Consider the following 72,089-nt stretch of genomic DNA (forward strand, 5'->3'; position numbering starts at 1 on the left):
AGCCCAGCTTCATGGAGACGGTTGCGAATGGTCCTCGCCGATACCCCAGGAGCAACAGTGTCCCTAATTTGCTGGGAAGTGGCGGTGCGGTCCCCTACGGCACTGCGTAGGATCCTATGGTCTTGGCGTGCATCCGTGCGTCGCTGCGGTCCGGTCCCTGGTCGACGGGCACGTGCACCTTCCGCCGACCACTGGCGACAACATCGATGTATTGTGGAGACCTCACGCCCCACGTGTTGAGCAATTCGGCGGTACGTCCACCCGGCCTCCCGCATGCCCACTATACGCCCTCGCTCAAAGTCCGTCAACTGCACATACGGTTCACGTCCACGTTGTCGCGGCATGCTACCAGTGTTAAAGACTGCGATGGAGCTCCGTATGCCACGGCAAACTGGCTGACACTGACGGCGGCGGTGCACAAATGCTGCGCAGCTAGCGCCATTCGACGGCCAACACCGCGGTTCCTGGTGTGTCCAGTGTGCCGTGCGTGTGATCATTGCTTGTACAGCCCTCTCGCAGTGTCCGGAGCAAGTATGGTGGGTCTGACACACCTGTGTCAATGTGTTCTTTTTTCCATTTCCGGGAGTGTATAAAAGGCAAAAGGCTTCTGAAGATTAATCACTGATATTACAGCCAACATATCCATTTATTTTATAAACGAATATTTGCATACCAGCTGTGGAAGCTGACCAAACTGAAAAGACTCACTGTTGTAATTCATTAGGATAATCACCACAATTAACGTTATGTTTACATTGCGTAAATTGTCAGTGTCTAAATCTGTACACCGCATGCCACCTAACGGTTTGTGGCGGTGGGTACCTGGTACACCACTATCGCTTCTCCTGTTTCCTATGCCAGTATTGTCTGGTGCGCGGGAATAATGATTGTTGGGAAACCTCCGTGTGAGCTCGAGCCTTGTAGTTCTTCTGCATGGTATATCTGTAGATATACAAAAGATGAAGAAATATATTTTTGACTCTTCTAGGCAACAAAACTCGCGGAAGCCTTAAATTAAATAACATTTGGCTGCAGAGTTGCGTAAGCAACAGCATTTAGTTTTGTCTTTCATCTCACGAGCATCTGTGGCTGGCTCTGAGCACTATGGGACTCAACTGCTGAGGTCATTAGTCCCCTAGAACTTAGAACTATTTGAACCTAACTAACCTAAGGACATCACACACATCTATGCCCGAGGCAGGATTCGAACCTACGACCGTAGCGGTCTTGCGGTTCCAGACTGCAGCGCCTTTAACCGCACGGCCACTTCGGCCTGCTACGAGCATCTGTGAATAAGTGAATATTATATGTGCATTCAACTGTGCTGGCACGTTCGATTAACTTATTCTAAGTGTTTGCCTATTTTAGAGCATTAATGCCATGAATGATCACCTTATAGTGTAGTGATAACCAGGACTGAAGAAGATGGTCTGGGACTGCACCTTTTGTGTACAGTTGCAGGGAGGAACGGGCACCGTCCAGAAATGAAAGCTGTTTTGACCACAGCCGACGGTTTTCGGGATGCTGTCCTAGACTGCGGTGACTCTGGTACAACTTAGACGAATGCTTTGGCATCTAAGGTGCCTGTATCGTCGCCTGGGATTCCTGCTGTCGCAGCACCTTCCGATTAACTCATCATGGTTAGTCGACATTCATCTGACGGTGATTTACGAAAAGTGACGTGGTCACAACTCTCTGAGGGGATGGCGAATGTTAGCAGTGGCCTCACGGCTGTCGCCTTACGGCTTAAAATAGGCAAGATGTATTGCTCGTGCCAGTTGTATGTCTGGGTCAACACGGGACACCTCGTGTATTGGGACTGGGCCTGATCTTGATGGAAGATCCCAAAAAGGGCAGAAAATAGGCTGCTAGTCATTGCGACCCCAAACTGTCGATGGGTGATGACACCCCTTACAGACAGTTGTCTGGGTCAGGTCCGAGATGCGGGAAGGCTCTACCAGCAGCAACTGACCACAATGGACATGCTCATATGGCTCATGTCGCAAAGAATGACTCTTGCCGGTTGGTTTCAGACGATCTCCTCATTTCCTGCATTGGTGAAGAATGCCAGCGTAGAAGGTGGAGTGAAAGCAAAGCCAGGGTGGTTCAAATGGCTCTGAGCACTATGCGACTTAACTTCTGAGGTCATCAGTCACCTAGAACATAGAACTAATTAAACCTAACTAGCCGGCCGGTGTGGCCGTGCGGTTAAGGGCGCTTCAGTCTGGAACCGCGTGACCGCTACGGTCGCAGGTTCGAATCCTGCCTCGGGCATGGATGTGCGTGATGTCGTTAGGTTTAAGTAGTTCTAAGTTCTAGGGGACTTATGACCACAGATGTTGAGTCTCATAGTGCTCAGAGCCATTTGAACCATTTTTGAAACCTAACTAACCTAAGGATATCACACACATCCCTGCCCGAGGCAGGATTCGAACCTGCGACCGTAGCGGTCACGCGGTTCCAGAGTGAAGCGCCAAGAACCGCACGGCCACACCGACCGGCCAAAGCCAGGGTTTTGCGCCATTATTCCTCGATACTATGGTCTGGAGCTGACTATTCTGTGATGTTCTTGATCGGGAAATTCTCGATATCCGCTGTCCGGAGTATAATTCTAGCTTCCCCTTTAAATGGGTATCGCCGCACACAGAAAGTTGTTACTGGAGTGCAAGAGTACCAGTGGCTTGAAACATATGGTTATTTTAGTAAATATAAAAACATCCACAAAATACTTTTTAATTTCAGACGTGGAGATTATCAGCCCTATTTATTAAATGGGGTACCATCCGTCACGCCACATCCAAGAAACAACATATTAACCGGGTATTAGTTAACCACTGAAGCGCCCATGGAAAGATAGAAAAACTGGCCACTTATAAACTGCAATAATTCCCATGTAGTACTAAGGATAAAATGGTGGCTGAAATTAGGTGTTAACAGCATGAAATTTTAAATTCCCTTCGGGACATGTATCTGGAAAATATGTTGAACGCTGGGGGTACTCTAAAGCAGTGTTATACCACACTGTCCAATCACAGTATTCTGACCACCACCTATATTCGAAATCAACGTCCAATGACCACTCAAAGACGGCAGGTGGTAGCACCAGCAGTGAAGGGTATATAAAGCGTGTCGGGGGAACTTGGAAAAATGGTGCAGTCGTTGTCGTAATGCAGTAACGGTGCGTTTTATATGACGTCCTAACGAGCATTGTCGTTACCTTTTTGGACAAGAGTGGAAGCATTTCCGAAACAGCTAAGTTTTTAAACTGTTCACGTGGTGCTGTGATTGAACTATACTGTGGACGTCAAAATAGCACAATCCAAACGCTGCGCCAAGCCCACTGTCGTGTACCACGGGCCATAGATCACAGGGGTGAGCGAGCCCGGTCAACATGCTTACAGGCGGAAAGACTTGAAACGGTTGAGCAACTGTCCGCCACGATGAGCCCGAAGTCTATCAATGGTGTCTCCTCAACGACCGTTCAGCGGATGTTGGAGCGTATAGGCTTTCTCAGTAGGCGTCTGGTTCCTGCACCATTGCAGCAGACGGCGTTTTCAAATGAATCGATCAGGCGGCGGTTTCAGATGAATCCAGTAGACTGATGGCTGCCAACGTTTATGGTGTGAAAAGTCCGAGAGTACAAATCCCGCAACACTCGTCATAAGGATCCAGGCTGTAGGCAATTCCCTGGGTGGTCTCAAGATTCTGGAGGCTCAAGAGATCAACACGAGTATGAACGTATCCTTGGGAACCAGGTATCCCCTACATGCAGATGTTTTTCCTCGGCACAGGTGGATCTACCACCAGATCAATGAAACGTGTTACACAGCTCACAGTGCTCATGCGTGGTTCAAAGAGCAACACGATGACTTTATTGTAATCCCCTAGACAGAAAACTCCCTGGATATAAGCTGAACTGAGAATCTGTGGGACGACCTCGATCGTACTGCTCACGACGTGGCTACCAGACGACAAACCTAGTGCAGCTGATCAAGGCTCTGGAGTTGGCAGGGCTCCAAATTCCTGTCGATGCCTTGCAGAACCTCATTTACACTCTTCCTGTGCATATCGCAACGCTCCACGCTCCAAAGGGTGGCTATTAAGCCTTTTGGCACGTGGTCACATTAATGTTGCTGAACAGTGTATAACACGATTGACTGGTGTTGTGTCTTAAGGACAAATGTCACCTTTCTCTTCTTCACATGAAAGAGCTAATAACATATTTTCCTTTACTGGTAATTTTTGTAAGTGGACGATGAAAGGCGCGACCGACAACAGTTAGCAGTGGTTACCTCACTGTACAATCCATTACTGAACTTAACATTCATTTCAAACCGATATCACTACGCTCAATTTCAGCAATGTCTCATGTGCCATAGTGCAACGATAATCACTTGGCACTGGAAAGTGAAGACCATCAAAACGCTTCATTAATAACTAGCCTGAAAATATGTTAGCGACCGCAGCCTACCAACGCAAAATCACTAGAAGTAGAGTCCACCACTAGGGACACGGCACGCCACGAGCAATAAGCTTACAAAAACTATCACAAAATATAAGAAATATAGCAACGTGGCAAGATGTGGGACCCTCACTCATCGCAGGACCTGAAAAAAATAAATGTCACCTCGAAATTTATGGCAACACAAAGCTACAATGTGAAATTAATCAAGAAAGAAAGGCCCCAGAAGACAGGAAATAAACCGTGTAGCGTCGCAAGTTGTTCCAAGCGAACGTTTGTTTTTAGGACAGCTTACTGTATGTAACTTCAGGTGCTTACATCTAGCGACCTACCCGGGAGACACCCGTGCATCTGTCACTGTCTGCCGTGGAAAAGCTATTCAGTGTCTCTTACTGAACGCGTACATTCACCATCACCTATAAGAATGTAAGAAAAAAGAATAGTAGTTTTTGTGCAATCGGTTTCAAAATTTGCGTACTGCGCATTGTTATTAATAGGAAGGTGGTGTGAAAAACTCAGCTTTCAATGGGGCATATTTTCGGAGATAGAAAAATTTACTTTAAAGTTAGGAAAACTATACTTAAGAAAGGAAATTTATCTAGGAACATTTATGACGTGTTTTTGGTTGACAGATGAAGTATCCACTTGAAAAATTAGGATATAGAATTATTTAGTTGAAAATTAATTTAAAAATTTCAAATACCTTACAATTTTCGTAGTATGAAATCTAGAATAACTTCAGAAAGAACTTTTAAAATCAATATTTATTTTATTATGTGGTATGTGAGTCTGTGAGTAAATGAGAGTGTGTATGTGGGACATTCATCAAATTTCAATATTGCGTTATATACCGTCTTAAGTAACGTGCAAGAGTTAGACAAGCCTGTAGTAGGAAAATAATCCTAGGGGATTTACCCACTTTGCTGATGCCTTATATCTAGGTGTGATTGCTGTTGTAATAGAGCAGCCAGAAAGTCAGCTGGAGTAAAATGTGTAAGTAAAGAATACTTCTATAATGATTGTTTTTTCGTTTTCGTTTATTAAACATGACTATAATATTTGTATGGCAGATTGACGCAAATGAGTCTGTGTATAACTGGTGTGGACCAGTTTTGGCGCGAGTATTAGCACGAGCGAGTATTCTGATGGTCAGTCAGTATGCTTAGCCAATCAGAATTTAGACGGTCCCCACTTGTTACCAGATAGATATACTGGGAGTGAGGCTGGAAGAAGGAGGTCGCTCGCTAGCTTTCAATGCGGACTGTCATATCACTGGTGTCAAATAATGTGTAGGATGAAGAATTACTTAGTGTTTGAGTTATTGGTGAGCTAAGTCGATAGCAGTTGTTGTTGAGGACTGCTTGGCGAAATTTCAGAGGTTTGACTAAATCTGTTTGGCAGATAGTCACGTGTGAAATATTGGCTTTCATAGAATCTGTGTGGCATGTTGCAGCATTCAATTACTGAGCATTTTTGGTGAGCAGTTTCTTTTTTAGAAATCCACAAGAAGGACCGAACTAAATCACGTCAGTGGTGAAATTAATGACTGTGAAAACGTTGTTTCATTTGGTTCGGATTTGGACAGATTTCTGGTTGCCATGCTTGTGAAATGTGTGTATGAATCGTTAACTAGAAGGAAACAGCCAATAGTTTAAATGTGGACTGAATATTACCTTTTCTTTGGTTTTCAAGGACAAAATAAACATTATTGTATAGAAATTTCGGAAATTATTTTTCAGAAGCCAATCCATTTTCTTACTGCCCGATAAAATTGGATGACAATATTTCTACAGAACTTTCTTTCATAACTAGAGTTGTGCGTGCTCAGAAATTGTAGAATTTAGGTGGTGTTTTTATCAGTGCTGCTTCTTTATTATCTTGTAAGTATCTACATTGCCGAGTGGAGGGACATTGAACAGACGCCGTTCTGAGGTGGGTGAATTATAATTTGCAGCCTACAGAGTTACGACGACGAATAGATATGAGAAAGTAAACCTCTACCCACCGCAATTGGTGCTTTATCGACCGATAAAGACATTAATCGATACCGAATGTGTACGGACTCTGAAAAAGCAGCAGTATTTGAATGGACTCCTAAAGTGTTCACACATCAGCGAAAAATAAAATTGTATGACAATATTCATGTGTACTAATGATTTGTAATTGGAGTGTAGCATCAAAGAACTCGAGGGCACAGTCACGAGTGAAGTGCACCACGCAGCGAGAACAACAGACGGTGCGCTGTAGCAGACGACGTTCCGACAACTGACGATCGACAGGCGCCGTGCTGCTGCAGTAAACAAACCGGACGAGTGGGAGCAGTCGGTAGCTGTTGCGGAAGCGGTGACCCGTATTCTGGACCAACGTGGGCAGAGCCTGGTGTAGATTTGGGGAATGTAAAAGATGGAAATGATTCCATGTTTGGTAATTTCAGTTTTGATGTGTCACAAGCATGCGTTAGTAATAGTTTTCCAGATTCACTGTATGTTAATTGTGGTACCGACAGTGAACAAATCATGATGGGTGACAAAGTTGAAAATATACCTGTAACTGTAAAATAAATACAGCAGGAACAAATGTCAGTGTCTTGTGAACCAAAAGATAGTGTTTCAGATATGTTTGCGTTCTCAATCATATGAAGGAGATGGGTTCACATATGAAATCTTCATTAAGTTGTGATATAGACACAAACATTAATAAAATGGGGTCTAATATCGACATTAAAATGAATAAAATTGGTAGCGACATAAAAACTTCCTTAAGTTCTGTAATAAATGAGTTATGTACTGAAGTTGATCAGGGGTTTAATATCTTGTCAATAGTAATCGAAGCTAGGATGGAAGATAAAATATCGAATTTCAGAGGTACTTGGAAAAATGATATGACCTTGTTATAACATGAAATGTGAACTTAATCAGATAAAGCGAGTGTGTAACCAGGCTGTTGTAACAGTAAAAGATGATTTGACGGTTCAGATTAAGCAAGTTGCTGAGGATAGACAACAATTGGAAGCGCAAGTAAATTAAGAACTAAATAAAGTTCATGTACAGGTTCAGAATATAGAAAAACACTGTAAGAATAGCCATGTTGCATTAGAAAGTCAAGTTAAACAGTGAAAGGATGTGTGTGCAAAGTTGGGTATGAGGGTGGCAAGTAAAATTACTAACATAGAAACTAATATCCAGTAATTCAATACCAATGTGAATGGGCAATTGTGTGAGCATGAGGGTAGGCTAACCCAAGTAGAGCAAAATGTTAACAACCATAGTGGCTGTGTAGAAACTAACAGTGTAGTAGAGTCATATGAAATTGCCTATGTAACACATCGCGTATTTTTTAGATTTGATCCTAGTAAAGATGTTCATCCAAAGAATTCTGGAGTGATTTTTAGGATGTTTTGCCTAAATCTTGAAATAATAAACAAAAGATAGGAGTCATTACATCAGATTTTATGAGAGTGGCAAGAATTTGGGGAAACTTAGCCTCAGATAAATATGACCGATTAGTGGAGTTCAAACAGGCTTTTTTCGATGAGTATTAGGGGAAAAGAAAACAAATGGAGGTTTTAAATAAATTTTGGTCAGGGGAAAAGTATGATCCAGAGAGAGGGGGCTGGAAACGATTTGTACAGAAATGCGTAACTACTTCGTCATATTTAAATGCAAAAGTAGAATCTGAGCAAATAAATATGGGGATAGAAAATAAGCTGCTATTGTGCTGGAGGAACAAAATAATTTCAGCTTCTAGAGATTATCTTGATAGATTTATTCACTATCTGGAAAGGGTGGAAAGTATTTTAAAGGAAGAACAAAATTCCAGGAGAGAATATAGGCCTCCAGTCAGACAGAATGATAATAGAGCTGAAGTTAATGTAATCAGAATCAGTGTCCAAAGAGATAATGGACACAGAGGTAGATTTAGAGGATGAGGAGGTACTAGTGGGAATAGGTTCAACGAACGGGTTCAGTACTACAACTGCCGTCAGCTGTCGGCTGATGACGTAACAGAGACGCGGTGCCCGCCTGATGACAGGAATCGTAGACATAATAATAACACCCGGCAGGAAAACTTTTAGCGGTTTGTGGTGAAGCTGGCGCTCGCAGACGAAAACATTAAAGGTTAAACCCGCTAGTGACAACCTTTTTAAGGAAGGCGCCTACAAAACAACATATTGCTAATAATAATTTAGCCACTAAGAGAGCAGAAGAGACTGACACGGAGAAACTAAAGCTATTTCCAGTAAATAACGTAGCATTATATGACAGAGGCAGTGCAAATAAAGATCATAAGGACCATAATGTTAATGAACAAGTAAATTTAAGTACAGATTCAGATCAGGAAATAGGGTGAATCAGCACTGCGAAACAGGTGAGAGGCTACCAATGAAATGTGGAATTAATGCGGGAATAAGGGTCGAGGAAGTTTTGATTAAATTAACTGAAGTAATTTCAGAAAGTGAGAATGGAGAATCGGAAGAAGGGGGAGAAGCAAGTGGTGAGGAAATTTCTGACAATACCTCGGAAGGGGTTGCAGAATCAGAGGAAAATTATGGTGAGAAGTTGGAGGAGTATTTTAAGTTGTCAATAGTGGACAGATGTGTGTAAGCTGCCACTACTAATAATAAGCAAAAGGAGGACCCAGTAAATGTAAGTATGATTTCCACAAGGGAGGTAGGATTCGACATAAGAGAGGTGGTGCACGATTTGTTAGAGGAGCCTAAGACTGTAATCAGGAAAGAGCGTGTAGGACAACCGATTATTGAAGTAATGATGTTTGAAGTAAAAGTTCCTTGACTACTTCATACCGGTTCGGAAGAGTGTGCAGTATCATAGAATATTGTAAATGGTCTCTCAAAGAATAAATAAATAGTTGTAATGCCAGTGAGTAGTCTAAACATTATTGTAGGTACTATAAAAACTAATAAAGTGGGTAAACAAGAAGTACTATTACCCATAACTCTATGTGGGGTAGCAGTAAAACAGAAGTTTCTAGTGATAAATGGACTCAGTGTGGAAATGTTGGTAGGTGTTCACTTCTTGCATAAATATGGAGGATGGGTATATTTTGGATCCAATGATGTAATTATAAGAATAAGCGGAAAACCTGTAGTTATTCCATTCACTGGAAAAATACAGAGTGTAAACGAAGAACAAAGTGGCATTCCAATACGACACTGCAGGGCGGCTACATTGACAGAAGGCTACAGTGAATGTGGAGAAAGAAAAGAAGTGGATCCTTCTGAGCTAGAGAGTGTTAGAATTAAGATCGAGGAGAAATTAGAGGAACTTACAGAATTAACTGAAATACAAAAGGACGATTTAAGACCAATTTTGATTTAACATTGTGACGTATTTCCAGATCAGCCTGGATTAGTTCGAAATTACGAATGCTATTTAACCTTGAAAGAAGATGCACATTTTTTTTCAAAAAACCATTTACCGTTCCAGAAGTGCATAAAGAAGCCGTTCCGAGACTTAACAGAAAATGCTCGATCGGGGATAATCGAAAAAGCTGTTAGTGTATACGATAACCCATTGGTTGTAGTACCTAAGAACGACAGCTCAATTAGGCTGGTTTTAGACGCTAGGGCGTTGAATAACATTGTTTTAGCAGAGAGTGACAGGCCATAAAGCATTGAAGAACTATTACAGAAGTTTAAAGGGGCTACATTTTTTACTTCTATGGATGTAACGTGTGGATACTGGAATCTACCTGTGGCTAAGGAATCCAGAAGGTATACAGCGTTCCTGTTTGAAGGACGACGTTTAGCAGTATAAGGTTGTGCCATTTGGGTTGAATATCAGTGTTCGTGCATTTGTCAGTACAATGTCTCAGGTTTTAGATGTCAGTTATTGAGGCGAATTACTGTTTACATTAACAGCGTATTGATTCCGACTCCCACTTGTGAAGAGCACTGTTGGTTGTTGGACAATGTGTTAAATGCTATGAAAACGGGAGGGATGAAATTGAAGTTAGATAAGACAGAATTAGTCAAAAAAGACATTAAAATCCTGGAGCATAAACTGTAGAAAGCTGGGAAGTAATTATGCCCGATCCAAGTTAAATAAATGCTATTAGGGACTATGCAGCACCGACCACACGTAAGAAATTATAAGGAAAGTTCGATTTGTTTGATTTTATCGCAAATAGATGGCAGGACAATTATTTAATGATCCTTGTTCAAGGGAATTTTTGAAGAAAACCGTTCCCTATAAGTGGACCCCGGAATGTGAAACCGCTTTTCAAAAACTTACGGAAGCATTAATGAACATCCAGACTTTGAATCATCCTGACTTTTCAAAAACTTTTTCTTTAGGATCAGAGGCCTGCGGTTACAGACTGGGGGTAGAACTGTTCCAGATTGAGATGGTTGGAAAATAACAGGTCCACAAAACGATCGCATTTGCTAGTCTGTCGTTACAACAAGAGGACAAAATCTACAGCATCTCTCAACTGGAAGCTTCAGCGGTTATTTTCGGTTTGCAAATGTTCGAGCAAAACCTGTTACGACATAAAGTGATCTTTTTACGGATCATAGTGCTGTAACTTATTTAAATACTTGTCAGCTCAAACGTGGTAGATTCAGGAGGTGGTCTATGTATTTGCAACAATTTAACTATGAGACGTAGTGTACAAAGGGAGCAGAAAACGTAGTGGCAGATGCGCTATCCAGAAGTGTAAAGCATAAAGAGCAGGGTGTGGATCCTGTAACTAACCGGTATTGTGATGAATTATTGATAGCAGTATTTCAACTACAGGAAGAGGGACTGATTAAACGCATCTGCAAGGAACTTAGACGAGAACAAAATCAGGATCATAATCACAAATTGCTGAAAAGTAGATCACCCCGATTTTTCAAAGCTAGCAGAATATTTCCAAGTTTACAGAGATATTCCTTTTAGGCGGAGAAAGAACACCAACGAGGATTGGCGTATTTGTTTTCCTGAAGAACGTGTGGATGTGTTAACTGATTTTGTACATAATAAATATGGGCATTATGGAGCCCGTAAATGCAGTGCCAAGCTAAGTGAAGTTGTAATATTGGACAACGTGTGGCGCAGAGTGCACAAGAGGCTGGAATACTGTGACAGGTGTCAAAAGATGCGAGCTAGTAACAGAACTACACAGGGACAGATGTACTCTGTGGACCCAAAAAAAAAAAAAAATAGATTTAGCAGCAATAGATCTTTTCGGCCCACTACCAGTTTCAAGTAGAGGTTGTGAGTGTGTGTTCGAACTTGTGGATGGATTTACTAAATATGTGAAATTTTATCCGCTTAAGAGGGCTAACTCTAAGGTAATTGTAAGAAAATTAGAGAAAAACTATTTTGTCAACGCTGGTGTGCCAAAAGTTATTTTGTCAGATAGTTGTCCACAGTTTGCATCTAAGCGTTATGAAGAAAGTCTAAGAGAGAAAAACATGGAGGACAACAAAATTTCGGATTATTTTCCACAGGGAAACACGCGTGAAAGAATCATGAAAGAACTTAACCGCCTGTGTAGGACATACTATCAAAAGAAGCACACAGCATGGGCTAATTACTTGGGGTAATTAATGATTTAAAACACGAAGCCACAGGTTTTTCTCCAGTAGAATTAATGGAAGGGATTAGACCTAACAGCTTAGCAGAATTCCCTAAAATTACGGAATTCGCTATGGAAGAAATAAAGAAGGTAGCTCGTGCCTATATTAGAAAAAAGGCGTTGGAAAGAAAAAGGAGACATGATGCGAGAGCTATTCCAACGAGCTTTCAGACTGGTGATCTACTGTTAGAAAAGACTAAGGGAAAGTCTAAGAAACTTACGGCTGAAACTATGAAATTTACAGACGAGTATGTAGTGCCCTTTAGAGTTATAGAGAAACCACATGCAAACGCCTGTAGACCGGAATATGTGGAGTCACCTAAACCATTTGGATTAAGAAACATTATTGATTTAAAGAGATACATTCAGAAAGAGGTATAAAACTGTAGTAAGTACACGGGGTTACTAGCCTATTCTCCGTCCTGTCTTATTCCTCCAGGGTCGTCTGTCTTGCACGTTGCGGTTAGCGTCCGCAGAGTGTCCAGCTGATCTGTTTATTCCCTCAATTTTCGTTTACGTAAATCGGTCGCCTACCTGTCTCTTTAATTTATGCGTCTGTGCTTCACCCCCTTTGGGAGTGGGGATGGAATACTTTTCTATCTAGCCATTGCAATTCCTTGTATTGCCACTCAGCACTACCAACGGGTTACGGACCTGTTGGGTGATGTGAACAATGCAGCAACGGTGCTTCCTTCTTTTTCCTGGCGTGAGGATGAAGCAGAACCGATATCCAGCACTGTTTTTGGTTAAACCATTGACAGCGACTTGGATGGTCTTCTCATTCTTGTGCAGGCCCTTGAATGGACTCATAATGATACCGTCTGGTTACAGGCTTGTTGAGTATTGAGGCGACTGAGACGATGAAGAACCACAGTAACTGACTGGTGTTAGAGGTGTTTTGAGAGCCACAGTAATTGGCTAGTGATTTCAGTACTTTACTATAAGGACTTATTGTATTTTTCTCGAATATTGTATATGACAGGTACAGAGCCACAGAGGCTGTATGAGTTATGTTCAAATTTTCTATATAGATTTCTAGTATTCCTTGCCAATAATAATATCTTCCTTACGTAATATGTGTCCAATGTGAGGATTTTGCTAAAGCCACAGAAGCTAGCGAGATTACTTTTCAGTAATTTTATAAGGACTATTCATTAGTTTGGTATTCGTGTGTATAATATGTGGGTGAGATGTTCTTTCGGAACTACCAAAGCTGGCATGAGTAATTTTCAGTAATTTTATAAAAATGCTTTCCGTTTTTATGTCACGTTTGTGGGAGGTGTTGTACAACTGTTGAAGGTGGCCTGAATGATGTTCCGTATATTCAATAATCTTGTATTCCTTACGTCATGTATAATGGGGTTTTACATAGCCGCAGATGGTGGCAGAAGTAATTCTCAGTAAATTTAATGATGTTCTGTTTTTCTTGAGGTATGATAGTTCAAAACTTATGGATTTTAATTAATAACCAAACAAATTTGCTAAAGGAAAAATACCTAGAGAAAAATATTTGTGGAGTTTTGAATCAACAATATCTGTAACAGCAACTTACTTAATGATTAAAACAGATTTTGGAAAAAGAGTTCAGTGGTGGTACCAAATTTGGGTACTGCTGATTTTTTTGAGGGAAACAGTTACTTCACATTTTACTGAGACGATTAGTATTAAATTTAATTACTGTATATAAGATCACGAATTTTATCGGAAAATAAAGAGATGAGGGAAGTAAATTTAAAAAGAAGAACTGTAAATTTTTGAAAAAAAATTTTCTTGGAGTTCTTTGCTTTTCAATTGAGAGCACCGATTTCTGACTAAAGTATATATGTGTGTTAGGTTAGGATGTAGATATTAAACATGGAATCTTAGACGTACTGCATTTTGCAGGTAAGAAAACACTTTCCAGAACCCGATACGAGGCTGAGAAATAACACCAATCTGTGACTCAGAGATGGATTATGTACCCCAGTGACGAGAACATAATGCTACCCGTATGTAAGTGTTGAACTAAAATTATCTGAACCCCAAAGTTTGGTGAAAAAAGTGTTAGGATCTATAAACGCCATTCTTACCGAGTATTATATATTTGAACTCCCTCCACAGTGTCGAAGCCATAGTGTGTTGAAATTTAATGGACACACCCCACACCATAATTTCTTAAAACAAAGAAAATATTTAAATAATTTCTAGTCATTAATTTGTTGATTCCGGTTTTGTGGGAAATGTTCAGTTAATTTTTTTTTTGTTATTTTGGAAAAAGATGGAATTTTTCTGTTTGGAAAGGCTTTGTGCTATTCAGTCCCAGCCTTTGATATACGTGTAACTGTATATAATACTGTCATTTAGTTTAGATATTTGGTTAATTGGGGAAAAACAAAGTTTGATTAATTGTTTCGTGGTAATTCAAGATTCAACTTTTGGACACAGTAAGACCCATAAAATGTAATCAAAAGGAATTTTACTTTCTTAGAGGGCGTCTAGCGTCGCAAGTTGTTCCAAGCAAACGTTTGTTTTAGGATAGCATCCTGTATGGAACTTCGGGGGCTGACGTCTAGCGGCCTGCCTTGAAGACACACGTGCATCTGTCACTGTCTGCCGTGGGAAAGCTATTCAGCGTCTCTTACTGAACGAGCACATTCACCACCCATAAGAATCTAAATAAAGGATAGTAGTTTTTGTGCAGTCGCTTTCAAAATTTGTACACTGTACTTTGTTATTAATAGGAGGGTAGTGGGAAGATCTCAGCTTTCTAGCGAGCATGTTTTCGGAGATAGAAGAATTTACTTTAAAGTAAGAAAAAAAAACACTCAAGGAAGAAAATTCACTTAGGAACTTTTATGACGTGTTTTTGGTTGTCAATTGAAATACTCACCTGATTTATTAGGGTATAGAATTATTTAATAGAAATTTAATTTGAAAATATGAAATACCTTACAATTTTCGTAGTATGAAATCTAGAATAACTTCAGAAAGAACAGCTAAGACCAACATCTATTGTATAACGTATTATGTGAGCCTGTGAGTACTTGAGAGTGTGTATGTGTGACATTCGTCAGATTTCAATATTTCATTATATACCTTCTTAAGTAACGTGCTAGAGTTAGACAAGCCTGTAATGGGAAATTAATCCTAGAGGATTTACCCACTTTGCTGATGCCTTATATCTAGGTGTGATTGCTGTTGTAATAGAGCAGCCAGAAAGTCCGCTGGAGTAATATGTGTAAGTAAAGAATACTTCCATAATGATTGTTCTTTCGTTATCGTTTATTAAACATTACTATAATATTTGTATGGCAGAATGACGCAAATGAGTCTGTGTATAACTGGTGCAGATCAGTTTTGGCGCGAGTATAGTCACGAGCGAGTATTCTGATGGTCAGTCAGTATGATCAGCCAATCAGAACCCACTTGTTACCTGATATATATATACTGTGATTGAGGCTGGAAGAAGGAAGTCGCTCACTAGCTTTCAATGCGGACGGTCATGTCACTGGTGCCAGTAAAAATAATGTGTAGGATGAAGAATTACTTAGTGTTCCAGTTATTGGTGAGCTAAGTCGATAGCGGTTTTTGTTGAGGACTGCTTGGCGAAATTTCAGAGGTTTCACTGAATCTGTTGGGCAGATAGTCGCATGTGAAATATTGGCTTTCATAGAATCTGCGTGGCATGTTTCAGTATTCAAGTACAGAGCATTTTTGGCAAGCAGTTTCTTTTTTAGAAATCCACAAGAAGGACCGAATGTAATAACTCAGGTTAGTGCTGCTTCTATATTATCTTGTATCTACATTGCCGAGTGGAGGGACATTGAACAGACGCGGTTCTGAGGTAGGTGAATTTGAATTTGCAGCCTGCAGAGTAGCAACGACGAAATGACACTAGTAATTAAACCTCGACCCGCCGCAGCCGTATTTGCGAGTGGTGTTTAATAAGGAATGCAACACATGTCATCTTGAAAGCGGGTCAGTTTTATTCAGGATTTTAATGCACTATATTATTCTCCACTCTTTTGTTTGCAAATCCCGCTACTGTCATGCTGCGTCGGAGTATAGGGCTTGCTGAATAAATACCCCCTCCATCATCGTCATATTGCTCCCTGCAGAGAGCATCCTTTGTTAGCCGAAACACATGGAAGTTAGAAGGTGCGAGGTCCAGGCTGTAGGGTGGATGAGGAAGAAGAGCCCAATAAAGTTTTGTGAGCTGCCCTCATGTGCGCAGACCCTTCTGAGGTCGTGCATTGTCATGGAAAAGGAGAAGTTAGTTCGCAGTTTTGTGGCGACCAACACGCTCAAGTTGTTTCTTCAGTTTCCTGAAGGCAGCGCAGTACACTTCAGAATTGATCAATGCGTCATGGTGGAGGACCTCAAACACAACAACCCCTTCAGAGGCCCAGAAGACCGTCTCCATGACTTTACCGGCTTAGTGTGTGGCTTGTAACAATTTCTTTGGAGAACAGGTAGTCCAGCGCTATCAAATGGATTGCCGTTTTGTTTCCAGTTCGAAGTGATGAACACATAATTCATCGCCTGTGACTATGCTTGTCAAAAAATGACCAGGATGAGCCTCAAAAGACGCAAGAAATTCCCTACAGATTGTCCCTCGTTGCTCTGTATGGTCTTCAGTTGAGCAGCGAAGCACCTAGGTGGCATACACCATTAAATATCTCAACGGATAGACAAGTGTCAGCACTACCGACACAGACGTCCAGTTGAGCAGCGACGTGTTTAATTGTGATCTGTTGATCACCTTGATTGAGAGTGTCCGCATTTTCCACCACTGAAAGTCACAGCTGTATGCAGGCCGCCGGCATATGGAAGATGGGACGGGTTTGTGCACCCTTGCTGCGACAATAACACACGCCTATCCCAAGGACCGCTCTTTTTCACAGGCAGGTCTCCGTAGACATTCTGCAAGGGCCTACGAATATCTGTGATGCTCTGATTTTCTGCTGAGAGAGTTTAAGGGACAGCCCTCTGCTTAGAACGCATCTGCTCGTAAAACTACAGAATGTCAATCAAACATGCAAATGGGTCATATACACTACATGAAAACGTATGTTCAAAAAGTGAGAAGACTTGATATAAGAATAAAAAATCTTGAAAATGTGGTGTTCAAGATAGGTGTGAACAGAAAAAAGGCAAAAAAGGCCTTTAAAGAATACATTCATCACACAGAACTATAGCAATTAGTATGACGGTAACCATTGCATAATAGGCATGTTCGAGTGTAAAAATATTTAACCGTTTCTTCATAAACCAGCTGCATTATTCGACTTTTAAGAAATGTTGTTATTCATTTAATGTTAGTATCAAAATACTTGAAGATATATATGAAATTAATATGTTGTTGTTGTTGCTGTTGTTGTTGTTGTTGTGGTCTTCAGTCCTGAGACTGGTTTGATGCAGCTCTCCATGCTACCCTGTCCTGCGCAAGCTTCTTAATCTCCCAGTACTTACTGCAACCTACAGCCTTCTGAATCTGCTGAGTGTATTCAACTCTTGGTCTCCCTCTACGATTTTTACTCGCCACGCTGCCCTCCAACGCTAAATTTGAGATCCCATGATGCCTCAGAACATGTCATACTAACCGGTACCTTCTTTTTGTCAAGTGGCGCCAGGAACTCCACTTCTCCCCCGTTATGTTCAATACTTCATCATTAGTTATGTGATCTATCCATCTAATCTTCAGCATTCTTCTGTAGCACCACATTTCGAAAGCTTCTATTCTCTTCTTGCCCAAACTATTTATCGTCCATGTTTCACTTCCATACATGGCTACACTCCATACAAATACTTTCAGAAACGACTTCCTGACGCTTAAATCTATGCTCGATGTTAACAAATTTCTCTTTTTCAAAAACGCTTTCCTTGCCATTGCCAGTATACATTTTATATCTTATCTACTTTGACCATCATCAATTATTTTGGTCCCCAAATAGTAGAACTCCTTTACTGCTTGAAGTGTCTCATCTCCTAATCTAATTCCCTCAGCATTACCCGACCTAATTCGACTACATTCCATTATCCTCGTTTTGCTTTTGTTGATGTTCATCTTATGTCCTACTTTGAAGACACTGTACATTCCGTTCAACTGCTCTTCCAAGTCCTTTGCTGTCTCTGATAAAATTACAATGTCATCGGCAAACTTCAATGTTTTTACTTCTTCTCCATTGATTCTAATACCTACTCCAAATTTTTCTTTTGTTTCCTTTACTGCTTGCTCAATATACAGATTGAAAATCATTGGGGAGCGGCTACAACCCTGTCTCACTCCCTTCCCAACCACTGCTTCCCTATCATGCCCTCGACTAATAACTGCCATCTGGTTTCTGTACAAATTGTAAATACCCTTTCGCTCCCTGTAGTTTACCCCAGCCACCTTTAGAATTTGAAAGAGAGTACTCCCATCAACATTGTCAAAAGCTTTTTCTAAGTCTACAAATGCTAGAAACGAAGATTTGCCTTCCCTTAACTAAATTAATATACTCTTTAGTAATGGCATTTAAATGATTTATCACAGTAAAAACCGATAACCTCCAGGTCAGCACATTCTAGTCTATCTCGTCAACTCTAGTCTTCTTTTACAAAAATTTACTATGAACAAAAGAATGTATGTCTCTCATGATGACAAACATCAACTTAATGCATAGCCACGTAGCTAGTGTTGTAAAAATACATTGCACTTCATTCACATAAATGATGACAGTAAGTGTAGAAATGAAGAAAAATCTAAAAGGGCACACAGTTTACGTAAGTAGACACATGCTTGTAGATATCAGTAATACGCTGATACAATAGTGCGGTAAGCCAAAATTTCACGAGTTTCAAAAGATTCCAAGCCGGGTCTACCTGCACTATTACAAGCAACGATAGCTACAGTAAGCCATCCGTTACCCAAACTGGAAGAAGAAGAAACTTTCATAATAGAAAAGTTTAACCTCGCGCCACAAAACAAAGTAGGTCCATTAAGAAGTACAAATTGAGCAGTTTTACCTACTGCCCTTACTTCGTTCTTTTTGCCCTTCGCGGAAGATGTCGAAGCACCAAGAGTGCCGTCCACATTTACAAGTGTTTTGTAAACAAGCAATCGTCGGCGCCAGGACTGATGCTATATAAGTAGCACACTGTCCTGCCAGCGCATTCACTCTTGTGTGAGTGAATAGCCACTGAGGCACTGCTTCTTACAATGGTTCGTAAACGCTGTTATCGTCGTCGCCGACGATTGCTTGTTTACAAAACACTTGTAAATGTGGACGGCACTCTTGGTGTTTCGACATCTTCCGCGAAGGGCAAAAAGAACGAAGTAAGGGGAGTAGGTAAAACTGCTCAATTTGTACTTCTTAATGGACCTACTTTGTTTTGTGGCGCGAGGTTAAACTTTTCTATTATGAAAGTTTCTTCTTCTTCCAGTTTGGGTAACGGATGGCTTACTGTAGCTATCGTTGCTTGTAATAGTGCACTATATGATCTTAATCACTTCCAGCACTCCCTGGTACTTTGCTTTGTAAACAACCTCACCGGCTCTTGGTTCATCACGCTCAAGTGAAGTCACGTGTCATGGAAAAGAAACCGATTCATACCGGCTGCAGTGAAGAAATTGAAGTACAGTCTGGCCTGCGCGGTGTAGATTGGCAGTTCCACTCACCCGAAGGGACAGCAACTGTTGAGGCCAACGGGAAGTGACGTCAGACTTGTCCCATAAGCCACTATTTCGCATGATCTCTGACAGTGCATCACTTGCAAGTAGAAACAAAAGGTATCGCTCTATCAAATAAACACAAAATTCATACTGTCCAAGTCGTCGAGCATGCAAATAATCACGCTCAATTAATGTAAAACGGTATCAAACCATGATTTTGTACAGTCAACAAAACTAGTACGTATTGTCACTCGTAAGAAAATACGCTCGTACACAAAACATATATGTAAACTAGTCCATCTACATCGACATGTACATGGTTACTCTGCAGTTTAAAATTAATTGCGTGGCAGAGGGTTCATCGAACCACCTTCAAGCTATTTCTCTGATGTTTCACTCTCTAACCACAAGGGAAAAACGAACACTTAAATCTTTTTGTGTCAGATCTGATATCTCTTATTTTATCATGACTATCGCTTTTCGCCATGAAGGTCTAAGCCAACAGCATATTTTCTCGTTCGGAGGAGAAAGTTGGTGATTGAGATTTAACGACAAGATTCTGACGCAACGAAAAACGCCTTTGTATTACTGACTGCCACCCTAATTCACTCATCATGTCCGTTGCACATTCTCCCCTGTTTCGTAATAATACAAAACGAGCTGCCTTTCTTTGAACATTTTCGACGTCCTCTTTCAGTCTCATCTGATTCGGATCTCACATCTCACAGCAGTATCACAGAAAAGGGCGGACAAGCGTGGTGTACGCAGTCTGTTTAGAAGATCTGTTGCATTTTCTCAGTGTTCTACCAATAAATCGCAGTCTTTGGTTTGCTTTACCCACAACATTATCTATGTGATCATTCCTCGTTATTCGTAATTGTAATCCCTAAGTATCTGGTTGAATTTATGGCCTTTAGATTTGTGTGATTTATAGTGTAACCGAAATTTAGTGGATTTCTTTTATTACTAATATGAATAACTTCACACTTTCAATTATTTAGAGTTGACTGTCACTTTTTGCGCCACAGAGATATCTTGTCTAATTAGTTTTCTAGTTGGTTTTTGATCATCTGCGGACTTCACAAGACGAAATGACAGCATCAGCTACAAACAATTTAAGAGGGCTGCTCAGATTGTCTCCTATGTCGGTTACGTACATCAGGAAGAGCAGAAGGCCTATAACACTTCCTTGGGGAACACCAGATATTGCTTCTCTTTCACTCGATGAGTTCCGTCAATTATTACGAACTGTTACCTACCTGATAGGAACTCACGATTCCAGTCGAACAACTGAGACGATACTCCTTGAACTTGATTAGAAAACGCTTGTGAGAAATGGTGTCGAAAGTCTTCAGGAAATGTAAAAATACTGAATTTGTTTGACAATCCTTGTCTGTAGTACTGATTACTTCATGAGAGTAGAGAGCCAGTTGTGTTTCAGAAGAACGACTTTTCCGTGCTATTAGTCAGTAAATTGTTTTCTTCGAGATAATTCATTATGTTCGAACTGAGAATATGTTGCACAATTCTATTGCAAATCGTCGTTGCTAATGCACAGTTCATTAATCAAATTACAGGGAGCATGCTCAGTCAGACTTTTGCTTTAAATCACTGGGTAAGATATTCAACGAGTTTGTCATGTCCTCATATAAACACGATTTCATTTCAACCACACAATTCATTTTCATTCTCCTTCATGCGTCAATGGTACACCTTAATGTTCTCCATATGATAAGGCCCATAACATTTTTCGTCCAATCCGACCGAATTCCGTAGCAGTGCTACTCGCTGCGTTTCTTGTGCTATCATTTCATTTCATGGTAGAAAATCAACAACTTCCTCGAAAAAACTGTTGAGCTACTTACCATGTAATATTGTGCAGGGTGGTAGAATGGTGCTTTCATCAGGCAAACAATTCATCGCATTCTCAATATTGGACAACTTTTTAATCTTGTTCTTGTGTTTCTATAAGTAGTATACTCAGAAGAGTCTTCCTAATTGTTTCACGCTAAACCCAGCAGTATCAGACGCTGGACAACATGTCGGCAAAGAATGAACTTCACATTTTCGAGTGAAACTGCATTTGTTACCAGAGAGTGAGGCCGGATGGTATTCATAAATTAATCTTCTATTAGTTTTTCAATTACAATTTCCTATTATCTTTTCTCAGTGGAAAGAGGGGAAAATCTGAAGACAATTCCACTACAACTAAGACCTGCGAGAAATTTCCATGGCATTTCGGGAGCAGTCCTAAAAGATCGAAGGGAATGATATTACTCATTTTTTGTGGGCAGTATTATGCTTTAACCCCCTATGTTGCGTTGTAGACATCTTGGTATCCTGACATACTTCACATTGAGACATGTTATCGAAGATTAGCTGTGCGAATCTGGTTTATATATGTTTAACTATGTCACCATTATTACGTTTTGGTATGCAGTCGTCATTCTTCGGAGTACACAGTCTACAGTACGAGATATCATCTAGGATTAGGTAATATTCCCAAATTTTATCTTGGAGCATTGCTCTTGTCATTTACAAAATCTCATATTCCTACTGCACTGTTTTGATACTGCGGATGAGAATCGCAGTTTTTGACTCTCCATCCACGTCTTTTATAAAATTAATCTTGATTTCCTTGATACATGGTGTCTCAATCCACATATCGTTTAAATTTTTTGAAAATAGTGATAGCGGATTAGGTTGGGAGTGGGTTGTTTTGGGAAGGAGACCAGACAGAGAGGTCATCGGTCTCATCGGATTAGGGAGGGACGGGGAAAGAAGTCGGCGGTGCCCTTTGAAAGGAACCATTCCGGCATTTGCCTGGAGCGATTTAGGGAAATCACGGAAAACCTAAATCAGGATGGCCGGGCGCGGGAATGAACCGTCGTCCTCCCGAATGCAAGTCCAGTGCGGATTAGGTACCACGATTGTTTCGACAGGAAAGTATTGAGTCCCAAAGCTAAATTCATGTAGGGCGAGGGTTCACCTAGCAAGCCGATTAAGCGTCAGTTAAAACTGAAGTTTGAAGGATAATGTTCAATTATCTGTCTGTAAAATTGTGTGTCTTCCGAGCAGAGTATAACGGAACTGAACAAAACCCAAAACAATTAAGAGCGCTTTGAACTCTGTCTTGGTGTATTTCCTTTCCCATGCTTACAAAATACGACTAGGAAAGCTATTGTGATATGTTGTTCCTTACAATTCTCAATGACTGTTTCATATAAGAAGGCACCAAGACCAAAGACGCTAAATTCGCCCCAAGATACAATGATTTACTAACAGTTCCAGTAGTGAAGCTTCAAAAAGTTGCCACTTTATTTAATCAAACACGCCATGTTGTTCAGCCCCCATGTCCAAACAGATTTCTTGTAAATTAATTTCAATGAAACATTACAATCAATGTCGTTTAACAAAATGTCAGTAGTGTCCACAACAACCGAATATATGATTCATGTGGTCTTTTACAGTTTCATACTTGAAAATTTCGCACTCCTCTACATTTCTTGGGATTAGCTTCAGTTCCTGCGGAGAAGATGAGTCGCATTAAAATTTTTAGCATGAAATCCGATATTGGCAGACTGAAGGTGGCTCCAGCTGATCTAAATGTAGTCAGAACTTTATATAGCGTGTCTGTGTGCACTCTCCATGTAGCAGACTCCACCGGATTATCATCTATGCAGACTACTATGTTCTCTAAAAACTTCTCCCCAAGAATCTCATCAAAAACAGAAATGCTGCCGATGAAATTCTTAAACTGATTGCATTCGCTTGATGTGACAGTAACGTCCAATTAATGAATTACCGGCTTATCTCCTTATGCTGCAACTACTAAATACTGATCGAAATTCATATTTGCTAACAACTGCTATTAAATGTCTCTAAACCTGTTCTAGATATTTTTGCCGATCTCTCTCAGTCAAAATAACGCACCTGGTAGCTCGGGCATCAGAAATTAGTATGAACGAGACGAACTTGGATTGCAGTATTCTCTGTCTGATATCTCAGTTATTCCATTTTCCATCACACATTTGGCAGCTAATCTTCTAGCTAATGGTACGGAATATAAATTAGTCCTGAGCGGTTCATGCACTCGCACATTGACACAACCTTCCACCAGTCCAGATCTATCTGAAAATACTTCTGCTTGTATACATTAAACTTCTCGCAGTTGTTATCTGTAAGGTATGGGCAAATTATTCAAAGCATTAATCTTCCCCTTAATTATTTTTGTATAATCTTCCAACCATCTCTTACTGTGGACACATTATCCTTCATGTAACCTGGCACACACGATCTGTCTCCTTCTTAGTAATCCTAACTCCTAAACATGCAAAACTTCTTCTTCTTATCTGACAAATCCGACCAATTTAGCCTCCAACACTTCATTCTTATAAGCTTAAGAATCCCCTTCTAAAACAAATTCTGCATCTTGTCTTGGTCAACGAATCATTACGAACAGTACAATGCACAGTTATTAGAGATTCAGTAATAATCAACATAGTGACATGAAAGCATCTTTATAAAATCTTGCACCTAGTGAGCGCTTTTCCAGCAACAGCACAACTTTTATGACGAGTTATGCTAACAATATGCACAATATTTTCAGGAAGACCAGGTATCTTTTCTGTTTCCTTAAACCGTTGTCATAACTTTGTGGATTCTGAGATAGCGTCACTTCCAGAAGCTAGGTTGGCCGCAATTTTACAACCATTTACTCTAAGCTCAGCCACTGGAATTACAGTGTCACCTGTAGACTGTACTTCTTTCCTTAGAAGTTCAGCCTTAATGCCTTCAGTATCAAATTTCATCATCTGTGTTCTTGACCGATTAAACTGTTCCCATGTTTCTGAGTGGTTCTCGCCCTAAACTACTTTTAGTTTAACGGTGTCTGTTCGTTTTATCGGTGCCTGTCTTCTGCATCCCGTAGAGGCGAACGATCTCAAAGTTTTGTGTCCGTCTTTCAAAGTCATTCTCCTTCTTATCGTCATTTGTAACACGATCATCAAGAACTCTTACCTCTGTGAATGGTCGTCTCTTTGCACCTCATCGCACTTTGACCGATTACCGTTTCATTGACTCCACAGCAGGTGCCCATAATTATCTTGCTAAGATGTCGCTCGTCGTTGAAAATGCTGAATGCAGCAACGTGATGTGCTTTGTTCGCATTCACCTGATGCTGCTTCATTGTCAAACTACTTTAAATGGTCAACAAGTCATAACAGCTTGTCAGAATAATCGAAAGTTTGTGAAAATAACTGTCTTCTTACTTTCCACAGTACATGTTCTATCAAAATGATAAGCATATAATTTTTGCTCATGGGTTCGCCTAAATATCTATTCCATTCTCACTGCTTCAAACGGAGTTACACATTGATCCTTCTAGCCATCGTAACTCAACACCGAGTATAAATGTTCTATGATGCTTCAATGTTTCTCTCCCTAGACCAGTACCTAAGAAGAAACATATTTTTGGCGCCTACAAATGTAGTGTACTGATTACATACACAGTTCCCACATTTTACAGCACCTCAACACGTTTAGTATGCACAAAACTCCATTTTTCTGACCCCTTTAGCATTAGTGTATACGCAAGTCCACATTGTTTCATGAAATCAACTGCTTGTAATTGGTGGTGTGCGTCAGACTTATTAAAATGTCCTTCACCGAGCAGTTTGTCGAAGATAATACTTGTGCAACACACCGGGTCCCGATTTCTTCCATTAGTGTTTCTGTTTCTTGTCGGACAAAGTTCTTATCAACAAGCGAGTTGGAAACTTAACATCCTTCATTAGTTTTTCCTATTTCCTGTGCCTTCGATTCTAATTAGGAACATAGTATTGTCGCTGGAGACCCGATGACAGAATTTTTATGTTGTGTTCATGAACTGTCTGTACAAACTATCTCGTTATTCGCTGCTGTGTGGCCAACTAAAAATTTTTTTCTAGTTATTCATTGTGATTGTACTTCGGTCTATATTTTAGATACATCTGCCTCGATCTCCTGACAGCGTATCCTACGTCGCACACGAATTCAGACTGAAGCACACTGAACAATTTGCTACAATACTTCGTAACACTGTTGAACTGATCGTGCATGTCTTTGCAAATCTATACTGCATTTTGATCCTACGTTCTGCCCAAACTACTCCCACTCTTTCATTATCTGGCTGGAATTCTTGACTCAACAGTCAATAATTATTAGCCATCAAATCTCTCCACTTTTTCTCACTATCATCTAGTTTTGTGTTAATATCATATAGTGTTAATCAAATGTACTATCATTCCTACCTTCACTCACTTTTTCTAAAAATCGCTATATCACATCCTCCCTTTCTACATTATCAACACGATCGCTGGCTGATCCTGACATGATTGAATGTCTGCATTCAAATGTGATTTTCATTTTCAGCTGCTTCTAAATTTATAATTCTATTAATTAGTATCGACTCATTAATAACATCCTCGTCAACACTATCTTGGTCGATACTGTCCTCCGTATTTACGCCATGATTTTCACTTTGAGTAACACTGATATTCGCACATGCAATTTATAAACGATGCAATAGGTCACTATCTATTTTACTGCCCCCTGTTGGTTGAAAATTCGAGGCACCAATAAACATTTCAAATTCACTCATCACATGTTGCTGCTGGCGATCGGGCGCCGAATCCAAAGACTGTTGCAGAATGCGATATAGTTGTCACTGGTCTCCAAATATAAATGGTGTGCTACATTGATTAATGTTGCCTTCCTCCTGTTCACTTCAAGGATGTAATTGTCTACTTCCTTCTGCCGGTAATTTGTAAGAAATGTACGATGATAGTTTCGATAGATAACAGATACTAACAAATCACCGATCGTTATTCACTTCAGAGAATGTAACTACTGTCAGTTATAGTAACATCCCTTGTGCCAAAGTACGATATTAATCACTTCACATTGAAACCTTCAGACCGTTAGATCACGCCCGTTAATATAAGGTCCTCGAAGACATTAGTGAGTACGGCCAACCTCACCTGTGCGCTCTCTAAATGCTCTACACGTCTGAACTAGCAGCTACTGCAGTGGTATAGTAATATGGTAATATAGTAATAACAGCCACAAAATACAACAATGACTCCGACGGGAAAGGACTGACTGAATCATTAACTTTTACAATACACATGAATGTTGTAGTGGATAATGTCGGACGTTCCCTGAGGCTTTTCGAGAGTGATGCTGTTATACAGGGAAGCCATAATGGTAGGAAATTGTTGCGAAATATAGGGAGACCTGTAAAGAATCAACGTTTGGGGAAGAAAGTTTGAAAGATATGTGCTGCATATGAATTTTTGTGTTTCATATGTTTTGTGCATTTTAGCTTTAATTGATACATGTATCTATGTTGCTGAGGCTTCTTATGATTCTGTTCACTAGTTTTTGAGTTGCTTACACAAAGTAAAAGTCACCAACTTTCCTTCTTTTAAACATCCTTGTTAATTGACTTGGTATCTGTTGTATAAGCATTAGTTGGACTCAGTCGCAAGAAGGTAGCCAGGATTTTCTTAAAGGAGGTAGTCCATTACGTATACAGGGTGGTCCATTGATAGTCACCGTGCCAAATATCTCATCAAATAACCATCAAACGAAAAAAACTACAAAGAACGAAGCTCGTCTAGCTTGAAGGGGAAAACGAGATGGCGCTATGGTTGGCCCGCTAGATGCCGCTGCCATAGGTCAAACGAATATCAACTGCGTTTTTTTAAATAGGAACCCCCATTTTTTGTTACATACTCGTATAGTACGTAAAGAAATATGAATATTTTAGTTGGACGAATTTTACGCTTTGTAGTAGTCACAAACGTGTAAGTACGCGGTATCACGTAACATTCCGCCAGTGCGGACGGTATTTGCTTCGTGATACATTACCCGTGTTAAGATGGACCGTTTACCAACTGCAGAAAAGGTCGATATCGAGTTGATGTATGGCTATTGTGATGAAAATGCCCAACGGGCGTGTGCTATGTGTGCTGCTCGGTATCCTGGACGACATCATCAACTGTCCGGACCGTTCGCCGCATAGTTACGTTATTTAAGGAAAGAGGAAGCGCTCGCCCACATGTGAAATGTCAACCACGACAAATGATGATGTCCAAATAGGTGCTTTAGCTGCTGTCGCGGCTAATCCGCACATCAGTAGCAGACAAATTGCGCGAGAATCGGGAATCTCAAAAACGTCGGTGTTGAGAATGGCACATCAACACCGATTCCACCCGTACCATATTTCTATGAGCCAGGAATTGGAAGGCGACGACTTTGAACGTCGTGTACAGTTCTGCCACTGGGCACAAGAGAAATTACGGGACGATGACAGATTTTTTGCACGCGTTCTATTTAGCGAAGAAGCGTCATTCACCAACAGCAATAACGTAAACCGGCATAATATGCACTATTAGGCAACAGAGAATCTACGATGGCTGCGGCAAGTGGAACATCAGCGACCTTGGCGGGTTTATGTATGGTGCGGCATTATGGGAGGAAGGATAATTGGCCCCCTTTTTATAGATGGCAATCTAAATTGTGCAATGTATGCTGATTTCCTTCGTAATGTTCTACCGATGTTACTACAATACGTTTCACTGCATGACAGAATGGCGATATACTTCCAACATGATGGATATCCGGGACATAGCTCGCGTGCGTTTGAAGCGGTACTGAATAGCATATTTCATGACAGGTGGATTGGTCATCGAAGCACAATACCATGGCCCGCACGTTCACCGGATCTGACGTCCCCGGATTTTTTTCTGTGGGGAAACTTGATGGATATTTGTTATCGTAATCCACCGACTACTCCTGACAACATGCGTCAGTGCATTGTCAATGCATGTGCGAACATTACGGAAGGCTAACTAGTCGCTGTTGCGAGGAATGTCGTTAAACGTATTGCCAAATGCATTGAGGTTGACGGACATTATTTTGAGCATGTATTGCATTAATGTGGTTTTTACAGGTAATCACGCTGTAGCAGCATGCGTTCTCAGAAATGATAAGTTCACATAGGTACATGTATCACATTGGAACAATCGAAATAAAATGTTCAAACGTACCTACATTCTGCCTTTTAATTTAAAAAACCTATCTGTTACCAACTGTTCTTCTAAAATTGTGAGCTATATGTTTGTGACTATTACAGCGCCATCTGTCACAAAGCGAAGAACGTGGTCCAACTAAAACATTCATATTTCCTTTCGTACTACACGAATATGTAAAAAAAAATGGGGGTTCCTATTTTAAAAAAACGCAGTTGATATCAGTTTGACTTAAGGCAGCGCCATCTAGCGGGCCAACCATAGCGCTATCTGGTTTCCCCCATCAAGCTAGACAAGTTTCGTTCTTTGTAGTTTTTTCATTTTGCGCTTATTTCGTGAGATATTTGGTCCGGTCACGATCAATGGACCACCATACATATACATATAAATACAGCAGAGTCCCGCTAATCCAAACCCCAGTAATCCGAACGTTCGGTTAATCAGAACATGGAAAATGTTAGTCTAATTATGGAAAACTGTGCAGCAAACTGCTGTACATAAACACTATTTTAATAGTACAGTGAACATGTATTTGAAAAACTGGCATGAAAACATTACTTTTAAGCAATGCATAACAATGAAAGAAAAGCTGTCGAACTTACTAAAATACAGCGGTCATTTTATCCCTGCTTTTTAGATGGCAAAAACTTATTGTTTTATGGCCTAATGAAGACAGGCTGGTATATGACGCATTGCACCACTGTGTGGCGCCAGCTCTCCTTTGTAGCTTTCAGGCTCATTGTCAATTCTGTCACAGCAGTCCACTTCTTCGTGGTCTTGAGTTACAGCAGGAACTAAATCAGCGTCAGTAAGGTTCTCCACACATACCCGTCCGCTACCATCCACTCATCTACGTCTCCTTCACTAGCTTCTTCACATCCACGAATTCTCTGTATCATTTGTAGTAGATTTTCCTCTTCATTTTCGACTAGGTTGTCCTGAAATTCAAGAGATGTCTACAGTCTTCTCCACGATTTTCTCACAGTATTTTCTGAAATATTCTGCCATGCCTCAGCAGCCCAATAAACAACATCCTTCGCATTGGTGTTTTTTTTTTTTTTATTTTGTCTGCATTCTTAAATATTGTTTCCTGTAAATCAGTTTCAATGTTTGCAGTACGCCCTGGTCCATCTCCATCACATTATTCCTCAGTGCTGGGGTGAGGATAAAAAGGATTGCACGGGGAAACAAATGATTTTCCTTAGAAAACTGTCGAAAAGAGGGAACAAACTGGCCGTGAAACCATTCTTTGAACAGCTTACCATCCATCCACGTTTCTTTCCTGATTGCGAAAATATACGGCCAGGGACTTCATGTTGCAGTTTTTAAAAGCTCTGAGTGTAGTAGATTTGCCGATCAGCATTAAAGGCAGCTCGTGGTTACCAGCAGCGTTGGTGCACGCTAATAAAGTCACACGATCTTTGCACATTTTAAAACTAGTAGCAGGGTCTTATGCATTAGATGCCAGGCTTTTTGTTGGCAATAACCTAAAATTAAAGCCAGTCTCGTCAGCGTTATAGATTCGTTGGGGAGAATACTTTCCCTCTCTTACCTTTTGTTTCAAACTCCCCCAAGTATTCCTTCGCTGCATCACGGTCAGAAGAAAGCATCTCTGCAGTAACGAATACAATAAAACTGTTAGGCGTGCCAGCGATCGATAAGTAACATTACCAAGCGCTTTGCAAGCCAACTGGCGGTGCACTGACCTCAGATACGACAAAGGTCTCAACAATGCACAACAGCAAGGGCAGCGAGTGAGAATGAGCCATTGTTCCCACACTTGTTATCATTTGTTACTATGCTGTACCTACTTATCTGCTTGATATACTTCATTCTAGGAATTCGTCACCGTAATTGCGGCTAATCCGAACAAGGTCCAGCCCCAATTGCTTCGGATTAACGGGACTGTACAATACACGGTACGGCAGTGTTCATAGCGTAATTTGACTTGCGTAGTACAATGACGTACTGCAGGAATGCGCCCCAGCTCGTGCCCCATTCGTGTACTAATGAGCTGCCATTTCGAGTGTGACAGTGATATCGAGCAGTGGAGTGTACAGCATCGTGCCTTTGCTCTTGAAAGTTATTTCAAGAATAACGACTTTGTTATTGCTACCAAGTGTCTATTTCGGCAACATTTCAACTTGGGACGTCATGGGGAAGTTCCAAATGGACGGACATATTGTTAGGTGGGTACATGCGTTTCGAACAACAGGTACTGTTTGCAATGGTAAACCGGGAATAAGTGAAAGATCTGTGCATACACCAGAAGCCGTGGAAAATGTTCGTGTTGGATCACTGCGTAGCGCAAAAGGATCTGCTCGTCCTAATGTGCTAACTGTGCATATGTCCGATCACTCATTCATGAGAATATTGCACGAAGATTTCCATTTTCACCAATATAAGCTGCAGATTGTTCAGAAAATTAGGGCTCGCGATAGGGTTTCACGCGAAACATTCTGCCTAACCATGCGTGATTTCCTTTGCCAAAACCCACGCATGTTCCACACCATCCTGATGTCAGATGAAGCTCATTTCGAATTATGACGTCCAGTGAATAAACAGAATATCCGTTATTGAAGTGATGTAAGCCCACATGAACTGCACATCAAGACCTTGCACAGTTCTCGTGTCACAGTGTGGTGGGGAGTTGCTTCCTTTGGAATTATTCGCCCTTACTTCTTTGAGGATGACAGCAGTGTGGCTGTAACTGTCACTAGTGACGCTACCTAAAGATGCTGCAAGACTTTCGTTCTTCTCCAATTAGGTATGGTCGATGTGGATGTGGAACAACTATGATTTCAACAAGACCGAACTACCTCGCATAGAGCCAGAATTTGCAAGGATGTCTTGCGACGGACATTTCATGTGCAGACTTTTTCTTCGGGGCTACCTGATGCAAAAAGTGTTCCGAACACGTTGTGCACCAATCCTGAGTTGAAGGATCGCATCAGAACTGCCGTCGGCAATATCCCAGGTAATACGTTACGCCGAGTTACAGAAAGCTTCCAACGCCGCCTAGATGAATGTGTTGTGCAGAGAGGGCATCATGTGACAGGAGTCATATTCAAAATGTAATCCACGCAATGGACAACGACTTACACTTTAGTAAATGGCATACCTTTAATCATTATTTGACATAAGAGGTAATAAATAAATTACAGATTGCAGTTACTGCCTGATGTGTTTTTAATATCCTACTATGAACGCTGCTGCACCCTATATTTACTATATGATTTCCATATATTTAAACTATGTGACTGGTTTGTAAGGCGAACCAAGGAGCAGATACAGACTCTGATCACAATTTACGAGGGCAGTTCAATAAGTAATGCAACACTTTTTTTTTCTCGGCCAATTTTGGTTGAAAAAACCTGAAATTTCTTGTGGAATATTTTCAAACATTCCCGCTTCGTCTCGTATAGTTTCATTGACTTCCGACAAGTGGCAGCGCTGTACGGAGCTGTTAAAATGGCGTCTGTAATGGATGTGCGTTGCAAACAACGGGCAGTGATCGAGTTTCTTTTGGCGGAGAACCAGGACATCTCAGATATTCATAGGCGCTTGCAGAATGTCTACGGTGATCTGGCAGTGGACAAAAGCACGGTGAGTCGTTGGGCAAAGCGTGTGTCATCATCGCCGCAAGGTCAAGCAAGACTGTCTGATCTCCCGCGTGCGGGCCGGCCGTGCACAGCTGTGACTCCTGCAATGGCGGAGCGTGCGAACACACTCGTTCGAGATGATCGACAGATCACCATCAAACAACTCAGTGCTCAACTTGACATCTCTGTTGGTAGTGCTGTCACAATTGTTCACCAGTTGGGATATTCAAAGGTTTGTTCCCGCTGGGTCCCTCGTTGTCTAACCAAACACCATAAAGAGCAAAGGATAATCATCTGTGCGGAATTGCTTGTTCGTCATGTGGCTGAGGGTGACAATTTCTTGTCAAAGATTGTTACAGGCGATGAAACTGTAAGTAGGCTGTTTATGTTTTCTCTATGTAAGTAGGCTGTTTATGTTTTCTTATTGGCAACGTTACGTAGCGCTCAATATGAAAATCACTGGCTGTGCTGTGTGCAGTCTGTGGCTAGTTTGCATTGTTGTCTGCCATTGTAGTGTTGGGCAGCGGCAGCTGGGCTGTTAACAGCGCGTAGCGTTGCGCAGTTGGAGGTGAGCCGCCAGCAGTGGTGGATGTGGGGAGAGAGATGGCGGAGGTTTGTAATTTGTCATGAACTGATATATATATTATGACTTGTGATGATATTAAGGTAAATACATTGTTTGCTCTCTATTAATATCTTTCATTTGCTAACTACCCCTATCAGTAGTTAGTGCCTTCAGTAGTTTGAATCTTTTATTTAGCTGGCAGTAGTGGCGCTCGCTGTATTGCAGTAGCTTGAGCAGCGAAGATTTTTGTGAGGTAAGTGATTTGTGAAAGGTATAGTTTAATGTTTGTCAGGGCCATTCTTTAGTAGGGAATTTTGAAAGTCAGATTGCGTTGCGCTAAAAATATTGTGTGTCAGGTTAAGCACAGTCCTGTATAATTGTTCAAAGGGGGACGTTTCATATGGCGACCCTTAGCCTAGGATACCTCACTGGAATCTTCTCATTTTTTTCTTGTAGTTTGTGTATTTAGTGTAGCTTTTGTTTATTGCTAGCGCGTAGTTGTAGAGAGAATTTCCTTTGTAGTTGCAGTCTTTCATTGTTGTATAGTAAAACAGTTGTGGCATGCATGTAGATTTGCACCAAGTATTTCGCAGCTGCGCTTGCAATTAACTAGATATTAGTTTCAGTGCTATGTTAATGTGTTCTCTTATTTTTGATCTTCAAATTGTGTTTTTCTGTGTTGTCGTGTGAAATACTGTGACAATAATGGCGTGTGAAAAACGTAACACTAGGCTCCAAACTAAACTGAGAAATAATAGTGATGACGAGCGTAGCATATCAGCGCCGCCGAGTAATGAATTTACTAATGTTCAAAGTAGTAATTTGGTAACTGTGCACAGGGAAATGGAGCGGGCGTCAAACAATGGCGTGGACAGTGAAACAATTAGTGAAGAGGGAAGCATTATCGATCGACCGGTCGGCAATAGCTCGCCTCAGGAAGCCGAAATGACACGACACGATCTCGCAAATACTGTAGATTCAGGTTTTGGATCCTCACCGTTTTCTCGAATAAGTCAAGACACATTTTCTGCTTGTCAAAATGTGAATGTTTCCGGTGTAAATTCACTGCCGAAAAGCACTGAGGAACATGTTTCAGACACCAAGGCATTGTTATTACAATTAATACAACAAATGGGACAGACACAGCAAAAGCTTCAAAAGTTAGACACAGTGGAACAAAATCTCAAAAAGTTAGACTCATTGGAACAAACTCTCGAACAAACACGTGAGGATTTAACTGCTGAGTTACATAACATTGAATCGAAATGTCAAAAAGTCTGTAATGACGTAAAAACTCAAATTTGTGAGCATTTTCAACCTATTTTTTCGCGTCATGAAAATGCATTACAGAATCACGAAGCAGCCATAAAAGAACTGCAAACTATTGTTCATGAAAATCACAACACCTTGCAAGCTAAAATTGACGCAGTTGCATCTACCGATTCGGTTACGCAACTTGCAAAAAGTCAAGAAAACTTAAAAGACACAGTAGATACGATTTCAACACAAATGGACACTCTGAAACTTGGTTCAGAAAAACACACTGAGGAAATAAGTACACTATCGGATAAAGTAGCCGAACTTTCAGATCAGTTCACTAACTTATCTACAAAGGTAGATGATGATCTGAATTACACAACACCTGTAGCCTTCACTGACACAGAAGAGTATGAACAAATTAGGAAATTCAAACAAAATCAGAATCGAATTAATACACAACACCAAAGAGAAATCCGGGAAGTACAAGATCAGCTGACACAGGTAATACAAGAATTACGTATTTCAGAGAACACTCGCGCTCCAACACGGGAAGAGGGACTTAGAAACACGGAAAAGACACAAAATAACAACACAGGGCACTTCGGAAATTGTGAAAGAAATTGGCAAGGCGCATTGGATTTTGAGATGGAACCGCCGAAACGAAGTAACAATGACCGACATGCGACTCGCCGACATGACGATTTTGACTATAAGCTGTTCATTACTACACGTAAATTCAAAACATTTAAGAATTCTGGCAACGACATTCATCCACAAGCATGGCTCCATCAATTCTCTCATTGTTTTCCTCCCTACTGGTTGTTAGAACACAGATTAGAAGTTATGTGTGGCTACTTGGAGAATGAACCAGCTGTAAGAATGCGATCGGTAATTCACGATTGCCACAGTGAAGGAGAGTTTTACCATGCCTTCCTCTCAGCATATTGGTCTCAAGCTACACAAGACCGTGTAAAACATAGCATCATGATGATGAAACACTTTGAACAATCTGAATTTTCCAGTCTTGTCAAATATTTTGAAGACCTGTTGCATAAGAATCAATATCTTTCAAACCCATACAGCCCCTCAGAACTCATCCGCATTTGCTTACTCAAATTGCCTGAACATTTACGACATATTATTTTGGCAGGGCGTTGCAAAGACGACATTGAAACATTTCAGGGACTCTTACAAGAATTAGAAATTGACACTGACAATCGCGGAACGCGAAACCAGGAACACAGCAATTACAGGTCACATCCGTCGCAATTCCGCGGTTAAAGAAGTAATAACTTTACACGACAAGGCTATTCTCACAACACAAATCGTGACCAAAACTGACACCACCCGTATGACAACCGCTGGCAGAGTAATAATAGTTACAGAGAAAGATCGCATTTCTGCAGTAATGACTATTACAGAGACAATCAGAGAAACAGACAATATGGGAACCAAAACAAGTATTATCAAGGGAGGCAGAATAACTTCAGACGCAACAGTTCGGCGCAGAGTTACGATTCAGGGAGAAATTCTCCACCACATGACCGACAAACAAGAAACTATGTAAACTACCGACAAAACGACAGACGTGAATTTCATCAGAACTGGCGGGATTCTAACAGGGCAGGGCCCTCTCGAGGAGGTGAATTTGTAGAAGTTAGGTCTCCAAATCCCAATAACGACGCGCGCCAACAAAGAGACAGACAATGACTCGCACCGCAGGCATACATGTGCGCCGGCTGGCTCCGAGAAAAATAACATTATATCTGGTACTGCTAATGAGATTTTAATGCAACATTTTGGTTTACTTGAAAATACATTCTGGGTTTAATGTACTTTCTGTGAGATACCAGACGACACAGTGGTTAGTTTAAGTGACAACTACACGGTTTTATCACGACGCTACTAATGAGTGACAATTTACAATGTTGCTTTTGCAGTGTATCTGTTTTATATCTGCACAGTTTTCTGAATTCTTCTAGGAAGAAAAACATGTTTTAGTAGTAACTTTTGTGGTATAGCTACAATGAGATTGCCTTTTCCGTAGCACAACAATACGTTACAGCACAGTACTTTCTTCATCATGGCAATAAGCGTAATAACTAAGATATCTATACGCAAAGCATTTCACTTTTGTTTATCATGAGGTAAGTACATTGACTTCTGCAGAACTTAGCTTTCGGAGGACGATAACTACGACACTTCCACAGAGATTATGTTACAAGACGCACAGTTTAGCGCTACAGGACACGCATTTCAGTGATTAATGTTGTACTTAAAACATTTATTTTTAAAGATTTTTGAATTACAAAGAAAGTTTTCCGTGATACATTTCATTCCATTGCTGTAATTTGTAACACCTGAGGGTATAATTACATTTATCCTCAGGGGGGTACACGCTTACTTTGTGTACCATGTGTGTGGCAACCACAAGGAACCCTAGCTAATATGGTATTTTGCTTATACAACTTTACACATCGGTACCATATTTCTCTAAAACACAGAATTACACAGCTATCCGATCATTTAACTGAGAGAGACAAACATTTATTTTTACTACATCAGTGACACATGTTTACGCAATACACAGTTGGGTAACTTCACACTTATGAAATTGTATTTTGTCTGTACTTTGTGAAATGCTCATATTTTTTCGGAACCATTGTGATACTATGAGAGCTTTGAATGATGTATTTGGTATGAGATCATGATTTTTAAAGTACGTTTGAGGCAGCTGACACTTTTGAAATGAGCAGAGAATTTTTTTAGGCTTAGAAATTATTGGAGGAAGCTACGACGATTTTGAGATTTGACTGAGGTGTTATGATGTTATTTTTACGACGACGATGTGTATTATGCTGTTGAGATATGTTTATGTCAATAAGATGATGCTGCCATATATGAGGAATGTGATTACGTGTTTATATGTATATGAATAATGAATAGAAGTTAGAGACTCTTGACTTGTGAAAAAGGATGTTGGAAACCGAGAATCGTACTTTAAGAGTTATGAAATGTGTGTGTATATGCATGAATGTATTACAATGCAGACGAAAATTTTTTGGACACTTATATTTATAGGATTTTGTCTCTACAGATTTGCAACGCTAATTCTTGACCTGTGAAATATTTTTATATGAGACTGCCACGGTAGCAGAAACTGCTGTCGTAAATATTTTCGTACGAAAGTTAAGTGACCACCTGCACGTAATGCGTCGCGGGCACCCATCTGTGTCAGATGCCTGGAGGAAAAGCCATTATTGCGAGCCCTTTTCAGCGGCACAGGTAGAAAAAAAAAGGGGACGTGGGACGTGTCAAACACCTGGAGAACAAGCCATTAGGGTGTGCCTTTCATCGCTAATGCGACACCCTCGTTACTTGAAAACATATGATTACTCGCACTTTGTGCTAATTACTGAAATGCTTATGAATTGATGGGAAATATTCGTACATCTGCACACCTGATTACGACAAGCGTCTTTCTACGAGAGTTGAGAGAATTTCTACTAACTTATGAAATGTCACATGACTATTGAATGATATTTTTGTGCTTTGGATTGCGTAATTGCTTATTTCATTTGATACCTGTTGTTCAGCTGTGTTGCAGCATTGCTTTTATAAAATAAAATGCATTTGCTAATGTGAACACTTTCTGTCAACAGATCTATTAAATAATTATTTTATGATCCACTTTCTTTAAAAAAGGAGCACTTGGAAAGGAAAGAACAATAAGAAGGAACTAGTAACTGCATTCATAATTTTCTTTTCAAGTAATTGGTAACTTTTTGGTAAAATAACTTCTTGTGGTGCACCACTTTAATTACATAGACATTAAGATGGTACATTTCCCTTATCTGCATTGTTGTTTAGTGTAATATTTTTTTCTGCTTGCGCTATGTCATGTTTAGGTATAAGTTGCTGCTGTTTGCCAGGCATAGTGTTATTGAATTTGACTTTTGCTCATTTATGCTGCTAGCTTTGCCAATCTGTATTTTTTTGTCATTGCTGCTTGTGTTAATTGTTTTGTGCTGCTGCATTGCCTCGTTCCTTAGTTTAGCATCTGAGCTCAGTAGATTTAAGTTAGCTTAAGAGGGGGTAGCCTCTAAGAGAATGAGTTGCGATGAATTGGAAGAAATGCATTGAGAAAACAGGTTTAGGTAGGATTTTCTTGGAAATAAATAATGAGGTAAGAAATATGTGAAATAAATACAGAAAGCATGCTTGGATAGGATTTTTTTGGTGGAAACAAAGGATGAAATAAGAGGAAAGATATATGAAGTTTTGGGTTGGACTGCAGTACCACATGTTACACTGAAAACGAACCCTGTCCTTTCCCATTGGTGTTATCCCACTATGTGTGTGTGTACCCTCGTGTATTTGTTTTCTTCCTGTCTCTGTGTAGTTTCATAGAATTTTTTCTTCTTTTAATATTAAGCTACATTCACTATGAGGAGGAATACTGTTATCCTCAAATATAAGTTGCATTAATAATATGTTATTTTCTTTGTAAAGTTGTTTACAATTCTGTTCTGTTTCAATGTTCATGTGTGAAATTAATGTTTCGAAAACTATTCTCATTATTTTATGTATGTACTTATGTCACTATTTTTGTAACACTGATGTATATGTTTATTTCTATTCGTTTGTAAAGCCTGTACTACAAATGTTATCTGTATTATTATGTTTTTAATGATGCATTTTGTACCTTTGTTATTGTATTTTTATGTTATCAAATTGTAATTGTTACCAGTTCTTCCAATTAAGTTACATTTCACTGTACACGTTTCTGTTGGTCATAGTATATGGACAATATGTGAGAAGTAGGGACCGTTAGTGTTTGCACGTGTGTTAATAATTCTGCAAGGGACTGGATAACAGCATTGCTGGTTCTAAGGACAATTCCAAAAACTTTGTGAGTGCACAAGTGGTGGTTTATGGACTTGCTATATTCTCCGCAAGACTCTTCGAGGGTGATTGTGCACCTGCACAGTCGCAACAGATGGCTGCTGGCCGTCTCTACAAGGACTCCAGTGGGTCTGCACCTCTGGTGGCCCACCAATACCATTATCTCTACAAGGACTACAGTGGGTCTGCACCTCTGGTGGCCCACCAATACCATTATCTCTACAAGGACTGCAGTGGGTCTGCACCTCTGGTGGCCCACCAATATCGTAATCTCTACCAGGACTACGGTGGGTCTGCTCTGTGATGACCTACCTACCAATATTCGTCAGAACTTCGAATGACTCTGCTGTGGGTTTGCTCTGTTGTGGACCATTACCTGTCTGCATGTCGAGAGTCAGCACTGTCTTTCCATTGGAAGGACAACACTACTTCTTCAAGACTGCATGGAAATCCACTACATCTATGAGCATTTTCTTTTACTGCTTGGACTTTGAGAAAAACTCTGCATTTTTACTGTGATGAACAATGTGGACTGTCTTTATGGACTGTGAGAAATTTTGATCTTTTGACCAACATAATATCAATAAGTGTGTGCATTTGATATCTTTGTTATTGTAATTATGAAAAATTTTTTTCAAATCTGTATTGGGCACTGCCCAAACCAATTTGTAAAAATTTTTGTGGGGAGCATGGGGGCTATGTAAGTAGGCTGTTTATGTTTTCTCTATGTAAGTAGGCTGTTTATGTTTTCTTATTGGCAACGTTACGTAGCGCTCAATATGAAAATCACTGGCTGTGCTGTGTGCAGTCTGTGGCTAGTTTGCATTGTTGTCTGCCATTGTAGTGTTGGGCAGCGGCAGCTGGGCTGTTAACAGCGCGTAGCGTTGCGCAGTTGGAGGTGAGCCGCCAGCAGTGGTGGATGTGGGGAGAGAGATGGCGGAGGTTTGTAATTTGTCATGAACTGATATATATATTATGACTTGTGATGATATTAAGGTAAATACATTGTTTGCTCTCTATTAATATCTTTCATTTGCTAACTACCCCTATCAGTAGTTAATGCCTTCAGTAGTTTGAATCTTTTATTTAGCTGGCAGTAGTGGCGCTCGCTGTATTGCAGTAGCTTGAGCAGCGAAGATTTTTGTGAGGTAAGTGATTTGTGAAAGGTATAGTTTAATGTTTGTCAGGGCCATTCTTTAGTAGGGAATTTTGAAAGTCAGATTGCGTTGCGCTAAAAATATTGTGTGTCAGGTTAAGCACAGTCCTGTATAATTGTTCAAAGGGGGACGTTTCAAAACATGGGTTCATCACTTCGAACCTGAAACAAAACGGCAATCAATGGAGTGGCGCCACACCTACTCCCCTACCAAGAAAAAGTTTAAAGCCATACCCTCAGCCGGTAAAGTCATAGTTACAGTCTTCTGGGACGCTGAAGGGGTTATTCTGTTAGATGTCCTTCCCCATGATGAAACGATCAACTCTGAAGTGTATTGTGCTACTCTTCAGAAATTGAAGAAACGACTTCAGCGTGTTCGTAGGCACAAAAATCTGAACGAACTTCTCCTTCTTCATGACAACGCAAGACCTCACACAAGTCTTCGCACCCAAGAGGAGCTCACAAAACTTCAGTAGACTGTTCTTCCTCATGCACTCTACAGCCCCGATCTCGCACCGTCGGATTTCCGTATGTTTGGCCCAATGAAGGACGCAATCCGTGGGAGGCACTACGCGGATGATGGAGAAGTTATTTATGCAGTACGACGTTGGCTCCGACATCGACCAGTGGAATGGTACCGTGCAGGCATACAGGCCCTCATTTCAAGGTGGCGTAAGGCCGTAGCATTGAATGGAGATTACGTTGAAAAACAGTGTTGTGTAGCTAAAAGATTGGGGAATAACCTGGTGTATTTCAATGCTGAATAAAACAACCCCTGTTTCAGAAAAAAAATGTGTTGCATTACTTATTGAACTGCCCTCGTAGTATCGATGAAGAGTAGGCTGAACTTTAAGCCCATTGTCAGGAAGAACAAATGCGCAAAGAAGTGCGATACGGAAGTAATATGGAATAATTACAGACGCTCGAATTTCTCTGAGCCTAAAGGTACCGAGTAGCTCATCAGGCAATTCACCTGAAGAGCAATGGACATCTCTAAAATGCGCAAACATAGAAGACGGAAAGAAAAACATAGGTAACAGTAATTGCGAAGAAGCCACAAGTAACAGAAGAACTAAACACATCAAAAGAATTTTGCGTCACCTCGATTCCGAGAGTCCCGGAACCCGTACAGAAAATTCGAATAGAGATCAACGTAAACATCGTTTCCGCCCTATTTATTGCTCACGAAAACCACACATTGCGTGTTGTACCACCATACAGCGAGACCTTCAGAGATGGTGGTCCAGATTACTGTACACACTGGTACGTCTAATATACAGTACCACGCCCTCTTGCACTTTTGCATGCCTATATTCCTCGTGACGTACTATCCACAAGTTCATCAACGCACTGTTGATCCCGATTGCCCCACTCCTCAACGGCGTAGAGCCCTCAGAGTGGTTGGTGGGCCACGTCGTCCATACACAGCCCTTTTCAATCTATCCCTGGCATGGTCGATAGGGTTCATGTCTGGAGAACAAGATGGCCACTCTAGTCGTGCGATGTCGTTATCCTGCAGGAAGTCATTCAGAATATGTACCCGACAGGGGCGCGAAGTGTCGTCCGTGAAGACGAATGCGTGGTCAATAACCTGCCGATATGGTTGCACTATCGGTCGGAGGATGGCATTCACGTGTCGTACAGCCGTTACGGTGCTTTCCGTGACCACCAGCGGCGTACATTGGCCCCACATAATGCCACCCCAAAATAGCAGGGAACCTCCACCTTGCTGCACAAACTGGACAGTGAGTCTAAGGCGTTCACCCTCGGGTTGCCTCCAAGCACGTCCCGGAAGATTGTCTGGTTGAAGGCGTATGCGACACTCATTGGTGAAGAGAACGTGATGCCAATCATTAGCGGTACATTCGGCATGTTGTTGGGCTCATAGCCCATAGTGTCGTGGTTGCAAAGATGGACGTCGCCATGGACGTCGGGAGTGAAGTTTCGCATCATGTACCCTATTGCACACAGTTTGAGTCGTAACACGATGTTCTGTGGCTGCTCGAAAAGCATTATTGAAAATGGTGGCGTTGCTGTCAGGGTTCCTCCGAGACATAATCCGTAGGTACTGGTCATCCACTACAGTAGTAGCCCTTGGGCGGCCTGAGCGAGACATATCATCGACAGTTCCTGTCTCTCTGTATTTTCTCCATGTCCGAACAACATCGCTTTGGTTCTCTCCGAGACGCCTGGACACTTCCCTTGTTGAGAGCCCTTCCTGGCACAAAGTAACAATGCGGACGCGATCGAATCGCCTTATTGACCGTCTTGGCATTGTCGACCTACAAACAACACGAGCCGTGTACTTTCTTTCTGGTGAAATGACTTGAACTGATCGGCTGTCGGACCCCCTCCGACAAATAGGTGCTGCTCACGCATGGTTGTTTAAATCTTCGGGGGGCCTTAGTGACATCTCTAAACAGTCAAAGAGACTGTGCCTGTTATACAATATCCACAGTCAACGTCTATTCAGGAGTCCCGGGAACCGAGGTGACGCCAAACTTTTTTGGTGTATGTATTTCAGCTGATCGACGAAAAAATGAAGTACAAGAAGTACAGAAACGTTCCGGTAATACAGAACAAGGAATACACGTCACTTAGGAATGAAATGAATAGGAAGTGCATGGAAGCTACTGCGAAATGGCTGCATGAAAAACGTGAAGAAATGGAACAAGACGTGTATGTCGGTCGAAATGACTGAGTATAAAGGAAAATCGAAACAACCTTCTGTGAAATTAACGGCAAGGGGGGTAACATTTAGAGTACAACGGGAATTCCACTGTTAAATGCTGAGGAGAGAGCGGATGGATGGGAGTACATTGAAGGTGTCTACGGGTGGAAGAACTTGTTTGATGATGTGATAGGGGAATACAACGGAGTCGATATAGAAGAGAATGGGAATCCAGTATTAGAAACAGTCTTTAAGAGAGTTTTGGACGTCTTAACATCAAACAAGGCTAAAGGGATAGTTAACATTAAAATGGAATTCCTAAAATAATCGAGAGAAGTTGTATCAAAGCAACTATTCACGTTGGTGAACAGAATGTATGTGTCTGACGATCTATCAGCTGACTGTTGGGAAAAAATGATCCACACCATTTGAAAGACAGCAAAATCTGACAAGTATGAGAATATCGCACAATCAGCATAACAGCTCACGCATTCAAAATTATATGAAAAATACACAGAAGAATGACAAATAAAGGTGATGATCTCTTAGATGACGATAAGTATGGTTTTAGGAAATGTAAAAGCACCAGGAAGGCCGTACTGACGTTGATGTTTATGACGGAAGCAAGACATTAAAAAACCAGTACACATCCACAGGATTTGTCGACGTGGAAAAAGCGTCATACAGTGTAAAATGGTGCAAGATATTCGTAATTCTGGGAAAAATTTGGGTAAACTATGGCGATAAACGGCTCATACGCCATGAGTATAAGGACCAAGAGATCGGAATAAAAATTATGTATGGTAATGGTTAGTCCTCCACCCCTACTGTTCGATCTGTACGTCGAAGAAGCAATGGCGGAACTAATAGAAAGATTGAAGAGCGGGTCTAATATTCTAGTGAAGGGATATCAATGGGAAGAATTTTTTGTGACACTGATATGCTCAGTGAAAGTGAAGAAGAATTGCAGGACCTGTTGAATGCAGTGAAGATTCTAATTAATACAGAACATAGATAGAGAGTAAATCGAAGAGAGACGAAGGCAATGACAAGTAATAGAAACAAGGCCAGCAAGAAATTAACATCAGAATTAGTGATCACGAAATAGTAGACGCTAATGAATTCGGCTACCTAGTCAGCAAAATAATGGAGACGGACGGGATAAGGAAGACAAATAGTAAACTGACAAGGGAAGAAATCAGGAGATTTTTTGCAGAATAGTTGAGGAAAAGTATATATGCAAAACAATGACAAGAAGAAGAGAAGGGACAGGATGCTAGGACATCCGATATCAGGGATAACCTCTATGGTACTACAGAAACCTGCAGAGGGTATAAACTGTAGAGGAAGGCAGACGTTTTGGTATGTCCGCAAATAATTGGTTAGCACCGTAGTCTAGGGGTAGCGCCTTTCCATACTTATCAGAAAATTCTAGTTCCCGGGTTCGAAATTCGCCACTGCTTAAATTTTGGGTGAAATGCAAAAGCAATGGCGGGCGAAAACTTCCGGCACAAAAATTCACCCTCGTTCCGCCAACGACCCTGTGAAAGAAGGCATAGGAGCGTACAGAGGGTCAGGGCATCTCTTGATCTTTAGGTAGAAATTGCCGGCAAAAGTTGTAATAATCAGCAATGATGAACGACATGCAGCTGCCGAAGTCAATGGAAACCGGTGAGTTAAAGTTATATCCACGGGACATGGGGCCTGAACTGAAATAAGTTTTATGGTGATGTAAGTAGGCTGTTTATGTTTTCTCTATGTAAGTAGGCTGTTTATGTTTTCTCTATGTAAGTCGGCTGTTTATGTTTTCTTATTGGCAACGTTACGTAGCGCTCAATATGAAAATCACTGGCTGTGCTGTGTGCAGTCTGTGGCTAGTTTGCATTGTTGTCTGCCATTGTAGTGTTGGGCAGCGGCAGCTGGATGTGAACAGCGCGTAGCGTTGCGCAGTTGGAGGTGAGCCGCCAGCAGTGGTGGATGTGGGGAGAGAGATGGCGGAGTTTTGAAATTTGTCATGAACTGCTATATTTATATATGATGATATCAAGGTAAATACATTGTTTGTTCTCTATTAATATCTTTCATTTGCTAACTATCCCTATCAGTAGTTAGTGCCGTCCATAGTTTGAATCTTTTATTTAGCTGGCAGTAGTGGCGCTCGCTGTATTGCAGTAGCTTGAGCAGCGAAGATTTTTGTGAGGTAAGTGATTTGTGAAAGGTATAGTTTAATGTTAGTCAGGGCCATTCTTTTGTAGCGAATTTTGAAAGTCAGATTGCGTTGCGCTAACAAAATATTGTGTGTCAGTTTAAGCACAGTCATGTATAATTGTTCAAAGGGGACGTTTCATATATCGACCCTTAGCCGAGGATACCTCACTGGAATCTTCTGATTTTTTGTTGTAGTTTGTGTAATTAGTGTAGATTTTGTTTATTGCTAGGGCGTAATTGTAGAGAAAATCTCCTTTGTAGTTGCAGTCTTTCATTGTTGTACAGTAAAACAGTTGTGGCATGCATGTAGATTTGCACCAAGTATTTCGCAGCTGCGCTTGAATTAACTAGATATTATTTTCAGTGCTATGTTAATGTGTTCTCTTATTTTTGATCTTCAAATTGTGTTTTTCTGTATTGTCTTGTGAAACACTGAGACAATAATGGCGTGTGAAAAACGTAATACTAGGCTCCAAAGTAAACTGAGAAATGACAGTGAAAATGAAAGCAGTGTGTTAGCGCCACCGAGTAATGAATTAACTGATGTTCAAAGTAGTAATTTGGTAATCGTGCATAGGGAAATGGAGCGGGCGGCAAACAATGGCATGGACAGTGAAACAATTAGTGAAGAGGGAAGCATTATCGATCGATCGGTCGGCAACAGCTCGCCTCAGGAATCCGAAATGACAGGACACAATTTTGCAAATACTGTAGATTCAGGTTTTGCGTCCTCACCGTTTTCTCAAATGAGTCAAGACACATTTTCCGCTTGTCAAAATGAGAATGTTGCCAGTGCAAATTCACTGCCGAAAAGCACTGAGGAACATGTTTCAGACAACAGTGCATTGTTATTACAGTTAATGCAACAAATGGGACAAAAGCTACAAAAGTTAGACACAACGCTTGAACAAAATCAGAAACAAATGGGACAAAATTTTCTTAAGTTAGACACAGTGGAACAAAATCTTAAAAAGTTAGACTCATTGGAACAAACTCTTGAACAAACACGTGAAGATTTAACTACTGAGTTACATAACATTGAATCGAAATCTCAAAAAGTCTGTAATGACGTAAAATCTCAAATTTGTGAGCATTTTCAATCTATTTTTTCGCGGCATGAAAATGCATTACGGAATCATGAAGCAGCCATAAAAGAACTGCAAACTATTGTTCATGAAAATCATGAGACCTTGCAAGCTAAATTTGACTCAGTTGCATCTACCGATTCGGTTACGCAACTTGCAAAAACTCAGGAAAACTTAAAGGACACAGTAGATACTCTGAAACTTGGTTCAGAAAAACACACTGAGGAAATGTGTTCACTATCGGAGAAAGTAGCCGAACTTTCGGATCAGGTCACTAATTTATCTACGAAGGTAGATGATAATCTGAATGACACAAAACCGGTAGTCTTTAATGACACAGAAGAGTGCGAACGAATTAGGAAATTCAAACAAAATCAGAATCAAATTAATACGCAACACCAAAGAGAAATCCGGGAAGTACAAGATCAGCTGACACAGGTAATACAAGAAATACGTATTTCAGAGGACACTCGCGCTCCAACACGGGAAGAGGGACTTAGAAATACGGAAAAGCCGCAAAATAATAACACAGGGCATTTCGGAAGTTATGAAAGAAATTGGCAATGTGCACCGAATTTTGAGATGGAACGGCCGACACGACCTAACAATGACCGATATGCGAATCGCCGACATGATGATTTTGACTATAAGCTGTTCATTACTACACGTAAATTCAAAACATTTAAGAATTCTGGCAACGACATTCATCCACAAGCATGGCTCCATCAATTCTCTCATTGTTTTCCTCCCAACTGGTCGTTGGAACACAGATTAGAATTTATGTGTGGCTACTTGGAGAATGAACCAGCTGTAAGAATGCGATCGGTAATTCACGATTGCCACAGTGAAGGAGAGTTTTACCATGCCTTCCTCTCAGCATATTGGTCTCAAGCTACACAAGACCGTGTAAAACATAGCATCATGATGATGAAACACTTTGAACAATCTGAATTTTCCAGTCTTGTCAAATATTTTGAAGACATGTTACATAAGAATCAATATCTTTCAAACCCATACAGCCCCTCAGAACTCATCCGCATTTGCTTACTCAAATTGCCTGAACATTTACGACATATTATTTTGGCAGGACGTTGCAAAGACGACATTGAAGCATTTCAGGGACTGTTACAAGAACTAGAAATTGACACTGACAATCGGGGAACGCGGAAATAGGAGCACAACAATTACAGGTCACATCTGTCACAATTCCACGATGAAAGAAATAATAACTGGACACGACAAGGCTATTCTTACAACGTAAATCGTGACCAAAACAGACACGACCCGTACGACAACCACTGGCAGAGTAATAGTTACAGTGAAAGATCGCACTTCCGTAATTATGAATATGACAGAGATAACCATAGAAACAGACAATATGGAAACCAAAACAATTATTATCAAGGGAGACAAAATAACTTCAGACGCAACAGTTCAGCGCGCAGTTACGACTCAGGGAGAAATTCTCTACCACGTGACCGACAAGAAAGAAACTATGGAATCTACCGACATGACGACAGACGATATGATCGTAACGACAGACCTGAATTGCATCAGAACTGGCGGGATTCAAACAGAACAGGGCCTTCTCGTCACGGTAAATTCGTAGAAGTTAGGTCTCCAAATCCCAATAACGACGCGCGCCAACAAAGGAACAGACAATGACTCGCACAGCAGGCAGCCGCGTGCGCCCGCTGGCTCCGAGAAAAATAACATAAGACGCTAACCTTGAGTAATATTCCAGTATTCTTTACCGACGTATACCGCACGATAACTGGGTTGATGTTGAAACTCTGAGTACTATGAAGAGTAAAAGATTGTACCACATTTCAAATGTAAAACCGTTTATTGAAAGATAATCTGTTTTTTAACTTTGTCTTTGCCATATAACTTTTCACTTTACATTACTAGTATGCTTGTCAGACTTAGAATCTGTTAACATGCAACAATGTTTGAAGTTAAATATCCAGTCAAGAACCAAGAGAACTTATTGAAACAGAAATGACGAATGCATTGTTATAGTGAACAGACGTCACAGTGTTATTGTGTGTGTACATTCTTGCTTGTTAGTTGCATGATTATGGAACGACTATAAGGCTTACATACTTAGAACATTTACCAGTACTGCTAATGAGATTTTAATGCAACATTTTGGTTTACTTGAAAATATATTCTGGATTTAAAGTACTTTCTGTGAGATACCAGATGACACAGAGGTTAGTTTATGTGACAGCTACACGATTTTATCACGACGCTACTAATGAGTGACAATATACAATGTTGCTTTTGCGGTGTTTCTGTTTTATATCTGCACAGTTTTTCTCTTTTATTCTGGAAAGTAAAACATGTTTTAGTAGTAACTTTTGTAGTATAGCTACAATGAGACAGGGTTTTCCGTAGCACAACAATACGTTACAGCACAGTACGTTCTTCACCACAACAATAAGCGTAATAACTAAGATATCTATACGCAAAGCATTTCACTTTCGTTTATCATGAGGTAAGTACATTGACTTCTGCAGAACTTAGCTTTCGGAGGACGATAACTACGACACTTCCACAGAGATTATGTTGCAACAAGACGCACATTTAGCGCTACAGGACATCTATTTGAGTGATTGATTATGTACTTAAAATATTTATTTTTAAAGATATTTGAAGTACAATGATACAAAGGTTTTCAGTGATACATTTCATTTCATTGCTGTAATCTGTAACACCTGAGGGTATAATTACATTAATCCTCAGGGGGGTACATGCTTACTTTGTGTACCATGTGTGTGGCAACCACAAGGAACCCTAGCTAATATGGTATTTGCTTATACAACTTTACACATCGGTACCATATTTCTCTAACACACAAATTACACAGCTATCTCATCATTTAACTGAGAGATAAACATTTTTTACTACATCAGTGACACATGTTTACGCAATACACAGTTGGGTAACTTCACACTTATGAAACTGTATTTTGTCTGTGCATTGTAAACTGTTCATATTTTTTCGGAATCATTGTGATACTATGAGAGCTTTGAATGATGTATTTGGTATGAGATCATGATTTTTAAAGTACGTTTGAGGCAGCTGACACTTTTGAAATGAGCAGAGAATTTTTTTAGGCTTAGAAATTATTGGAGGAAGCTACGACGATTTTGAGAATTGACTGAGATGTTATGATATTATTACAACGATGATGTGTACTATGCTGTTGAGATATGTTTATGATCAATAAGATGATGCTACCGTATATGAGGAATAAGAAGTATGTTGGAAACCAAGAATCGTACTTTAAGAGTTATGAAATGTGCATAAATGCGTGACTATATCACAATGCTGACGAATATTTTATTTGGACACTTATATTTATAGGATTTTGTTTCTACAGATTTGCAACGCTAATTCTTGACCTGTGAAATATTTTTATATGAGACTGCCACTGTAGCAGAAAGTGCTGCCGTAAATATTTCCGTACGAAAGTTAAGTGACCACCTGCACGTAATGCGTCGCGGGCACCCAGCTGTGTCAGACGCCTGGAGAAAAAGCCATTATTGCGAGCCCTTTTCAGCGGCACAGGTAGAACAAAAAAAAAGGGGAGGCCATTATCCTCGGAAATAGTCTTACATCTGCAAACCTGATAATGACAAGTGTCTTTCTACGAGAATTGAGAGCTACTGACTTACGAAATGCCACATAGCTATTGAATGATATTTTTATGCTTTGGTTTCTGTAATTGCTTATTTCATTTGATATCTGGTTTCCAGCTGTGTTGCAGCATTGCTTTTATAAAATGAAATGCATTTGCTAATGTGAACACTTTCTGTCAACAGATCTATTAAATAATTATTTTATGATCCACATTCTTTAAAAAAGGAGCACTTGGAAAGGAAAGAACAATACGAAGGAACTAGTAAAGTAACACATAATTTTCTTTTCAAGTACATGGTAATATTTTTTTTACAATAAGTTGTTGTGGTGCACCACTTTAATTACTTAGACATTAAGATGTGATTATACATTTGCCTTATCTGCATTGTTATCTTTAGTGTACTATTTTTTCTGCTTGAGCTATGTCATGTTTCGATATAAGCTGCTGTTTGCCAGGCATAGTGCTACTGAATCTTAAATTGTGTTACTCTGTTAAGCTAGTTTTACTACTGACTTATTTTTCTTGTTACTGTACATTGGCTCATATTCGTTGTAATATTGCAATTGCTTTGGCATTTGTATTTTTGTCATTGATGTTTGTGTTAATTGTTTTGTGCTGCTGCATTGCCTCGTCCCTTAGTTTAGCATCTGAGCTCAGTAGATTTAAGTTAGCTTAAGAGGGGGTAGACTATAGAAGAGAATGAGTTGCGATGAATTGGAAGAAATGCATTGAGAAAACAGGTTTAGGTAGGATTTTCTTGGAAATAAATGTTGAGGTAAGAAATGTGTGAACATATAAACACAGAAAGCATGCTTAGATAGAATTTTTTTTGGTGGAAACAAAGGATGAAATAAGACAAAAGATATATGAAGTTTTGGGTTGGACTGCAGTACCACATGTTACACTGAAAACGAACCCTGTCCTTTCCAATTGGTGTTATCCCACTATATGTTTGTGTACCCTTGTGTATTTGTTTTCTTCCTGTCTATGTGTAGTTTCATAGAATTTTTTCTTCTTTTAATATTAAGCTACATTCACTATGATGAGGGATACTGTTATCCTCAAATATAATTTGCATTAATAATATGTTATTTACCTTGTAAATATGCTTAGACATTATTTATTCTGGTTTGTTGCTCATATGTGAAGGTGATGTTTCAAAAGTTCTTGTGATCTTTATGTATTTACTTACGTCATAATTCCTGTAACACTGACGTATATGTCTATTTCTATTCTTTTGTAACGCCTGTTTTACTACAAATGTTATCTGTATTGTTATGTTCTTTAATGATGTATTTTGTACCTTTGTAATTGTATTCTCATGTTATAATATTGTAATTGACACCAGTTCATCAAATTAAGTAACTTGTAAGCATTCCTTTCACTGCACACGTTTCTGTTGGTCATAGTATATGGACAATATGTGCGATGTTGGGACTGTTAGTGTTTGCACGTGTGTTAATTATTCAGCAAGGGACTGGATAACAGCATTGCTGGTTCTAAGGACAATTCCAAAAACTTTGTGAGTGCACAAGTGGTGGTTTATGGACTTGCTATATTCTCCGCAAGACTCTTCGATGGTGAATGTGCACCTGCACAATCGCAACAGATGGGTGCTGGCCATCTCTACAAGGACTACAGTGGGTCTGTATCTTTGATGGCCCTCCATTACCATTATTTCTACAAGGACTGCAGTGGGTCTGCACCTCTGATGATCCACCAATACCATTATCTCTACAAGGACTACAGTGGGTCTACATCTTTGATGATCCACCAATACCATTATCTCTACAAGGACTGCAGTGGGTCTGCACCTCTGGTGGCCCACCAATACCGTAATCTCTACCAGGACTCCAGTGGGTCTGCTCTGTGCTGACCTACCTACCAATACTCTTCAAAATTTCGACTGACTCTGCTGTGGGTTTGCTCTGTTGTGGCCCATTACCTGTCTGCATGTCAAGAGTCAGCACTGTCTTTCCGTTGGAAGGACAACACTACTTCTTCAAGACTGGATGAAAATCCACTACTTCCGTGTGCATTTTCTTCTACTGCTCAGACTTTGAGAAAAACACTACTATTTTACCGTAATGAACGATCAGGACTGTCTTTATGGACTGAGAGAAAATTTTAGCTTTTGACCAACATTGTGTCAACAAGTGTGTGCATTTGATTTCTTTGTTACTGTAATTGTGAAAAATTTTTGTCAAATCTGTATTGGCCAGTGCCCAACACCATTTGTAAAAATTTTTGTGGGGAGCATGGGGGCTATGTAAGTAGGCTGTTTATGTTTTCTCCATGTAAGTAGGCTGTTTATGTTTTCTCTATGTAAGTAGGCTGTTTATGTTTTCTTATTGGCAACGTTACGTAGCGCTCAATATGAAAATCACTGGCTGTGCTGTGTGCAGTCTGTGGCTAGTTTGCATTGTTGTCTGCCATTGTAGTGTTGGGCAGCGGCAGCTGGATGTGAACAGCGCGTAGCGTTGCGCAGTTGGAGGTGAGCCGCCAGCAGTGGTGGATGTGGGGAGAGAGATGGCGGAGTTTTGAAATTTGTCATGAACTGCTATATTTATATATGATGATATCAAGGTAAATACATTGTTTGTTCTCTATTAATATCTTTCATTTGCTAACTATCCCTATCAGTAGTTAGTGCCTTCCATAGTTTGAATCTTTTATTTAGCTGGCAGTAGTGGCGCTCGCTGTATTGCAGTAGCTTGAGCAGCGAAGATTTTTGTGAGGTAAGTGATTTGTGAAAGGTATAGTTTAATGTTAGTCAGGGCCATTCTTTTGTAGCGAATTTTGAAAGTCAGATTGCGTTGCGCTAACAAAATATTGTGTGTCAGTTTAAGCACAGTCATGTATAATTGTTCAAAGGGGACGTTTCAGTGATACCTCCATTGGCAAACGATTCCAGACTAGTCCCCGATTCGGCTCTCTGAGAGGGGACTGCCTAGGGGGTGGCGACCGTAAGAAAAAGACTGAATAACGAACGAGATGACCACGTTCTACGAGTTGGGCGTGGAATGTCAGACGTTTGAGCGTGGTAAGAAAGAGACATAATCTGAATGGGGAAATACTGAGGCTTACGCTAGATATAGTGGGGAGGCAGTGAAGTGAAATGGAAAGAGGCAATGCTAGTCAGACGAGTGTTGGGTTATATCAACAGCAACAGAAAATGGTACAACGGTAGAAGGGTCAGGTGTACATGTCGACGTCGCAAGCAGAGGAGAAGAGACGGAGAAAGGAAATTGGGGTAATTCAGGGAGAAGAAGAACTTAAAAGTTATGGGGGATTGGAACGCCGCTATAGGGGTGGGAGTGGAAGATGGTTCTAATGGCTCTCAGCACTATGCGACTTAACTTCTGAGGTCATCAGTCGCCTAGAACTTAGAACTACTTAAACCTAACTAAGGACATCACACACATCCATGCCCGAGGCAGGATTCGAACCTGCGACCGTAGCGGTCGCCCGGCTCCAGATTGTAGCGCCTAGAACCGCACGTGGGAGTGGAAGAAAGGGTGCCGTGAGAATATGGGCTTGGTAGGAAGAGCAAGAGAGGAGAAAGAATAATAGAGAATATATTATTCAAGAATCGCAAGAGGAGGAAGTATACTTGGAAGAGACCGCGAGATACGAGAAGATTTCAGTGAGAGTACATCATCGTCAGGCAAATATTCCTAATTAAATATCTGATTGTAATACCTATCCATGAGCAGATACTGAGTTCGATCAGAATTAAGTAACGTTGAAGGGTATGCTGAAGTTAGGACAGAACAGACACGCTTGAAATTTTCTAATTATAGATACTGAGATCATAAATTGCTGGATAGGCAATCTAGTTTAAGGGAAAAGAACATCTATCTCTAAAAATGCCAATGACAGGAGTTGTAAGGAAAGCAATAGGTCAGGGCAGCTGCGAAGAAACCATGGGTAACAGAAGAATGACTTCAGTTCCTTCCAAGGTTTGCTGGTGTACTACCGGATGCAATCGTCAAAGGTCCACGATATTTCGGTGAACAGCCGTTCCGCCATCATCAAGTGGCACAGTCCATCAGTAGCACCTGATGATGGCGGAACGGTTGTTCACCGAAATATCGTGGACCTGCGACGACTGCATCTGGCAGTACACCCAAGAATCTTCGAATCATCATATACGCCGGTAAAGCCTCAGATAGGAGAAATCTTTGGCATAAGAGAAAGGCGTGTTTCGTTGCGATGGAATCTTCTCGCGAAATATAAATCACCAGCTTTTCCTAAGAATGCGAAAATATTTTGTTGGTACCGATCTACATAGGGAGAAACTATCATAATAATAAAATAAGGGTAATCAGACCTCTCACGGAAAGACTGAGATAGGTTTTTTCTGCGCGCTGTCCGTGATTGGAATGGTAGAGAGTTGTTGTCAAGGTGGTTCGATGAACTCTCTGCCAGGCACGTAAGTGTGATTTATCAGAGAATCCATGTAGATGTAGATGTAGATGATGACTTCACTTGAAGGAAATACAAAATGTTTAGGTAAATTCAGGAATGCACAAATGCAGGTCACTTAGAAAATAAATAAATTGGAAGCACGTCGAAGCTAAGGTGAAACTGCTGTGTGAAAAATGTGAAGAAACTGAGAAAGAAATGATTATCGGAAGGACAGAATCAGCATATGAAAAAGTGAAAACAACCTTGAAAGCAAGGGCAACAATATTAAGACCGTAATGGGAATTCCGCTTTAAAATCCAGAGGAGAGCTCGGATACGTGTAAAGAGTACAATGAAGGCCTCTAAGAAGGGGAAAACTTGTGGGATGACGTGGCATAAGAAGAACAGTAGTCGAAAGACAAGAGAGAGGGAATCCAGTATTAGAATAAGAACTTAAAAGAGCAATGGACGAATCAACATCGTTCAATGCTGAAGGGATAAATAACAGACCATGGAATTTCTAAAACAATCGGTCCAAGTGACAACGAAACGACTATTGTCGTTGACGTATGGGATGTATGGGACTGGCGATATACCAGCCGACTTTCGGAAAAACATTATCCACACAATTCCGAAGATAGCAAGGGCCGAAAAATGCGAAAACTATTGCACCATCACCTTAACAGCTCATGCATGCAAATAGCTAACATGAATAATATACAGAAGAATGGATTAGAATACTGAGGATCTGTTAGGGGACGATGAGATTGGCTTTAGGAAAGATAAAGGTACCAGAGAAGCAATTCTGACCGTTGTGCTTGATGAAGGAAGCAAGAATGAGAAAAATCAAGAAAAAGTTTTAGACAATGTAAGATGGTGCAAGATGTTCGTCATTCTGAGAAAAATAGAGATGAACTACAGGGAGAGAGCGGTAATATATAATTTGTACAAGAACCAAGACCGAATGATAAGACTGGAAGACGACGAACGTAGTGATCGGATTGAAAAGTGTGTGAGGAAGATGTTTATTCTTTCTCTCATTCTCCACAATGCATACATCGAAGAAGGAACGAGGATACTAAAAGAAAGTTTCAAGAGTGGGATTAAAACTCGGAGGGAAAGGTTGTCTGTGATAAGATTCGCTATTTACATTGCTGTGCTGAGAGAAGGTGAAGAAGAATTACAGAATGTGTTGAATGGAATGAACAGTGTAATAAGTACAGAATAAGGACTGAGAGTAAATCAAATAAAGACAGACGTATGAGGAGTAGAAGAAAAGAGAACGACGAGAAACTTAGTATCAAAACTGGGAATCACGAAGTATACGAAGTTAAGAAATACTGCTACATAGGCAGCAAAATAACGCATGACGCACGGAGGAAGGAGGACATAAAAAGCTGACCATCACTGCGAAAAAAGCGATTCTTGTGGAAGAGAAGTCAAACATAGGTCTTAACTTGAGGAAGAAATTTCTAAGAATGGGCTCTGGATCACAGACTTCTAGCTTGCGTTCAGTGCTACTGAGTTCCGCCTTTGGTTTGTTTTTGCGTCAGTGTCAAACGCAAATTGTCAGTGACATGCAGTGGTGTAGACAGGTTTGCTACTGAAGAGTTGCTTGATATGCATCTCGTACTGGGTTCTCTGAATGCAATGGAAGAGCAGCAGAACAACGCTATCCTGAGCAGTTTCCACAACGACGCAACAGCATGCCAATACTTTTGTATCTGTGTATAGGCACCTACGAGAAGCTATTTCCTTTGGTGATAGAATGGAGGGTACTGGTGGTGTGAGGTGCGCCAGAACACGTGATTTGGAAGAGAAAGTGTCTTCAATAGTGGAACGCCTTCCACGAGCAAAAGCACTTTTTTACAATGAACAATAATTACAACTGTTTCATCGACGTCTCCAGTCCTTACAGCCAGTAGACCTTTCATGTCAAATGGGGTTTCTATGTTGGTTCGTGCATCATCTTGAAGAAAACCACAAGTTTCATTTATCCGCGTTTTTCATGAATGGGGACATGTTTACGAAAGATGGCATGTTCAACAGTAGTCACGTATTTACCCTGTCAAAAGAAGTTCACTATGGATGTATGGTAGGATGGTGTTGTCCACGATTATGTAACTGGAACTTGAGTACTTTTCGATATACTGAGAGGAGTATAGAGCAAAACGTTGCTTGAACAAGTCCTCCCAAAGTTACTAGAAGATGTGTCGTTGAAAAGTTATCTGCTTATCCTGTTCCAATAAGGTCATTAGCCCAATTTACAGTTGACGGTAGGTATTACACTGATGTAAAGTTTGGGTAGCACGGAATATTTGCGGTGATTCTGTCCCATGTTAACTAAACATCACAGAAGGTAGAGAGCTGAGAGTGGAAACTCTTAGGCCAAGAAACCATTTATTCCAAAATAGTAATAATAATAATAATAATTACTTCTGAAGACAGTACCGCACGAAGACAATAAAAGTGTACATCTAACTGCCATGGTGCTTAACAATAAATACGAAGAATTAATTACTTTCCAGTCTGACACTTTAAAGAATTTATACCAACCTCATAACTCCATTGGCAAACACGACAGTTACGAGCAACAAACTGGCAATATGCACGGTAGCTGCATTTTCATTACACACAGATATGAGTGAATTGTATTAGTTTCTACGTGTCTGGGTGACGATGAGTCCGCAACCGTTCTTACAATAATGAAAATCCACTCCAATTGATTAATTAGAACTTATTTAAGTAAATACGACTGTTTTAGGCATTTATATTAGGCAGTTTTCAAGTGTATCTGAAACAAACAAATCTAATACTTAATATGATAGGTATAGAGATATTTTTATAACAAGAGATATGAGACAATGCTAGTATATGTACAGTAAAACTACAGAAGGAGTATACAACTCAGATATGGTGAAGAGAAGCTACCTCACACGACAAAAACAGTAAAAGTCAAGTGAAATAAAAAACGTTGCAAGCTCAATGAAATCATGAGAAAAATGGGTGTGTCGTAATTGCCAAAAATGTACAACCCGGTACATTAAAACTGTTAACATAATTTAGCTCAAAAAGCGTTACATGACGTATTTGGAAATTACACTGCATGTTTTCAAATAAAATGCTGATAGCAAACGATAAAACACTAATTACCAAATGTATTAAAAAAGTTTCGAGCACAACGACGTCACCAGAAAAAAAGGTGTGTAGTAATTATGAAAACTGGACAGCCCGATGCATTAGAAGTGTTAACGTGCTTTAGCTTAAAATTACTTACATTATGACGTGTTTCAAAATTATAAGTGCTTTGGTTAAAATGCTGAAAGTATTCATTTGGAATTGATAAAAATGCAACGAACGAGGCGTTTCTCATCCCCTATTGTAAAATAATATATATATAGCCATCTTATCACGTATTAACATTTGACGGTTTCAGACACACTTGATAATGGACTCAGTAAAATTTTAATAAACCAACCGGAGCGACTTTTCATTAAATGAATAAAAAATACGCAACAATAAAGAAATGAAAACGGACAACTTCAGATTACACACAGATGACGGCAAGCGACAGAAGTATCAGAGCTCTGAACAAATATTTCGGGAAATATAATTATTGATAAAAACAAATAACTATTCACATCCACAGAAAACTCAGTACTCAGTGCAGAGACCAGAACATAACTAACATCATACGTAGCGTATCTCGAACAGGAATACATGACAGCCAATGACAGTTATTTGTAACTTCCAAAACTGTATTAAGATTACAACTAAAACAAGACACCACGGCCCTGACACAGAAGAGGCAGCCGGAGCCTGGCACCTTAAATAATTGTAGCCGTGGAGTTTAGTCTGCAACTCAAAGGTCACTGGTTGTGGGACTCTACATAGCCAAAAGCGAGTGTTTTAAAAGGCTTCTCACCTACATAGCTTGGTTTGTCGCATCCGTGGACGAATTACTCGTAACTACTGGTATTCGTGACCGTGTACGGTAATCGATGGTGCCTCGCTGCGCACTTTTCTGCCCTAATTGTCGACATTCTGAGCAATACCTGTAAGAGAACAGTCGTGCAATTGTTAATTTTCGTACTACATGCTCACACAACACACTGTAATGAAAGCGGATATGTTTCGTCTGGAGTAGATCCATTAATCCACCCTTCTAGTTGTACGTATTGGTGATTGAGCTTAGAGCCTTTTTCTTTGTTGTGTAAGTGTTTTCTCGGAAGCAAAGCTAACTTGGGTAAAGAAATACGTTATTATTCCAAATTTAACCAAAATACTCAAAGGAAATAACCCTGAACAGGCACCCAAATTTTCTCTGTAAATTTCGAAATTATCCTGTGGACCTTCATCCAACAAGATTCATGTCAGTTATTCTTCTAGCGTTCCAAATCCCCATCTAATACATACCGCTTCCCAAAAATATTGCACCATGCAGTTTTGTCAGTCTTCCAGTCCTCAAAACATTTCCTTAACTTTACAACTGGACATAAATCTTCTAAAATTGATTACAGTACTGGTACATAGAGTCAGCAGCGAAATATCGATTACAGATCCTCTTCATATCGGTATTCTACATCTAAATGTACATGGATACTCTGCAAATCACATTTAAGTGCCTGGTAGAGGGTTCATCGAACCATCTTCATAATAATTCTCTATTATTCCACTCTCGAACAGTATGGAAGTGAAATATGGACGATAAACGGTTTAGACAGGATGACAACAGAAGCTATCGAAATGTGTTTCTACAGAAGAATGCTGAAAATTAGATGCTAGATAATGTAACTAATTAGGATGTACTGAATAGAATTGGGAAGAAAAGGATTTTGTGTCACAACTTGACTAGAAGAAGGGGTTGGTTGATAGGAACGTTCTGAGGCATCAAGGGATCACCAATTTTGTATTGGAGAGGAACGTGGAAGGTCAAAATCGTAGGGGGAACCATGAGATTAAACGTTAAGCAGATTCAGAAGGATGTAGGATGCAGTAGTTATTCCGAGATGAAGAGGCTTGCGCAGGATAGAGTAGCATGGAGAGCTGGATCAAACTAGTCTCTGGACTGAAGACCAGAACAACAATAACTCCTACTATATTACTTGAATATTAGCGGGACCTCTGGAACTTTCGTCTTTGGATACGGATCTTTCGTCGAGCAAGCTGTTGTATGTCATTGTAAAGTATCGAGCTACTGCATCAACATACAGTGAAAGATACCTAATTGGTATATAGTCTGGACCAGAAGACTTGCTTTTATTAAGTGGTTTAAGTTGTTTCACATTCCGAGGATATCTGCTTCTAAGTTACTTAGTTCGAATTCTGGAATATTTACTTCGTGTTATTTGGTGAAGGAATTCATAAAGTCTGTGCTTAGTAGCTCTGTTTTCGCAGCACTGTCGTCGACAGTATTTCCACTGATATTGAGCAGAGAAGGCATTGATGGTATCTTGCCGCCGGTATAATTTGCATACGACCACAATCTCTTTGGATTTCCTGCCACCTTTAGACATAAAGTTTAGTTGTGGAAAGTATTATAAACATTTCGCATTGATGTCCGCGCGAAATTACGAGTTTCTGTAAAAGATAGCCAGTCTTCGAGATTTAGAGTTTGTTTAAATTCGGTATGCTTTTTTCAGTGTTTCTGCAGCAATGTTCTAACCCGTTTTGTGTACCAAGGGCGATCAGATCGACTTTTTCAAATTTATGTGGTATAAATATCTCAATTGTTGTAAATACTATTTCCTTGAATCTGAGCTATATCTGGTCTACACTTATACTTTTAATTTGGGAGGAGTGGAGATTGTCTGTCAGGAAGGCGTAAAGTGAAATTTTATCTGCTTTTTTGAATTGGTATATTTTTCGTTTATTTTGAAGGGGTTACAATATTTAATCTCGCTGCGACGAACATGTGTTCATTTGTCCCATAATCCGTTTTGATGCTCATTTTTAGGATTATTTGTTGCTAAGAGGTCAAGTGTGTTTTCACAACCGTTTACTACTCGCGTGGGCTCCTGAACTCACACCAAGAAATAATATTCAGAGAATGCTTTTAGCACATTTTCGGATGATGTGTTATGCGTATCTCCAGGTTCAAACACGTATTTTCGCCAACATATCGAGGGTAAACTAAAGTCATCACCAACTACAGTTGTAGGGCACGTATCTGAAATCAAACTCAAGTTTTCTTTGAACGTTGCCAAGAATGACATCTGACCACAATAATTCGCAGGGATTATTTGCTTCAGTTTCGCTACAGGATAAACTACAACTAACTACAACAAACACTCCAACGCCCACTTTGTTTAGCCTATCGTTTCGGAACACCGTTAGATCTTCGAAAAAACTTTGGCGGGACTTATCCCCGGCTTTAGCCAGCTTTCAGTGCCTATAACGATTTGAGCATCAGTGTGTTGTATTACCTCTTGGAGCTCTGGTACATCCCAACACAGCTACGATAATTAACAACTGTTATGCCGACGGTTCCTGTATCTACGTTATTCCTATGTCCAACCTCAACCCTTTGAGGCTGAAGTCCTTTATGTATTTTTTTGAGGCCCACTAAACTAAAAAACCGCCCAGTCTACGCCACACAGTCTCTGACACCCGTGTAGTCGTCTCCGCGTGCAGTGGACTGCTGACCTTTTCAGCGGAATCCGAAACCCAACCAACCTATGGCGGAAGTTGAGGTATTCGTAATAATAACAGGTACACAGGCACTGTTTCCACGCTGGCGCAGCTTAAATCTGTTGTACTGTATTAAAACGGGCCTGAAAATGTCCAAGTACTTTCATTTTACCTAACTAAGGTACGATTCGTACTCGATTTCTCGTCCTTGACCATCCGCCCCTTCCCCTCCACCTCAATACATTCTTGGCTTTCCCAACAGTAAACTCATCAAAAAATCAGTAGTCATAATTTAAAATAAATATTTTATTTATGAAATAAGGAGATTTTATTGGTGAACAAAAGTGATTAAATATTCAAATACGCCTGAAAACGAAAACATGTTCCATACGGGTCGCTACTTATAAAATTAAATAAAAAGTACATATAAAGTAATTAATAGCAGTGAAACACAAAATACTATTTCGCAGTCAATGAATCTACACTATGGTGAACAATAATAGAAAGTAAAGTTCTATGTACTGACTTGGCACAAAATCCTAAGAAATTTTGGTCTTATGTCAAAGCGGTAGGTGGATCAAAACAAAATGTCCAGACACTCTGTGACCAAAATGGTACTGAAACAGAGGATGACTGACTAAAGGCCGAAATACTAAATGTCTTTTACCAAAGCTGTTTGACAGAGGAAGACTGCACTGTAGTTCCCTCTCTAGATTGTCGAAGAGATGTGAAAATGGTACATATTGAAACAGACGACAGATGGATAGAGAAACAATTAAAATCGCTCGAAAGAGGAAAGGCTGTTGGACCTGATGGGATACCAGTTCGATTTTTCTCAGAGTACGCGAAGGAACTTGCCCCCCTTCTTGCAGCGGTGTACCGTAGGTCTCTAGAAGAGCGTAGCGTTCCAAAAGACTGGAAAAGGTCACAGGTCATTCCCGTTTTCAAGAAGAGACGTCGAACAAATGTGCGGAACTATAGACCTATATCTCTAACGTCGATCAGTTGTAGAATTTTGGAACACGTATTATGTTCGAGTATAATGACTTTTCTGGAGACTAGAAATCTACTATATAGGAATCAGCATGAGTTTCATAAAAGACGATAGTGTGAAACCCAGCTCACGCCAATCGTCCAAGAGGCTCAGAGGCCATAGACACCCGCATTCGGGAGGACGGCGGTTCAATCCCGTCTCCAGCCATCCTGATTTAGGTTTTCCGTGATTTCCCTAAATCGTTTCAGGCAAATGCCGGGATGGTTCCTTTGAAAGGGCACGGCCGATTTCCTTTCCCATCCTTCCCTAACCCGAGCTTGCGCTCCGTCTCTAATGACCTCGTTGTCGACGGGACGTTAAAACAACACTAACCTAACCTAACTAGCCATAGACACCGGTTCCCGGGTAGATGCCGTGTTTCTAGACTTCCGCAAAGCGTTCGATACAGTTCCCCACAGTCGTTTAATGAACAAAGTAAGAGCATATGGACTATCAGACCAATTGTGTGATTGGATTGAAGAGTTCCTAAATAACAGAACGCAGCGTGTCATTCTAAATGGAGAGAAATCTTCCGAAGTAAGAGTGGTTTCAGGTGTGCCGCTGGGGAGTGTCGTAGGACCGTTGCTATTCACAATACACATAAATGACCTTGTGGATAACATCGGCTTTTGCGGATGATGTTGTAGTATATCAAGAGGTTGTAACAATGGAATAATTGTACTGAAATGCAGGAGGATCTGCAACGAATTGACGCATGGTGCAGGGAATGGCATTTGAATCTCTATGTACAAGTGTAATGTGCTGCGAATACATAGAAAGAAAGATCCTTTATCAATTAGGTACAACATAGCAGGTCAGCAACTGGAAGCAGTTAATTCCATAAATTATCTGTGAGTAGGCATTAGGAGTGATTTAAAATATAATGACCATATAAAATCAATCGTCGGTAAAGCAGATACCAGACTAAGATTCATTGGAAAAATCCTAAGGAAATACAATCCGAAAACGAAGTAGGTTACAGGACACTTGTTCGCCCACTGCTTGAATATTGCTCAGCAGTGTGGGATCCGTACCAGATAAGGTTGATAGAAGAGATAGAGAAGATCCAACGGAGAGCAGCGCGCTTCGTTACAGGATCATTTAGTTATCGCGAAAGCGTTACGGAGATGAGAGATAAACTCCAGTGGAGGACTTTGCAGGAGAGATGCTCAGTAGCTTGGTACGGCTTTTGATGGTGTATCGACAACATACTTTCACCGAGGAGTCAAGCAGTATATTGCACCCTCCTACGTATATCTCCCGAAGAGACCATGAGGATAAATTCAGACAGATTAGAGCCCACGCAGAGGCATACCGACATCTTTCTTTCAATGAACAATACGAGACTGGAATAGAAGGGAGAACTGATAGAGGTACTCAAAGTATCCTCCGACACAGACCGTCAGGTGGATTGCGGATTATGGATATAGATGTTGATGTAGATGTAGAATAATAATACCGGACGTTTCGTGGTACATGCAGGTGTAACCTGACTGGGGTTTTCGTGTGTATTCGCCGATCTGAACATCTTTAAGATCAACTGTTTACACTTAGAAGAACTCAAATAAAATATATTTTTTTCCCGAATTTAAGGTAACTGCTCTTTGAAGGCGATTCGTTTATCACTACAGCACAAAGTTACAGATTTAAAAGCTGTCGATTATCAAGAACGAGGAGTGGCCACGTATGCGACGTCGTTTCAGTGGTGACTTGCAGTATCACAAAATTTTGCTCTCGCAATGATGATAAAATAAATATGGCAAACTAAAAATGACAGTCACTTTTCACCAACATAGCCCACCAAATCTCATATTGTAATGGGACTGGGTGAACTAAGTTTGTATTGAACTCTCAGGATTCCTGCGTATACAACCGCCATGACGCTGTTTGATATTAGTCGGCACTTTACAGACTTCCCTAGCAGTGTAGTGGTCTTCTACGCGCAAGCTTTGTGCAGCAGTATCTCGACAAATATAAAAGAAAAAAAGAAAACCGGTATTCCTATTTCATCTCTTAATTAGGTGGTCACAGAGCAACGTTCAGACGGAAAGGATTTCAATTCTTTTTGATGTTGGACAGCCAATTAACTAAAGGCTTGAGGGAAACTCGATCTGCAGTTCTTTTTGCCTCAAGTCGGATCTGTTTTAATAAGAATAATTCATTTTTGTTCCTCTTTTTTGTTTCTTTGATATTCCTTTAAAACTAAAAGTAGGAAGTAATGAACACGTTTAAAGTAAACCAAGTATAAGCAAAAAATGTTTTAGTGAAATTTTTTGTACATGGTTCATTATGATAATGAGATACTGTACGGCTGTTTATCAGGAAGAGAATCTACCTTCGAAACAGTTATTTTTCGTATTTCTTAAACAGATGATTACTAGACTAATTTGGTATTGTTTAACAAATGATGCAAAATACTTCGCCAAAAAAATTTTGGAAATCTGAGCCGGAACCGAAGTTTTACCGAGAGGAACGTATCAAAACATATACCGATTGGACTTCACGCTGGAATTGAACTCGTAAAAAGCTTTCCTTCATCTCCTCTCTCCCCAACCCTGGTAATCACAGAAATGGAGCCACTTTTCCTTCCAGTCAAGCCGTCAACGTCTAATTAGGTTAGTCCAATTCTCTTGCTGCATACTTGACCACGATTTGTTGCTTATTTATATATGATACTATTATACCCGGAAATATTAGTACCTCCAGGCAATGTGTCATATCTTTCCTAAGTGATAATAACGGATATCATTCTTAACATTTGATACAGCTCATATACTATACATATCGTAATTTAGAGTCACTAAGGATGTTTGCACGAGAAAAACGTTCATAAATAAATGATTATTAATAATAAATCGTGAGTACTTGTTATTACAGCAATTTAAGTTTCATTAACAATTTGTTACGTAATTTTGTCGTAACATACAGTTCCTGAGAATAGAATTAATGACAAGCGAACAAAAATTCATGTCATCAGTGCAACTCAGATAAAATCGGGAGACATACAGCCATGAATAACAGGATAGAGTTACCAGATGAGACGGAAGAAATAACTACATCGAAGTAGGAATAAACAATTGGCGTATGGAGAGGAAGAAGACAGCTTAGAATCTCTGACGGAAATACAGCGCTGCTAACATGTAGAGTTAAATGTTGTGTTTAATAACAAGGAGTTTTAGGTGATACACAGGTGTGAATACTATACTTATATTCCATCTGTAGGATGATGACACATATTTGAGTAGCGAAAAGGGCTATTTATTATTTGCGGACACCTGTGACTAAGAAATGACTGAAGGAAACAGAGAGCGTAAAATTCACGTCGTGTATCTGGTCATACCCGTCCTGTGAGTAGGAAGGACTGATGTCATCAACAAAATGTTGGACTTATGCAACAACCCTGCATTCGTGGCTGTATCAAGTCGTCGGCAGTTTTCTGTTTCTTTTTTTTTTGTGGTCTGTTGAAATATATCACAGTAAAAGACAGTCGGCGGGTCTAAAGGAATTAGTTTTATTTATACTGAATTTATGTTTCTAATTTTTTGAGTGGCCTTTAGCTAAGAAAATGATTTCCTATTGGAGTGGCATTTCATTCTCGCCAATTCACGAGCTACCTACCTGAGACATACTTTCTTCTTTTTCTTTTGAAAGGGTAACTGGATATCAGTAAAGCTTTTACAGCAGGGGAAGCGAGATTTCGTCTCGTGGACTGTGGTCGGGCGCGAATACCAAAATCCTCAGCCTTGCTTTACAGTTCCTCCACCTCCACTGCACGCTGTCTGAACGCGAGGAGAGGGACGAGGAGGAAACTGAGAACGCGCCACATTTCAATGGCAGTACAGTCGCACAGCATACTACTTGGTTTTATTTTTCATCATTCTCAACGACGTATATAAGATGAAAACGAATTTTCAGTATTATTTAATTAATTTTGGTGCGCTGAAGGCATAATACAAATGTTATCTAGTACACACTGTTGGCTTACAGACAGATGCAGACCATTTCACAGTGTTCCGAACTCAAGTTACCTCGTAATCGTGTCTTACTTATTTTCATAATGGAGAAAAAATGTGTTTCATACTAATATGTCAATCGAAATATTACACCACTTTTGCAACCTCATTACGCAGATTGGATATTCTACACGGTCTCGAAAATAGCTGGAAAAAAGTTGTAAGATTTCAGTGTCCTCAAAACGATTAGGAAAATATCTTTGCAATTCTTTCAAGGCCACGATGAATTCTTCAGACACTACGTTTTTCTTTGTATTTTTTTTCAACGGCATGTAGCTTAGGGAACTGGACTGTGTTTATCAAAATGTGATCCTTCCATAACGAGATCTGGTTTTCAAATGCATCCCAATAAAATCAGAAAGAAGTTGTTCAGCACCACGCAGTGTTTTACAGTGAGCAGTTTGTGGTCAAGTCCACTTAAAGTACTAGGCTTTCAATCCATCTCGAATGTTGTAATTTTCGTTCCCGTACTCGCTTTTCTTTCAAGAATTCAGCAATGGCGAGTTTTAAATCAAAAAATTTTCCACGCATGCCTATTCACTAAACCAACATACTTAGTAGTAAAATATGAAGTATTCATACTCTTTGTTTAGTTCCACTGAAAACTGTTGCAACTGCCAATGGAATGTGTGGGACTTAATAAATTCCACTGTTCTTACCTACAGTTTCTTCACATATTACTGCCTGCAAATTTAGCACACAATGTTTTCTTACGTACAAAACAATGAACCACCTGTGTCGATTGTTGGAATTGTTTGCTCTTTCACTGCCAACTAATTATTTAAATTGTTTCTCCATAGTCCTGCAATTTCGGTTCACAGCACATGTGTAATACATGTCGCTTACGTCATGTGAGAACATTCGCCCCTCTCTTCTGACATTCCCATTCATATTGAAGGATTGCGAAGATAGATCACTAGATTGCCGCTTTTTATGCGAACTGCCGCTGGACTTGTAAAAATGCTTAGCGACGGTTGAACAGTGCTGAGAGTACGAGTCTGCAGGGCTGTACAGACCGAAAAATGGCGCATCGCAACGTTAAATGAAACCTTGCGTTGTTCCGTGTACTTCCGAGAAATACCAAGCAAAGTCGAGTGACTGGCCAGAGCTTTGCCCAACCATAGCCAACACACGTGGCCAACACCCAAAGTTTGGCATCCCTGGCCGCCACTTGTTTAGGAATAATTGTTAGCAAAATCTTCGGCGATCAATGTTCACACAGTATGAGGAGCATTTAGCGTTTACTTTAAGACACAACTGGAATAGTGATTTAGATCGTAACTGACAAAATGATTAGGTCTGGCACATAGATAGAGACAGATGTGATAGTTACTAGAGGGTGACACAAATGTTACAGCACTTATATTCGTTATGCCTGTTGTCGATAGGCCAAGATCTAAGGCCGCGAGCAAGGTTGTGTGTGCTACGCCAACGCCTCGCTAGAAGGCGGCCGAGTCACGCGAGCTAGGATGAAGGATCGCAAGCGGTTCGGCTGCGTGAGGAGTCACTGAGTGTGCCATCCGCCACATATTCTAGTAGAGCTTATTTTTGTGTCACGCAAGGCGTTGATAATTACGCTGTTTCCTCATGACTGCCTTTTGGAGTAAGTCTTCTTGAAAGATTCTAGTTAGGCTGCAAATTCAGAGTGTTTTGGATCGGCTGATTATTGTCAGTCGAGAAAAAGAGGGGCAGGTTTTAAATTTGTTTACTCGTAGTATTTTAAGATCTGTTTTAAAGAAATCCCGTACTAAAGGAATTTTAATTTCCTTTTAAAAGTCACGCGATTTTCGCCTGCAGTTCTTTTACTAAAGATTACGGGGCTTACTTACTGAGCGTCAAGCTTTATTAATTACAAATTTCTTATTTACGGCAAGATATTCGACTAAGTACTAATCCTTCTATAGCAGTTTTCTATTATTTTCAGTTGCGGCGTTGTCGACATAGGGACAGACCCATGTCACTTCTTGGTACTGGTTGTTCTGTTAACGTTTAAGAATTGAGTCTCCACCACGGTCAGTGCTGAGAGCGTTTGAAGAAAGCCTGATATGCGAACTTCCGATTCTGGAAGCCTCGATTGGAGTTACCTTTTCCGAAATTGCCCAACGATTGCGGGGGATCTTCGCAAAAGCTGCAGGGAATGTGAGCACCGCTTGCACTCTTTGCGCTAGGCTGTTGTGTGATGCCGACGGAATGTTGAAATTTTAAAGCAAATGCGTCCCTCGCGGTCGCAGGTTTTGCGTGTGCGGTCTTAGTGTTACCGTTCATATTATAGGATCTTGGATTTGAGTATTGAAAATGCAGAGGTCGCCCATGGTAAACATGTTCAACAATCGCAATGTATATGTGTTCACTACAGCAGAGAGTTGCTTTATTGATCGAGTTAGGGGGGATGGAATTTGACGTTCCGCAGTAACTTCCCGTGCGGTTTAGCAAACTCAAGGTAGGCAAACTAATTTTTGGCGGGATTGTGGTAAGTTACCTAATCCGTCACTTCAGTTACGAGTAGTTATAAAATGTTTCATTGGAAAACAGTGAGGAAATCGTAAAATTTCTTTTGTTAATTGTCAGATTAGAAGCCGTTTTACGGCTCTCACATGGTTTTATGTTGCAGGTGTTTATCCAGTGGTTGTAGCACTCCACGAAGCCATTGAGAATGGGACTTTAATAGGGGTTTTCGTAGCAGAATTATTCAAGGGAACATGGGTATTCATATGAGGAAACATTTGAATGTAAGACGCGCAAGAAGGGCTGAAACTTGTATTCGTACCGCCAGTATTGTTTTACCTATTAAATTATCAGAAAGTGAGATGGAGCGCGTATTCCTTCCAGGAATGCGTCCGCGGGATTGGTCCTGCACGGTGTTCTGCAACACACAGACACTTCGTTTGTCGATGTGCGTGAAATGATTCCAACATTCAGGAATATTAGGTATGCGGACGAAAAACGTAAATTATCGTTGCTGGCGGACCGCCGGGAAACAGTAGGAAGTAGGCTATAACCAATTAAATTCATGCAATGACACCGTTTCAGGAGTCTGTCTGTTGCCGTTGCCGTCGACCCGGTCATAGGGTCGATGACTGCCAATAACGATGAGAAGCTTGAAGGAACGAATGACGCTGACGGCTGGTGGTGCGGTACCAGACTGGCTGCGAACCATCACTTAATGTTCAGAAAGTTCAAGAGTTGCACTTGAATCCATTACCTTTTGTGCCTTCCTTTTCCATTCTGTGTCGGTCTGCGCACCGGTTGTTTCCGGCAGTTTAGTATCTTAATTACTCAGCAACTACTACTATGTTTATCGTAACGGGTGAGGATTTGGGGCGATAACCTATATTCTATTGCCAATGATAGTTTGCTGTCGATATTAGCCCTGTGTCGTTTGAAGGTTGAGTGTGGTTAGTATTCGTGGCCTCTCTAGTTTTTAATGGTCAAATGGGTAGCAACACAAGTAACATAGCGGTGTGATTTTTTATTATGTGCGGATGTGTGTTCAATTATGGTGACAAACTTTACTTTTATAAATTTAAGGAGCTAAAGTTTCCCTTTGGTCAGCATGCGGTTCAGCGGAGGCTTTTTGCGGCTAGTCGTGAAGCCAGCAGGTTTATCCTGAGTCATTTGAGTGAAGAACAAGCTGAGTGGGTGCTTCGTTTTCTTCAGCAATTCCCGGATTTTCTCCACCACATCATGTTGACTAATTACACCGAGTGACACAAACCCTGTATGGTTATCAACACCTAAAATGGAGGAGCTACATAAGAGTGTGGACCATCTTCTGAAGGAGAGGTTAATAGGCTTTCGGTCTTCCCTTACGCTTTACCTATTCCTCTGGTTCCTGATGCAGATGGGAAGTGGCACAGCCCGATAGTAAAGTAACGGGCCTTAAACTGAAAAGTGATGTTGGAATCAGTTCGTGAGCCTGGTCTCCATAGCTGTTTTTCTTAGTTCTTCGTAGCTCGTATTTCAGCGTTGTTGTTGTTGTTGTGGTCTTCAGTCCTGAGACTGGTTTGATGCAGCTCTCCATGCTACTCTACCCTGTGCAAACTTCTTCATCTCCCAGTACTTACTGCAACCTACATCCTTCTGAATCTGCTTAGTGTATTCATCTCTTGGTCTCCCTCTACGATTTCTATCCTCCACGCTGCCCTCAAATGCTAAATTTGTGATCCCTTGGTGCCTCAGAACATGCCCTACCAAACGGTTCCTTCTTCTTGTCAAGTTGTGCCAGAAACTCCTCTTCTCCCCTATTCTATTCAATACCTCCTCATTAGTTATGTGATCAACCCATCTAAACGTCAGCATTCGTCAGACGCACAAAATTTTGAAAGCTTCTATTCTCTTCTAGTCCAAACTAGTTATCGCCCATGTTTCACTTCCATACATGGCTACACTCCATACAAACACTTTCAGAAACGACTTCCTTCAATTTCAGAGTTATAAATTTCAAATTTACTGTCAAATTCCTTTGACAGAAGGAACAGTGACGGCTTTTGACTTCTGTACCATTTACAAACTCGTCGAGTTCAGTTATGTTCCTTCGCTTTGGTCATGGGAGATTTGGTTCTGACTAGGTTATTGGAAACGATTATGTGGAATTTAAAATTCTATTGTTTCTACAACTCTCATTTACAACAAGACTTTTGACAAATACCTTGTACACCTAAGTCAGCCTTTACATCGACAGAGAGAAGCTGATGTAATTGTTAGGACGTGTGGCAACTGCCCTGATGAGGAATTTGGCCGGCGCTCCAGTTTTGGGGATACCTGACTTAAATAAGGACTTCATGGTGCAAATCTGAACGTTGAATGGTGGTGTTGCTGCTGTGTTGCTTAATGGGGAGGGAAGCTAGTGCAAGCCACAGGTTTACGTGTCTCAGTGTTTGACAGAGTCGGGGCGAAGGTTCTCCTAATGTTAGAGTCCGACGCAGTTCTCTTTGCATTGATAAGTTCAGCTTTTTCGTTGAGCATAAAGACTTTGAGCTGTAAACTGATAACCAGGTGTTTAGATTGGTGCTGGTGAGGCCTCGGACGTCTGGCCGTTTTGTCCGTTGTGTAGTACGAATTTCCGCTTTCAGGTTTCGGGTGAATATACAGGGTGTTTCAAAAGTGGTAGTCAATATTGAGGGATACGACATGAATGACGATTTGAAACAAAGAAGTCAAGTAAACATGGTGTCTGAAACACATACCTTAAGATCTATTAGCAATTTCTGATCTTTGATACTGTGAAACAAATCTCTTCTACTGCAAGCTCATTGCTTTCCACATTTTGGGAAGTGGAAGCATGGACCAAAACAAGAAAAACAGTTTCAGTAATCATGTGCTCTAAAACGCGCACCTTAAAATTTGTGAGCATTGTTCATTAGAGGAGCTGTTTCAAAATAGCGAAGATGAAAAAGTGCTCATAGCTCTTAACGTATTCATTTTAGAGCACGTGTTTACTGGACATTTTTTTCTTGTTTTGGTCCATACTATCACTTCCCAAACTATGGAACGCAAAGATCTTGCAGTAGAGGAGATTTGTTTCACAGTATAAAAGATCAAGAATTGCTAATAGCTCTTAAGGTATGTGTTTTGGACCCCAAGTTTACTTGAATTTTTTGTTTCAAATTGCTGTCATATCCATGAATATTGACCATCATTTATGAAACGCCCTGTATATGTGGTTCTGAAAAATCAGATGGCGGACATGCTGACTTGGTTGTTTCAGGAGGAGTCACCCAACTCGAATTCCGATAGCCTAGAACAGTCGCTGTTGTTGCGAATGGGATTCAGTTGCGCTTTGGTAATTTGAAATAGGATCAGGAAGAGGATTCTGAGATCAGCAATAGTTTTGAGAGAGCTGGTAGTGGAAAGATAGTTGATTGACATTTGTTTGTAGGAGACTTTTTCGTTACTGGATTCGGTATGATAAACGGATAAAGATCTGCTATCCTATACGTCTGATACCCAGTTGTGTTTAATAATTTCCATGTACTTAGTCTGCCCAGCATCTATGTGCTGCGAAGACCGCCCAGGAGATTATAGAACACCTTACGTGGAGCGATCTTCTGATTTTGATTGGGAAATGTAAATTGTGTAATACTACTAAACCCAACTCCCGTACCCGCCAGGGTTTGTTGTGCTCTTCCTAAGAAAATAGTCTCATAGACG

The sequence above is a fragment of the Schistocerca serialis genome, chromosome 4 (assembly GCF_023864345.2).
Source record: "Schistocerca serialis cubense isolate TAMUIC-IGC-003099 chromosome 4, iqSchSeri2.2, whole genome shotgun sequence".
NCBI lineage: Eukaryota > Metazoa > Arthropoda > Insecta > Orthoptera > Acrididae > Schistocerca > Schistocerca serialis.